The sequence below is a fragment of the Helicoverpa zea genome, chromosome 8 (genome assembly GCF_022581195.2).
Source record: "Helicoverpa zea isolate HzStark_Cry1AcR chromosome 8, ilHelZeax1.1, whole genome shotgun sequence".
Classification (NCBI taxonomy): domain Eukaryota; kingdom Metazoa; phylum Arthropoda; class Insecta; order Lepidoptera; family Noctuidae; genus Helicoverpa; species Helicoverpa zea.
Genome location: NC_061459.1, coordinates 3587475 through 3658494, shown reverse-complemented (window position 1 = coordinate 3658494; position 71020 = coordinate 3587475). Strand labels below are relative to the sequence as shown.

Below are 71020 nucleotides of genomic sequence, written 5' to 3'. Positions count from 1 at the left end.
TTGATATACCTAATTTAATCAATGAATTTCTTTACTGTGATACAGTTCGCTATTCAACCGTAACGTAACGTATTACATTTCTGAATATAATTATGATGTCAATAGGGAAAATATTCATTAAAATAAAGTTGTATTGTGCCTTTTTTACGCAGTTGTGGTTTTAAAAATCTTTATTAGGAATATATTTTAGGCATCGTCCTACAAAAAAAAGGGTATAATTTAGGCGATCACCAAAAATATTTTTAAGACTCTAAGCTGAGGCACCAAATAAAATAAACAACTCCAAAAAAAATAAATTGACTTTATTAAAAGGGCACTAAAGTATATAATATTATGATCCAAAAAAAATAAAATAACATCAGAAAAATCGCAAATCTCGCACAAATATTATTTTCATCCCACCATCTCGGAAAGAGTAGTTTTACCCTTTGATATCTGAGCGCAAAAGTCGTTTTTATCCTCTAGAGCGGCAAAGTGATTTGAATTTAGAACATCGTGTGCAATACTCCATTTGTGACAATCTTGATAAGACTTTTCAAACAAATACATATTAAATAAATAAAATACTGCTTAAAATAATTATTCAATTAATTAAGTATTTTTTATTATTGTTTTTACACATATTTTTAACGTCGTTTCATTTTTAAAGTGAGTTTTCAAATATGTTAACTTTAATAGGTACATCTTTTTAATTTGATACTCGTATATGATATCATCAAAATATGCAGGGCTTGTCTGGCAAAGAATTAGAATTAAGTTTATTTTTGGAGAACCATAATGTTCATGTTCTATGTTTAACTGAACATTGGTTAAAAGAACATCAAGTTTCATTTATTAATAATAGTAATTTCACTGTGCAAAGTGCGTTTGTAAGAAAGAATGCTATACGAGGCGGATCTTTGGTTTTGGTTTCAAATATGTTAAAATGTAAACAACGCCCTGATTTAGATAGTCTTTCTATCGAGCGCACCATTGAGCTGTCTTGCGTGGAACTTGAGCGTTATATTATTGTTTGCGTTTACCGGCCCCCCTTAGGTGACTTTAACAATTTCGAATCAATCATTGAAGATTTACTTAATAAATTAAAATCAAGCACCAAAGGTAAAATTATATGTGGAGATTTTAATGTTAACATTTTGGAGGATTCTCCTTTAACTATAAGACTATTAAACTTATTTAAGTCTTTTAACTTACTAAATATATTCTTTGAACCAACCAGAATTACGGCCACTACTTCTACCTGTCTGGATAACATATTTAGTGACACTGAGGCCTCCAACAACTTAGTCATCAACCATCTTACGTCTGACCACTGTGGACAAAAAGTTAGTTTTCCTATGTTAGTTCACACTGAGCCACTTAAAATAGAATGCAGACCCTATTCAGTTAGTCGTTGTGTTAGATTTAAAAGTAATGTTACAAAAAATCTTGAACCTTCTATTCTTGCTAATGAGGATCCTAACACCATTTATACATCTCTCTTTGGTGTCATACAGAATGAGTTCAATTCTTCATTTAAGACCAAAACCTTAAATATTAAAGGTACCTCGGCCAAATTCAACAAATGGGCCACTCCAGGTATTTATATAAGTAGAGCGAGACTATATGAGTTATACGGTATGAAAACTTGTCAATTTGACGATAACTTTGTAAACTATGTTAGACAATATTCCAAAATATTTAAAAAGGTCTGCAATTTTGCAAAATCAAAATTTTTAAGTGATTCTATTAAAAACTCCTCAAATAAAATTAAAACAACCTGGAGAATTATAAATAATGAAACTGGCAAGTCAGTGAACCAGAACAACAAGTTAGAGATTAAACTGGACGACAAACTTGTTAGTAATGCGGCTGATGTAGCCAAAGCTTTTAATGAGTTCTTTGCGGATATACCTGTAACCACGACTCGCTCCTTAAATTCATCTTCAACTGACGCTGAACAGCTTATGCGTGCTAGTGTGCCTCAGTGTAATTCTTTGTTTAGTTTTGAGCACGTTACTCCAATGGATGTAATTAATGTTTTTAAAACTCTTAAATTAAAAAATACGGGTGATTTTTGGGACATTTCCATCAAACTATTAGGTAATATAATTGACGTCATTGCTCCTTACCTTGCTATCATATTCAACAAGTGCATTGACACTGGTGTTTTTCCTGACCTCATGAAACACAGTAAAGTCATACCTCTATTTAAATCAGGCAATAAGTCGGACATTAGTAATTTTAGACCTATTTCTATCCTGCCTGCCTTTAGTAAAATTTTTGAAAAGTTAATACTCAAGCAGTTACTACGATATTTCAATTTAAATAGCCTCCTTCATACAGAACAATATGGCTTTACCAAAGGTCGTTCTACCACAGATGCTGGTGTTGCACTTTTAAAACATATTTATAACGCATGGGAAAATTCTCAAAATGCTATTGGAGTCTTTTGCGACCTTTCCAAAGCTTTTGATTGCGTCCATCATGATACACTTTTACGTAAATTACGGTTTTACGGAGTCCAAAACGGAGCTCTCGGCATAATAGAATCGTATTTACAACATAGATTGCAATGTGTAGATGTAAATGGTTCTAAATCATCAGGCCTTCCAGTTCAGCTAGGCGTGCCACAAGGCTCTATATTAGGTCCATTCTTATTCTTAGTATACATCAATGATCTGCCTTACCACCTCAATAATATCTGCGACGTTGTATTATTTGCTGATGATACGTCTCTCATTTTCAAAGTTGACAGAAATAGAGAGCAATTTGAAGAGGTAAACAGTGCACTCTCATTAGTTACGCACTGGTTTACCACAAACAATTTAGTACTTAATGCTAAAAAAACAAAATGCATTAAGTTCACTATGCCTAATGTAAAAAACCTAGGTCCTAATGTTATCCTAAACAACGAGGTTCTTCAAACCGTTGCATCTACTGTGTTTCTGGGTATAACAGTAGATACAAAACTTCAATGGGGTTCACATATTTCTAGCCTCGCGGGAAGGCTTAGTTCTGCCGCCTACGCCGTCAGGAAAGTCAGACAGTTCACAGACGTCGACACAGCTCGATTGGTGTATTTCAGTAATTTTCACAGCGTTATGTCCTACGGTATCCTGTTGTGGGGCAAAGCCGCTGATATAGAGAATATATTTATTCTACAAAAACGTGCTATACGTGCGATATACCAATTAGGTACCAGAACTTCCCTCAGAGAGCTGTTTAAAGAAATTGGTATTCTTACTGTGGCATCACAATTCATCTTTGCCAATATACTGTATATTAGACAGAACTTACATTTATATACCAAAAAAAGTGAAGTCCATAGCATTAATACAAGAAATAAGCATAAACTGTGTGTACCCTTTCAACGGCTTCATAAAGTGCATGGTTCATTTCTGGGTCTAGGTATTCGTTTCTATAATAAACTTCCTCTGTCTTTATTAGAACAGCCGTTTAATAAATTCAAAGAACAAATTAAGGCTATTCTTATTCAAAAGGCATATTATACAATTAACGATTATTTGAATGATAAAAATAGTTGGTCGCCATGTTGAACGCAAGACAGCTATACAAGCTGTTGATTTGCATCCGTGCCATATTCAAGGACGTAATTATGCTAATGATTCTCGACCCAAATCAATAAAAAAATTGGTACGTAATTTTTTTTCTTTAATTTTTTTTCGGAATTCCGTAAATGTCATCTAGCCTTATTTTAACTTGTCGCGTATGTTACTGGCGTTAAAACCGTGCTGCACCCTCACACAAACGCAAACACAAAGCATACGCAACGATCACTCTTAAATTTCATTCATAAAATTGGATTACTTCGAAAATACCACGACATTACAATGACAAAAAAAGCAGTGCATATTAGTTATTTCCCATCTACTGTAATTCCAATCGAGTATTTACGTATTGTATGTCCTCCTCCTGAACTATGGCACAAATGCAAATCAACACCTTGTATTATAATTGTCCTTTTTTTTTGTGAATGACATCTTAATTTTACAATCAATTATTATTATTCATTTTTTTTTTTTTTACAATTTTATATTTTTATTATTGACCTTACTTGGTTTTACATTATTGACAGGATACATTTACTGTATTTATTATGTTTTATTTAAATCATCTATTTATATTTATTTTTTTTTCCTTTGGATTACAGTAAATAAGGACCACTACTTAGCGATAATTGATCCTGATATTGAGTTGTGTAGCGGTGAGTACGTCATGCTCCCTTAGACGGCACTGCTTGCGGTAGCGTCGGCGGTCGGGTTGCTTCCCTCCCTCAAAGATGTGCGAGGGGGGCGATGGCTGATCCTCGCGTTATGCTCGTGAACGGGTGCTGCTTGTGGTGCCAGGTCGTCTTACTGACTATACTATAAGTAGTATTATATAATTTTGTAGACTCTTTTCTTATACTTCTTTTTTTTTTACTGGCTGAGCGGTCCAATTTACTAGATTCATTACTTACCCATGTTGTACATTACACAAGGTTGCAATAGAATATCACATGAAGGTGGGCACTCCCTCATAAACTATTATAAATATTGGAGGCTATACATTTTTTTCACATCATATTTATTCAATGCTTGAGTTAGACAAGTCACGTAGGGTGAGTGCTAGCTAGCATGTGGTGGATTTTATAAATCATTTTTAAATGTAATTTTATTTTATGACAATATTGCGTATTGCATACTGCAATACTCACTGTACTTTGTTGAAAGGTTCTTTTAACCTACAGACAGACATGTGTTGCTGGGGAGTTTGTTGCGCCACTTCTTCTTCCCAGCAAAAACACATAGGAAGTGGTGAAGGGTGGGCGTTTTTGGGGGCTGTCTTATGTAATTTTTTTTTCTGACGTTCGAAAAGTGCTGTTTTGCAGCCAAGTTTGAATAAATGAGTTTTGATTTTGATTTTGATTTTGATTTTGTATGTGCGCGCCATTTTGTTTTTTTGCATTTAGTAATTTCCTCGATGAGGTGGGATGAAAAGTTACGTGTTGCACTCGAGTGCAAAGATTTTTCACCTTGTGCTCTTTTGATTCCCTCGCTATCGCTCAGGATTCTAATTATTGAAACACTCGCTACGCTCGTGTTTCAATTTTAGAATCCTTCGCTTGCTCGGTCATCAAAATTGAGCCCGCGGTTAAAAAGCAACTTTGCACTCTTGTACAACAAATAACTATTTTGGTTCCCAAAATGGATTAATGGTCACCAAATTCTATCCAACTAAAAGATTAATATTACTACCAAAATCAAAGTTAGTGATGAAAACGAATCGCTGCAAAACCGACTCCACGTAGTCTTGTCTGCCCTACCCCTAGAGTGCAATTCAAAACCGCGTAGGCGCAGAGGGGCGAGGCGGCCTGCGATCTGAGGCGCAGGTAGTTTTTAAGGCTCGCCGCCGCGGCTGAGGCTGGCCGGCAAGCCGAAGCTGCGGTGGTGAGCGTGAAAACCATCTGCGACGATAAGCTCGCATGGGACCGCCGGAGCCCCGCAGTGCCGGAGCCGTGACAGAAGCCATGCTTGCTGCATGTTGCGTGCTTACATTTTACTACTGAGTTACACACAAATTCATATAACAATAAATAAGCGACGTACGTTTGGGAACCCCAGTATATTAATTGGTATTTGGGAAATATTCTAGCGATCGTTAGCTTTTTTAGTCTAACAAAAATGACCAAATTAGGAGTCATGGTATTACATAATTGGTAACATCTAAGTAGTGACAATATATAATATTTGGTCTAAAGTGTATTTTAAAGGCGTCCATATATTTTTTTAGTAGTCAATAATACGAAAAAATGGTTTTACCTAATAATATTTTTGGAAACGTTATTTGGTGACCATTTATCCATTTTGGTAACCGTTTAGAATTTTTTTGGTAGTAAAATAGGTACTTTTTTGGGTGGTGTTTAAACACAAGCCCAAAAAAAATATACAACATGATGAACTGAACACCTCCTCCTTTCTTGGGAAGTTGGTTGAAAACGTTTCGTTTCATTACAAGTTTTCTTTTGTTTCAGAAATAGCCAATGCTATGTTTGATTCCATAATAATTTCTACAGGATACACAGAATAACTCGAAAAAAACGTTCATGTTCTATGGGCCAAGATAAACATAAAGCCCTTTTTATTTAAATAGGCTTCTCAAGGGAAGTCGTTAGATGCAGTGGTGACTTGGTGTTTACGACATGTCCGGAACAACAGCTGAAATTATTTAGAAGGTATTTTTTTCGGACGATTCTAAACACCTCGGCTCTAGTAGTTTTTTTTTCAATAAGTATTACTTACGTGTCTTGTCAAAAGGAACTAACATACATGTTTGTTGAAAAACAATCAAAACAAAAGAAAAAAGAAGTCGGTTCAAAATAAAACATTTGTTTTCATTATGGCTTTTGTAATTCGATGTTTAATAACTGCCAACACACTTAACAAAGAACTAAACAAGCCAGCTTTGTGGTCATGATAAGTGGCTCAATTTCCTCGAAAAACCGAACATTGTATAGCACCGCAATTGTATAGGTATTAAAAATAAACATTTGAAACTGTACTTCTAATACGATACAGTGAGCTATTGATTCATAATTATTTGTAGAACAATAACATCGAACTACATTTTCGTAAACAAAGACATTGTAAGTGAAATAAAACCTTATACGTTAGCTATAGAGCTGAAATTCTCTTGTGCCAACTATGATGCATCATGCACCATCTACTTGAAATCACAAGAGTTCGTAATCTAAAGTGGTATGGCCACCACTATCATTGTTCATAAACTGCGATTGCCAACTTGGAGTATAAATAGGTCCATCCAGAGTTATAACTCCACCCATCATCATTGTCACCACATTTTGCAAACAGTAACTGTGAAAGAAAGTCTTGTTCAAAGATGAAATTCCTGAGTGTTTTCGTACTTGCCTTAGTGCTGATGGCACAGGGTAAGGTCGTTCCTGATGATGGGGAAAGAGTGAACGTGGTGGACGTACAGCCTGAGGTAGATGCTGAAGTAGATGCAGCTGTCCCAGAGGTCGTTGACCTTGTACCTCAAGTTCTCGAAGTAAGCGGTGATCCGGCTGTCCGAGTATTTCGAGGAGACCTCCCACAAGAAATGCGTGCATTCGGTAAGTAAATATTTTAGTTTCTTTATGACTAATGGTAAAAGTACGCAGCTTATCCCGTGTGTGTTTTTATTTAAACATTGTCGTGTATACTTGACACACTGTAAGTGGACGACAGTAATAATAAATTATTGATTTTTATTACTGTAGGTACTGATTTATTTGGAATCAAAACAATTTTTGCATTTACCAATCGGTAATTTGACAAATCATAGGCTTCACCATCAACATGCCTCTTCTCATACGATTTTATTTTTAAAATCACCTGAAACCTGCAGAATCAGGTCATATTCGAAATTGTATGTTCATTGATTACACGTATTTTTTCAACCAATCAAATAGAATTCACCGTTCATTCCAATTTAATAACGGTAATTTTAAAATCCGTTTTTTTTTCAGAATTACCTAAAATGCCTGAAACGCTGTACTTGCCGATTTTATCGAAAGCCTGCACCAACTCTGCTTGCGTCTACATTTGCAACCTCCTAGGATTCCAGAAAGGAGTTTGTATTTCAACCAGTACTTGTCAGTGCACCAACTAATTTCTTTCATCTTTTGACAGATAATTCGAATTGGTTCTAAATTGATTCATGTTTGAAATGGCTTCTATTTTTAAACTTTTGACACTTTTTTACTTCTAAATAAACTTTTTGGATTAGAACTTGTTTGTTTTATTGAAGCACAACATGGAATGTTGCCTCGCATGGAAGAAAATTGACTCTGGTATCATAGCAATATTTTCCAGTATTATTTGAGTGAAAAAGTCGCACAAAAACACGGTGACGTCATAAGGGCCGACCTTGCCGCAACAGATTAATGATCTCGTCTCTCCCGGCCAGGTATCTCATCTCAGAAAGTAAGAATGATTACAACACTTTTTCTACCTCTATCTTAGTACGCTGGTTACTTATAGCTGTATTTAGAACAAGCTTCCATGAAGCGACTAAAAATATGAAACTTATTTCTGACAAAGGAATAGTGAAAAAAGCTAGATTAACTCTGTTTCTTAATTTAGTTTTGGATATTAAAAAAACCTTCTAAGAATTAACAAGTCGTGTTCGAAATTATTTCTCAGAACAGTCATATTGTGTGTATTGTATGTATGATTCATAATACGTCAATAAGAGTTTGCCTCATAAGTAATTATCCCGTCTGGACTGCACATAGGTACCTATTACGTGCAGATAGATAGATATAGTACAATGACCCTCGATCGGGTACTCCCCTCAATACAGCTGGCTGAAATGACTCACATGACAACCAACATATATTTATTTTGAATATTTTTGCATAAAAAATGAAATAACAATAAAATAGACCTGACTAGAATATAAAATACGAAACAGAATTAATGCACATACCAACCTATAAAAAATAAACTCACAATTCGTTCGAAATTGAACGTTCCATTTTTAAACAAATTCAAACAGATTTTCCATTTGACTTTATTCAAACCATGAAAACGGGGATAAAGTGGGTGAACATCTGTGGCAGATTAACTAACCAACAGATTGTTCGTAATAGCTAATAATTTCTTTTAACGTCGGTTTCTAATCTTATCGTAATGGTAACTGTTATCGGAGATAGGCGCCTTTAATATTGTCTAGATTTTGTTGGAAAGTTTTCAAGGTGGCTCTTTGGGAATCTTATGAAAGGGTTAGGTAGAAAATTGGAATATTTTTCGTAAATGAGCAGCACCTATCTTCAATTGTTTTATTGAATATATCTGGTACTGTCGACATGTATTGCCGAGCCGATAGTTTCACAGTGCACAATATTTTTTAATTTATTCATACGATTAAGGTACGTTTAAAACTAGTCTAGATATGTCACAGGTACTCCGGTATAATCTAAGTCTAGCCAGGTCGGAACTCATTTCACGGCGTCGCGCCAGCAAATTAATTATTTGCCAGCGTTAATTGCGAAAAGCGGGACCAAATCTATAGAAATTAACGTGGCTCTCGCCACTAGAAGTTTATGAAATATAGATCAAGCTGGATCAAAGTTGAAATTTATGTTTATGTTTATAGCTCCTAACTCTAAAAAAGGACTGTTATAAATTTGACCGATACTTGAATGTTTTTTGGAAGCGGTTCGAAAGAAACAGTCACATCTATTTTTTTAAATACAGGTTCTACATAGTGCTACCCTCATCTGAATCTAGACACACGGCAGTGCGTCCGCCAAGTTCGAGCAAAAAAAGCGACACACCGGCCGTGGGTTATATTACACGAACCATTTCGGGCCAAATTCGACCCCCCTGTAACTCAAAATCTATTTTATTTACGCATATCAAATTTCTAGTATCTATTGAGACCCCCTCACTTTTCTAAAATACAAAATTTCATTAATATACCTATTGTAGGTCTTGAGATATTGACGTCAGAAAATCGCTATTTTTACTATACACTCACTGACTGACTGATTCACTGACTCACTCATCAAAAACCTAGACCACTTCCAATGGTCGTATTGACTTGAAATTTGGCATGGAGGTAGGTCTTTATGTCAAGGTAAAGGGAAAAATCTGAAAATGGCCAAGTGTGAGTCGGTTTCAAAATAATGAAGGTGTTTTATACCCGGTGTAAATTTATACCCTTAAGGAACTAAAACGAACTAAATTTATCTATATTTATATAATATATCTTCGAATGGTTTGTATTTAGTTTAGTTAGAAGTAAAATAGTGTAGTTAGAAGTAAAATAAAAATCTGAAAACGGCCAAGTGTGAATCACTTTCGAAAATAACGAATGTGTAACTTTGATCCACGAACATAATATACAGGGTGTGTCGTTCACAATCACATTAAATCGAATCACATATACTTTATGATATTCTATGGCGAATTGTAAAAAAAATAAGCTAATCCATTCAGTGGTTTAGCCACAGGAGTCATTTTTCGTTTTTCTAATTTACAACATCATGTGTAAAGCAGAGATAAAGTTAGGAGTATCGAATGTTTTGATCAGTTGACAACTGTCAGTTTTCAAGGGAGTGTTTCAATTGTTTGTAATGACTGACTTTTATATGGTGTTCTGATTTTCGCACATTTTTATTCTATTTAATTTGTTTGAAAAATGCATTTTTTTATTTTTACGTATTTTTCTTTTTCCTTTGCTCTAATCGACATATAATAACCAGTATATTAACGCATTTCATTTAATGTGATTATGAACGACACACCCGATATGATAACATGTCATGTCAGTCAGTTGGTAAATCTAGTCCATTTAGTTAATCTAGTTCATTTCTTTGTAAGAAACATAGTGCATATTAAAAAATCTAAAAGATAGTATAAATGAGACATTCCTTTAACTAACTTCATCATAAGAAAAAAATAAAATAAACAACCTTACAAAAATAAATGAAATCCCACCCAAAACAAAAATGTGAAAGACTGCCAAGTTCGATAATATGGGAATGCTTCACCTATAAAAGAAGTGAGATCTGAATAAGTACCAAGTTCCATACACATACCTCAGTTAAAAATAGTTACTTTTTAATGATGTTACTTGGCAAGTTTTAATAGAAAATTAAATACTTGATTCATTGCGTTTAGTAGGTTTATAACAAGGTGTATGAAAACTTTCCAAGTAACATCATTAAAAAGTAACTATTTTTAACTGAGGTATGTGTATGGAACTTGGTACTTATTCAGATCTCACTTCTTTTATAGGCGAAGCATTCCCATATTAACGAACTTGGCAGTCTTTCACATTTTTGTTTTGGGTGGGATCTCATATATCGGGATTAATTACTTACAGAGACATGGATGGTTTTGAAAAACATCTACTGGGCTAACTCCATATTTTTTCAGAGTAGTCTGGTAATCGAAGCACCGTGCTTACAAAGCTCTCGATAACGACAAAACAAAATAACCTCATGGAACATGAAACTTGGTTCAAAATAACTTTATGCTATTTCCATCAATTTGTACCGGTCCGTTTTTGATGTTACAAAAATACAGAGCAAAAACAAAAACTGAATGTTTGTTTCGAATTACAGCTTCACCCATTTTGTTTTGGACTGACAAACTCGATTAAATGAACCGTTCATAAAATTTACCTATAGTGGAATTTGTTAGGCAAATTGTTCGCGGTATTTGGACGAGTGATGTATTTTGACGGGCAACTTTGTTCAATAATGATGATAGGTTGATAAAAATATAAACATATGTGTACATCGAAATGTAGTGGCGTTTCCTAGGCAAGTGTCTGCCTACCACCAGAATATTGAAACTTGATCTTATAGTACTTGAGAATAATAGATAGGTATTATCTTCTGGTATAAGTTGCACGAAAGATGACCCCACTATCATGTGGAATACACAGCATGAAACGGAGAGACAAATGTACCTACTATACTTAGTAATTGTTGTCGTTTTACTACATTGTATTACACACATACCAAATAACACAAACGACATAATACAACAATTGTGTAATAACTTGATCAATTAACATGCCGAAATGAAGTTCTCGCATCAACGTATGAATTATAGAAACCGAGACAATTTAGCTGGTAAGACGATATGCATCAATATTGGATGATGTGACAGATGTCATTTGTGTCTGCTAAGTAGAACGGGATCTCTATATTGTGGCGTAGGTGTGTGTACACCTACATACTACATTATTAATGTAATATGTAGTGTAGGGGGTATGTATTGTTTAGTAGATATTTTGTGGGAATAGTGAAAATGGTATGTATAAATTCACATTGCAGTTATCATATATATATATAATAATTTCCGCCATCATAATTGCATAACAAAATATCTCTCGTGCAATTGGCCGGTTAACCTAGATCTTTGACATTTCTGACATTTTACTTGCCGCGCTGTCTATGGTCTGAGCCGCTCACTATCTAATATTCACAAGTTTTTGTCTATGTCTTTTCTTGATATTCTCGTATTGTGTTTTGTTTTGTATATGGTTTGTTTTGTATTCATTGTTACTATTAACTTTTACTACTTTTCTGTTATTTTACTAATTATATATATATATATATATATATTTATTAATTTACTGGATTCGTGCCGAAACGGCGTCTTGATTGTATAGTCCCGAGGCAAGTCATGTGGTGGGTCAGCGCTGAAAACCAGCGCTGTTGTCTCGTGCCTGCGTGTGCGAGACACAGCATTATGCTGAGCGTTGCCCCTTTTCACGCATAAGTGACGCAGCTGCAGCGTTTTTCTTTTTTGTTTCACTGTTTGTTTTGTCCATTGTTATATTTGTTTGTATTTGTGTGTGTTTGTTTTCTGCGTCATTTGTGTGTTAAATAAAATGGTTTTTCTTTTCTTTCTTTCTTTATATGTTATTGTTAGGTATATGACGTATTTAAAGGTGCGTTTTAAGATGTTTGCACTTTATCTATATTCTTAAGCGATTCAAGTGGCAATATTTTAGGTTTTAATTAAGTAATGGCGCGAGTGCGACGTAACGTGGTGACTTGTAAAGATAAACAGTTGATAGGGTTATAAAAAACATTTCAATATTTTAAAGTGGTTTTTTTAATATTAAAACAAAGCCTACTTACTTTATTTCAAGAATTTTATTTTCTCGGATGACTTTTAATAAAACTTCTTACTTAAAGTCTAACACTTACTAAATTAGTTATTAAATCGTTCGATCATTATGAATTTCGATGGAACATGTGTCAAACTGTCCAAGTCCCGTGAGAAAGAGTTTGTAAATTACTGTACGAATTAATTAAAATCAACTCATGGATCCTCTGTTGGCCCATGTGGCTGTTTAAACAGAATTCATTTCTAAATTAATTTGTTGTAAAAACTTCTCTAACTGAAATATGTGGATGGAAACTGGTATTTTCTAAGAGGTATTAATAAGTAAGTGGTTTTTAGGTCGTGAATGTGGATGGATTTGTTAAAGAGAGAGTTATATAGCTCCTAGATAAAGGTTTCACTTTTTTACATTACCGAAGAGGGAACCGACCATAGACATGAAGGATGAATCGTGTGAAAGATGTAATGGAATCATACTTTCCCTAGTATTATTTTACTCTTTGAATCGTATAATCAATTTATATACTTGTAGGACACGTCGTGCATGATGATGATTTCAGCTTGGTCTTGTAGTAAGGTTATAAATGGACAAGATTTTATTGTAAGAGCACGTACTTATAGTAAAATCACACATACTTGAAGGAGACGTCGTTCGTGATAATGATTTCAGCTTGGTCCTGTAGTAGGATCATAATTGGACCAGATTTCATTGTAAGGGCACGTATAGGAAAAGGTTCTATTTTTAGGACGTTGAACTAGTGCTTGATAAATAAGTATGTGGTCACTACTGTAGATGTATGCCTATATTTATCCTAAATACTAATAAAATTACCAGGAAGCAGGATGATACGGTTAGATATTGTGATACAATAATAGAACATCAGTTTACCTCAAAGGATTAGACAGAGGTGTACCTTTATTCGGATACCCGGCCGGGTATTAAGGGGCGATCCCATCAACCAGCTACAATACCAGAATAAGCTGCTTCTGAGAATCCCATCTTAAATCTCGTAGATACGGCATGAAAGCCAATAAACATTAAAAAGTTAAATGTAGGTACGTTCCAAATTCGTTTTTTAAAACTTACAGGCGTTAATTGCTGCAACAAACAACTTACTGTTTTTATTAAAAGTATGATTAATTGAGTGACTGCGCCAAGGCAAAAGTTGTACAATGACAGTTGTTAATGAGCCAATTATAAACGTTCGTTATAAAGTTGTAGAAAACAGTTTGATAACATTTTTGTGTACTCCTTTGTATCAAAGACTTAGTTCTTGAAATAAGAGATAAGAACGACAAGAACTTTATATTATTTGGTTCATTTAGATATTACTCTAATATTGCAAGAGTGTTAATGCACTGAATTGACCTTTAACAAAAAATGACAAAGTCGAACAGTACTCATCTTCATACAATGTTGCGTTTTAAATACATTGTCATTGCTTCAGTTTTTCATACAATTTTCCCCCTATATATTTGGTAAAAACGTACCGGCACGTTGCATGCTTAAATGCAAATGTAGTGTTTACCTGTGTTTACCTAAATCTAAAACACCCGATGAAAAAAATTCATACAAACATTCGACGTGACAACTTCGTCCTTTTTGGGAAGTCAGTTAAAAATTTATACTTAAAATTGAAATAAAAGCAAATAACATAAATCCACTATTACAGAAAATGGGAAACATAAAACGATAATGTTAGTTCAATATGTAGATAAAGCGACAAAGAAAGGAAATAACCTCTGCGCTATCGGTGGGTGATCGAACGAATTGAAATATTTGCGCTCAGATTGCTATTTGCCTTTGAGGATAGCTCCCGAGCACATCTAAGACTTTGTACCAAATGACCCCTCCCGCTGTGGGTTAGCAGCGGTGAGGGAGTGTCAGACTCTTACTGACTAAAATCGTCGTGTTCCGTCATAGGCCTTTTATGTACCAGGGCCGCGGTATCTCTTTCGAACAACCCGCAGCCCCGGCAGGCCTTGGCCCTGCTGGGCCCCGCTGGGGTTGCTGACATCTCTTTGAGGAGCGCGTGGAACAACGCGCGCCGTCGACACGGGTCTGTCGTCTAGAAAGACAGAGGGACGATGAGATGAGCCACCCGAACTCACCGCCCACAGACCCACGCTTACGGTGGCTGGGAGTCATCTCGCGACACCCGGCGCCCATGGTGTCTACCTGGTCCAGCGCGGCGGCCGGGATGAGAGGTGCGAACTCTCTGGCGTTCCGCCTCCTCCTTCTCGAGCATGACCGCTTCGCAGAAGGAGGCGACGGCATCCCATTCCCTCTCGCCCCGGACCATGGCCTGAACCAGGGCCGGACGCGAGAGGTCGCCGCCGCCCAAAGCCTCGACGAGGACCCGGCGGTGCCCCTCCCATGCGGGGCACACCTGGACTGTGTGGTCCACCGTGTCCTCGGGGCTGTCCGCACAATGGTGACACCCGGGCGCCTCCTCACGACCGATGCGGTGCAGGTACCTCCCGAAACAACCGTGTCCGGTGAGGACCTGCGTCATGCGGTACGTGAGGGCGCCGTGACTCCTCCCGAGCCACTCCTCAAAGAGGGGACTTACCGCCACGATGGTGGCGTGCCCTGCACTGGGTTGCGACAGTCGCTCCCTCCAGGCCACCATGAGATCGCGCCGGAGCTCCGCCCGCTGCGCGACAACTTGCCGCGGCAACGGGGTTTCTCCCCGGCGCTGAGCCTCCTCGCGCCAGTCGTACAGGCGCAAGAAGACCCTCGCCTCCAGATCCCACGGTGGCAGTCCAGCAAGTAGGCCAGCTGCTTCGCGGGAAATCGTGCGGTACCCCCGGATTAGCCTAATGGCTATCACCCTTTGGGGCACGTTCAGGTAGTGTACAGCCCGCGGCCGTACCGAACGTGCCCATACCGGGGCCCCGTAAAGGGCCATGGACCGCATGACCCCCGCGTAGAGTCTGCGGCAGGGGGCGTTTGGGCCGCCCAGATTGGGCAGGAGCCGCTTGAATGCAGCACCTGCCTTCTCCAGTTTGGGGCCCAAACGTCGGAAATGCTCGACGAAGTTCCACCGGCCGTCGAGGACGAGTCCCAGGTATTTCATCGCCCTCTCAACGCCGATGGTAACCCCCCCCACCGTGACCTGGGAGCCTGAAGGTGGCGCGTTCCGAAGCCCATGAAAGCACATGGCCTCGGATTTGTGCAAGGCCACCTCCAGGCCCAGCAGCTGGATCCTCTCGATGACTGTCGCAACCCCGCGCGTCATTATGTCGGCCGCCTCCTGGTGCGACCTCCCTTGTGCCAGAACCAGCGTGTCGTCAGCGTAGCAGACCACGCTGACGCCGCTAGGGAGGTCGGCGCGCAGCACCCAGTCGTAGCCGATGTTCCACAAGAGCGGCCCCAGTACCGACCCCTGCGGAACACCGCACGACATCTCTCGCCGGAAGACTTTGTACCTTGACTGGTACTGAGATTTGTTAGAATTAAAACAGAAAATATGATATACATAGGTAGTTATATCTCGATCATTGCAAGGTATAGGTATTATGAGCCCTGTGGGACAAGTATGATCGTACCATTTGTAAAATCAGTTCACTGGTAGATTATGTAAGTAATTTTCGATACTAATTGATATAAAATGCAAGTATATAACTTGCATTTTTATGCTCAAACCGTTTAGTAAGATTACATTAGAGGATTTTGTAGTAGAGCTCTTGGAGGTAGAAGAAACGACGTAACATTTTCGTAAGAAGTAATGCAGCAGAGGTTTACAGAACCAGAATAAAACAACTTACACAAAAGCTTTTATAAAACAACAGCTACAATGCAATTCCATCTAAAAATGCTATTCTCAGTATAAAGCAGAATTCTCAAGCAAAAACTCAAAGGGGATCTACACAAAAGGATCGCGACGTAAGTTTACGGAGCCATATCATATGTTCGCGAGTTCGGCCGGACTCAAACAGAGGTTACCTCCTCCTACTTCCGAAACCGACTGAATGGAACCTGCGGATAGTTCACTTTGCACAAATATGTGTCCGTGAATTATTCAGCTAGTTCCAGACATGTCCTGTGCGAGGTGTGTGCAACTTTGTACACCCTGTTTGTGCTATCAAATTCACAAGTTTGCGAGAGTTCCGTTCAATTTGCGCATGTGGAATGTTGGTATACTGCATTTCTGTTACTTCTTTGTGTTTGGTCTTATTTGTTAGTGTGTTTTGATGTTCTCGGTATACTGTAATATTGGCTGGCACGTATTCGTAGAAATGTGGTCGTTCAGAGGTCGTGTTTAGTACCTACTAAGAGTGGTAGCTGATTCTACGCCGCTAATACAATTCTGTAGCTTAAACTTGGCACTCTGTTAAATACGTAAAACCCACATCAGCGAAAAGCGTGTTCCACATGTATTTTTAGTCAATAAACGTTTCAAAAAGTACAAAACTTTTCCATTAGAATTCTAAAATCGACTATGTAGGTACTTGAAAATGGCCACACAGTAAAATCGTCCACTTATTGTTTCCCTAACAGAATTTATCCGGAGCTGGATCGAATTTTTTGCGGCAGTGAATTAAGAATGCGCCTCGCGTTGCGACGACATTAACAAATGAACGCTGCGGTGTGCACGCCGCCTATAATTAAATTTACTGAGGTAAAATATTCATAGGTATTATAGTTGTGTAATATTGTGGTTTAGTGATAAAATGTACGCTAGTTCAGTGTAAAGCTCTTTCTCGGAAATATTAGGTGCACTATTATTGTTGGTTTTGTGGTTTAGTTTTGAAAAGCTTCATCAAAATTACACATAGGAAGCGAGGTTACAAAATTTTAGAATGCGAAGTTGTTTATTTTCAGTTGTAATTTATAATCTTGCCGTCTGATGTTTGGCACATCATGAGGACCATTCATTAATTAATTAATTTTGAAACCTAGTGGTATTTAGATAAGAATTTAACTAAACATACAAGGTACACCGACAAGTCATCGATTGTAATTCCTTCTGTATTCGAGAACTCGACTTGTTATGCGTTGTTTCAGAATTGTGGCACTTACGAAGGGTCCAGGTACAAGGGTGGGGATTGTGGGGAAATCGATTACATTTGCCAAGCCCAAATCGAGTCAAACAATCGAGCCGTGTGAACTACTTGTAAACATCGCATACTCGTGTATTGTCCGACTTAGATTTCATAGAGTTATATGGAGAGGTAGGTTTGTATTGCAGGCGGTATACATAGGCAAAGAGGACATTAAGAGTGCCACACACTACGAACTGCGAACTTTTAGTTCACAAATCAGTATGAAACCGAATGGTAGATAAGGTCATGTAAGATCAGGTACATATTTAGCCGATATCAGACCGACTGAAAACTTTGATTGGAATCAAGATTTTCTTTACAAAAACCTGTCGGCCAACTGTTGACAAGCATTAGCACACAGAACAATTTGATTAATATCCATCCTTTCTCATTTTCGTTCATCTATTCTGACACCTCTATCCTAATGTAATAAATAATAAATTTTGACTGTCCCGACATAATAGCATAAATATTAAATTCTGACATACGTATCCTGTATTATAATTATTTCGAATCTGATCACCTTATATTTTGACACTTCTGTATGTATATTAGATAACTATCGTCATTGACATGCCATCATTTTCTGTTCTTTTTCTCCTTCAAAAATAATGTTTGTACGCCGGAAACGGTAGAATATGATGTACCAATTTCAATAATACGTAACACCATTGTAACAATATTCTGACAAATAAATGATTTATTATTATTCTAAAAAAAAACTCTGTCAGAATATCCATGAAAATTAATACTGCCTGTTTTAAAATTCTACTGTTCCCAAACACTTGATAAATAGTTGCGGTGAGTTACCACAATTTTTGCTATCGAGTGTTTTGCAAAATATTTTAAGTAGGTACCACCGAAATGAATTGAAAATATTTTTGCGAAACCAACTTTTTCATCATAATTATAAACCCACTGTCAACAAAATTCACAATTTCAAAGGTTTATTTATTTAATTATATAAACACTTTTGCATACATATAAAGTTGATATACAAAGGCGATTTTTACCGCTATTTATTTATTTTATTTTTTTAACTTTATGCAAAGGCGGACTTAATGCCATAGGCATTCTCACCTTAGTCAACCTTAGGGTGATGCAGAAATAACATGGTAGGTGCATTCATTGCTATTCCTTTGGATAATAGAAATAGAGATATTTAAAATCGAAGAAAATCAAAATAGTGCAAAAGATATTACGATACTATGCGGGAGTCATTGGTCTTAAGTTTAATAAACCTCTTTGAGAAATAACTAAACGCAACATAGCAGAATGGGACTGTATTACATGCATACTCAGGGGATGTGGAATCTAAACGCAGAGGACTTAGCTAAGTAGACTGAGGTAAAGGTTCTATTCAAACCATGAACGTATATATATAACTATAGTATAAACACTTAAACATTGGGTGTACAATTATTCGGTTTCAGGTGAAAATTGAATGACGGTTTACCTGTTTGGATAACTATAATATTGATGGGTGTACTTATTCAGGGATAAGTATTGTTGTCTCAGGCGAATAGTAGAACATGTAGGAATTTGTTAGAGAGTAAAAAAACTTCTTATACATAAACGATATTTTACTATCAATTTTTAAGCGACAAACTCAGGTTCCAAGGAATTGATTACAATTCAAAAACAATTGGTGATTACTTTTATCATGCTTCCAGATTTCCCTTAGTAGCGTTCCGTTTGTTACTGCTATATGATACATAATTGTATTACCACAATGCATCTCCACTTTAAGCTAATTGGTAATTGACTTCGAATCCACGTACGAGAATATTTCGTAAGTCTTTTCCTAGACGATTAGAACGTTACAGCGTCTAGTGAACCTTTCTAAATGTCACTTGAGAATTAAGTCCTCTGCATAATCCTGTTTCTCGTATTAGTATTTCACAGAAAAGCGGACAAATACCATACAAGTTGCACTAGTCATGCACAAACCCTTCCCTACAAAGTGCCTAAGGGAATTGTCACAACCATTCTAGCTAGACCACACTGCATTTGCAGCTGCATCAATGTTTAACATAACAATAGTATCTTTTGCACTCTTTATCGGTATTTCTAGGTAGACACTGGAGCTTTCAACGGAAAGTAGGTTTTTACTGTGCATCAATATTCATGAGCGAAACCCCGCGACATTTCTATTTCGAGAGAAGGCCGACTACTCCGTGCTTCACATTTTTCCAAAGGTTCCTTTATGTTTTATCTTCAGCTATGTTCTAAGGAGTCTTTAATTATTTAAGGGAAGAGTATAATGGAGATATTAAGAATTTATGTAGTTGACTTGGCTGCTGTTTTTTTTAATGACATTGCAGCGATTTATTGGTCGTTCCAAATTGTTTTCCATAAATACACCTTTAAAGTGCTATTTCTTTCTATCCTTACTTCTACCACTTCTACTTTCCAAATCTCTTAAGAAGTGTATTCAAGATGCAATCACTGACAAAAGATAGTTTATTCATAATAACCCTCATTGTCACACAGACTTCAAATAACAAGGATTTTAAACAACCCCAAAACAACCACACGTGACGCATATTAATTTAAGTTTTAATGAGACAGCCTAAATTCTGAAGACATTGCAACTGACTTAATTAAGTTTGTTCAGAAGAACTTGTTCTGTACACACAATGTGAGAATGATAGACGAATTATGAACACTGAATGTTAATGAGAATTGCAGTAAGTTGCCGACTTTGTGAACATGTAAGTAAGTACGTCTAATAAATGGTGGTTGATATATTTTGACACTTATGAACTACGTTCGCGCGTGTATAAAAGACTAACGAGGCAGTAAGTCGGGTGTTTTGTAGGTAATGCTTCAGTCTATTTATTTCATGCTATAATATCTACCAGAACAAGTAAATTAAAGAACCAGTTTATATATGCGCAACTAAATACATGATTAGCACTTAAAGAAACATTTCTATAAGCAATTGACAGAGCTACTAATCAAACGACATTGAAAAACATACTAAACCATTCATAACCAACATTTCAGGACCATCAACGCGTAGAATTGGTATAACAAATCATGTTTTATTTACTCAAACAGCAAAATAAGACACGGGGGACAAGCGGACAAGACAGCGCTTTTCCAATAACAAGTGCCTTGAAAATGAAAGCTTTTATAGGCCGTAAATGGAAAATTATGACCGAGTGACCGAGCTAATATCGAGGTGTCAGTGTGATGGGCTACTTACGTAAGAAGGGTGCTAATTGTATGACGTTCCGTTAATCAGATTATTTTCGAAGTAATGATGTAAGATATGTTTTTGGTTTTATGAAGGTTGTGGTGGAAGAATTCGTAGTTAGTAGAAGTTTTAAAAATATATCATTATGTAGCTGCTGTCGCGGTGGCCTAGTGGGTAAAGAACCAACCTATCGAGTATGAGGGTGTTGGTTCGATTCTAGGTCAGGCAAGTACCAATGCAACTTTTCTAAGTTTGTATGTACTTTCTAAGTATATCTTGGACACCAATGGCTGATAAAAGGTGAAGAAAAACATCTTGAGGAAACCTGGACTATTAAGTCTGAAATCACCAACCCGCATTGAGCAAGCGTGGTGATTAATGCTCAATCCTTCTCCGTGTGAGAGGAGGCCTGTGCCCAGCAGTGGGACGATAAAAAAAGGCTTTAACAGTAACAGCAAGAACTTTAAAAAAAGCACTGGAGCCTTTTTTGAATTGATAGTCTTTAACTTACTACTACTAATACCTCGATCGGTTTCAGTTGAAAAAAAATTGTTTGCTAATTTGCTTAACATAAGTAGTCGCTGCTAAAAGAGTAATTTTACACGTAAGACTCGGCTGAAACAAAGGCTCGTTTCGGGAACTCGCAGCAGACATATTTGTTATTTAATCTTTGATCAGGGCCACTTCTCCGAGTTCACAGATAACAATCGACAAACTCTGGAGACGTTGTCCTTCAAGTTAATTGTAAGAACTTGTACAAAGGGCCGGCTCTCTCTCAGAAGGTAAGGTACTCAACGCCTGCCTATCGTTCGTTTTATTCTTTGACGTCCTCAAGACGAATTTTTTTTCATTCGTACGTCCAACTTTTATTTTGATTGTTAAGTTTAAGTTGGCGGAAAGTTTCCTACAAAAAGTGCGGCTTTCCGTTTAGCTTGCGATCAAACGAAATGAAAAATTCGCAATTCATTTAGGAAAACCTTTTTTTGTTTGTTTTGAAATTTCATCAGGAGTTCGATAAAGTTGAAAATCAACAGTCTTTCAGTTTCAATAGTTTGTTATTGTTGACTGTGGATTAAATTTCATTTGAAGTTAGCTCTGAAGGCTCAAAAAATATAAAGCTTTTGGTGATGAAGTCAGATATATTTATTCAAACTATATTTTACAAAAAAAGGTATGCTGAACAAAATTAAAAAATTGTAACAATATCCTTTAACATAACTTTGTTCTGGCAAAGGTAAGTTTCATGCGATTTAAAACTTTTAAGTACTTAATGTATGACGACATGAAAAAAAGGTTTTAACGAAATAATAAGTAACAATGTTTCTGAATACTAAAAGTGACACAATACTAATGTCTTATTTATCAAAAGAGAAATAAAAGAACCTTGTATTTTTTAATTTTAAAAGCATGCACATATAGTATTGCTAAGACATCTACCACCGAGGTTACCGAGGCGACGGCAGTGTTCATTGCAAACCCAGAATAAGCAAGTTCTTGCCGAGGACACCATCAGATCTGCGAAAGTAAATACAGGATTGTTAATACTACATCATTTGTTTAGCTTTTCCCAACTATATAGGCGGCTTCTAGTCTCACCGGATGCAACTTAGTAATAGTTTTTTTGTCCAAAATTGCCTATCTGACCTCCTCAACCAGGTTGGTTGGGCAGGTTGCCCGAACAACCTGGTATCCTTTGCTAAAACTGTTTATCAGATTATCAGATTACATATCTAGCTTGTTGTATTACCCGTAACGACTGTCCGTGAGCCGATCGGGCTAAGTGTTGTTCGTCCTTATCATCGATATAACCACGCGGTTGTTACTTACTACTAACATCGTAGTGTAAATGCTACTGACAATATAAACGTTTTATAAAAGAAATGATAATGAAAAAATGTGATCACAATGAAACTATCATACACATGTTTACAATGCATAAAAGGATAACACAGAGAACGAAAGAGGAAACGACGTAGAGAAAAGAAAGCTAGATAGTGGAGTGAAATACGCAGATATAGTCGGTTGCGTGGCGGAAGGGTTGTTAGAAAGAGTTACGCGGCCCTGGTACATAAAGGTCTTAAGAAGGAACATGATGGGTTTTTGTCAGTAAGAGTCTGATATTCCTCACGATGCCAACCCACAGCGGGTGGAGACTTTTGATGATTTCCCATAAAAAAGGTATAGTCGGTTTTCTCGATAGATGGTTGGTTCCTAGATGTATGTCACAAGTTAAAAATGTATACAGTACCTTCATTTGTTCTTAAGATTCCTTGTTCATCCCATGCATCGGCGGAGAAGGAAGGCTCTGAAGTTAAATATATAGTTATTAATATATCAGCAGAAAAATTATGTGTAAAAGGTTTATTTGCTAGTCATTTTGATTTCATATAGTAAACAATCTGGCAAATATGCAGAACTTTGAACTGTCGACTTTGTCTTGTCCAAATTATAGCATAGCTGTGAGATACTTATTTAAAATAATTTTGTTTTCAATGAAGTTAAAGAAATTAAAATAATGAATTAAGAGAAAATAAAAAACAATGTAAATAGAAATACCTTCAGCATTAAGGGAGTTGTCGTTGTAGTCACTCTTTTCAGACAACAATACGGCTTCAGGATCACCTAAGTATTACAAAAAAACATTAAGTTAGAAACATACATTTTTGAAGCTATTGACAACAAAAAGACTCGACCACAATAACAGTGGCCGGTGAAAAAAAAACAAAAGAAATTACCTTTTCGCTCATTGACAAGCACAGCTGCATTGATGACGCATACTGCGGCGAGGACAAAGATTATTTTAGACAACATGGCTCCTACACTCAAGACGTCTGCTATTGACACCGATATACTTCAAGAGTCCTCCTTTTGCTGGTTTTTAAAGGAACCTTTGCGTCACTTCACCGGCGGGGACTTCACCTGAATAATCTTTTCACTAACGCAATCTTACCTACTGATAAGCCCCAGTAATTAATTTTGACTACTGAAATATGATAAGGATAAAGAGATTAAGATATTTGTTTAAACTTTGATGGTGCCTTTTCCTTGTTTTTTCTGTTTTGTTGTATCTGTTAACAGTTACCAGACATTTCGATAAACTTCGATCAATGATCCATCAATTGGTCTGACAAAACTCTAAGTAAACTGTTGAGATTGTACCAATCGTAATTTTAAGTTAAGTAAGAAAGTGCTAGAAGATAGGGCTTAAGATAAGAAGTATTTCTAAATGAAAACTCATAAATTCATTGGGTAGTTGTTTTTGTAGAATTGTATTAGGAATTAGGAGTAATAATAGTTTAAAATCTTCACAAATTGAGATTTCATAAGGTTACAGGTTTTATCAACAACAACAAAACTACACATAGGTGAGGTACGTAGGTATACGTACATATTTTATATTAGTTATTATTTATATTGATTTTCAACACTGTAAGAAAACAATAATGCTTAATTTAATTTAATAAAGCAAAGATATAAATTGCAATAATGAACGGTTGAAGACTTCGTCAGATATGTAAGAAGGAACAGTATTTTAATTTATGATATAGTTGAAAGAATGTGATTCCACCAAAACGATGGGAGATTAAGTATCAGCAGGTTAGTTGTGGAATATATAATACCGAGGATTATTAGAGTACATTTCTGCATAAGCTTGTCATGGTATTGAAAATTTACATAAATATATATAGCATTTCTTATTCTTGGCTGTAGATCGTGCTTTAGATTCTTATAAGGTACGAAAAACTAAAAGAGTTTCGTTATCAAATAAAGAATGTTTATTCACACTAGAGACTATATTATGACAATGTGAACATTATAGTAATATGACATATTTACTTACTAACAAAATGCAAAGGTACTTTGGAATTACTTATATTTCTATGACAAATTGAGGTTTCATAAGTTTACAAGTAACATACTATGTATACACTTCAAATGAGATACTCTCTAATAAACCAGGTAAAAATTGTAAAACAAACTCGACCTTCACATGACCTTGCATTTGCAAATTCCTTTCTTACAGGTGCCATCTGCCAATCCAATTTTGGTGCAATGCTTGTAGCATACGTCCGAGTTACAGCGAAGTTTGTCAAAAATGCCCGGGATCCTCGGTTCAGGTAGTGACGGCTCTTGAACTGAAAAATTCAATTAAAATAAAAATAAAATTTCGGAGTACCATACTGTATCAACTAAAAAACGAAGAAGAAGTCGTCGTTGAAGTCGTGGTGGCCTAGTGGGTAAAGAACCAACCTCTCGAGTATGTCGGTGTAGGTTCGATTCCAGGTCAGGCAAGTACCAATGCAACTTTTCTAAGTTTGTATGTACTTTCTAAGTATATCTTGGAACCCAATGGCTGATAAAAAGGTGAAGGAAAACATCTTGAGGAAACCTGGACTATATAGTCTGAAATCACCAACCCTTCTCAATCCTTCTCCGTGTGAGAGGAGGCCTGTGCCCAGCGGTTGGACGATAAAAAAGGCTGTAACAGTAACATTCTGTATACTGGAAACTTTTGGTCAGCCGATAGTTTATTTAGGCTCATAAATCAGCATGAAGATGAATAGTGGTACGCACATGAGAAAGATCATATATATACATAGCTGGTATCAGACCGACTGAAAACTTAAATCTCAATTTTTAAAAATATTTACCAACCATCGTGTCAACTGTCGGCCGACTGTTTAGTGAGCAGTCTGCTATATACTCTTATAAAGAAAATGTAAAATTAAAGAGAAAAATAAACAATCATGGCATCAGACAGAAGTACCTTCTGCGTCACGGTGGTAATAGTCACATACACAACGACCATTCACACAAACGCCAATGGTGGCCAAGTTTGCGATACTGTTGGTAGCACTCTAAAGGACCGCAGTCACTACTCTTGCTTGAACCATCAGCTTCGTAATAATTTGTTACAAATACAATACAAAATGTTTTATTTCTGTACCAAAGTATTTTAACATTTAATTTGTGATTGGAGCCTCCTTTTAAGCAAGTAATGCCTGTGTTAGGAGACTCCGCTCTTCTGTTATGTATTGAACATTGAAATAATATATCAAAATACATGTTTTTAGTTAGTCGGTCCAATGTTTATTATAAAAATGATACCTTGCATGTCACGTAAGATGTCGCACTTGCAGCGACCATTGACGCATGCACCACCTGGAAAGCCGATATTGCGACACCGTTGGTCGCACCCTATGGGACTGCAGTCGTTATACTCGGTTGCGGAATCAAGCTCGTATTCATCTGCCAAAATAAAATTATTAAAAATTTACTTTACACTTTTAAATAAAAAATGTACTACGTTGAAAATTAAAATAATACCTTGTGTGTCACGTAAGATGTCGCACTTGCAGCGACCATTAACGCAGACGCCACCATGAAAGCCGATTCTGCGACACTGCTGGTCGCACCCTATAGGGCTGCAGTCGTCGTACTTGGTTGCAGGGTCAAGCTCGTATTCATCTGTCAAAATAATATTATTAAAATATTACTTTACACTTTTAAATAAAAAATTTACTTCGTTGAACATTAAATTAATACCTTGTATGTCACGTAAGATGTCGCATTTGCAGCGACCATTGACGCAAGCACCACCTGGAAAGCCGATATTGCGACACCGTTGGTCGCACCCTATAGGACTGCAGTCGCTATACTTGGGTGAAGCATCGAGCTCGAAATCATCTGTTAAAATATACATATTTGTTAATATTTAGTTTTCCTTTTTTACTTGGAACTATTTCGAATACGAAAATACCTTCTGCATTACGGAAATTGTCGCACTTGCAGCGACCATTGACGCAGGCGCCACCGGGGAACTTGAGTCTGCGACAACGTTGGTCGCACTCTGCAGGGTTGCAGCTACTCTTCTTGTTAGCCAATTCAGATTCGAACTCATCTGTTATTTTAGAATAATTGTTATTTTAGAATAATGAATAGATAATTATTTTATTTAAAACCAATAAAAGCTTGTTACGTACCTTGCAACGGAACGAAATCTACTACAGTCGGTATGGAATTATCGGTAATTTGATCTGAAAACAAAGAAGGATTTTATAAGTATTTCACTAAACAATTTTGTGATAATAATTACCCTAAAATATGCCTTCAAAAAGTTTTATAATAGACATCCATATTACATGAAATTCATAGCTTAGGAACTTCTCTGAAATTGGGCAAAATTACAGACGTGTTTGAAAAACGACGTACCTCTATATTTAATTAGTTTAGTATTAGATTAGCATCCAGTACAAAAGGTTTGTGTGAATTTCCGTACAGGATAAATTAAAAATGTATACAAACCTTCAGCATTTCGGAAATTGTCGCACTTGCAGCGACCATTGACGCAGGCGCCACCGGGGAACTTGAGTCTGCGACAACGTTGGTCGCACTCTGTAGGGTTGCAGCTACTCTTCTTGTTAGCAAAGTCAGACTCGAAGTCATCTGGTACAATAATTATTATTTTAGAATAATTTATCATTCATTCTTTGGCTTAAAACCAATAAAAACGTGTTACATACCTTGCAACGGAACGAAATCTACTACAGTTGGTATGGAATTATCGGTGATTTGTTCTGAAAACAAAGAAGGATTTTATCTGCATTTCATTGAACAATTTTGTGATAATAGTTACCCTAAAGATGGCTTTTAAAAGTTTAATACTAAATATCCATGTTACATGATAATCTTAATTCAGAAACTCAAATGAAAAAGAGCAAACATATTTAATTAGTTAAGTATCAGTTTCACAGGTAGTATAGAAAGTTCCTTTTTAGTTTTTGTGTAGGACAAAATTTCATACAAACCTGCATTACGGAAATTGTCGCACTTGCAGCGACCATTGACGCAGGCGCCACCGGGGAACTTGAGTCTGCGACAACGTTGGTCGCACTCTGTAGGGTTGCAGTTACTCTTCTTGTTAGCCAATTCAGATTCGAACTCATCTGTTATTTTAGAATAATTGACATTTTAGAATAATGAATAGTTAATTATTTTATTTAAAACCAATAAAAGCTTGTTACATACCTTGCAACGGAACGAAATCTACTGCAGTTGGTATGGAATTATCGGTAATTAGATCTGAAAACAAAGAAGGATTTTATAAGTATTTCACTAAACAATTTTGTGATAATAGTTACCCTAAAATATGCCTTCAAAAAGTTTTATAATAGACATCCATATTACATGAAATTCATAGCTTAGGAACTTCTCTGAAATTGGGCAAAATTACAGACGTGTTTGAAAAACGACGTACCTCTATATTTAATTAGTTTAGTATTAGATTAGCATCCAGTACAAAAGGTTTGTGTGAATTTCCGTACAGGATAAATTAAAAATGTATACAAACCTTCAGCATTTCGGAAATTGTCGCACTTGCAGCGACCATTGACGCAGGCGCCACCGGGGAACTTGAGTCTGCGACAACGTTGGTCGCACTCTGTAGGGTTGCAGCTACTCTTCTTGTTAGCAAAGTCAGACTCGAAGTCATCTGGTACAATAATTATTATTTTAGAATAATTTATCATTCATTCTTTGGCTTAAAACCAATAAAAACGTGTTACATACCTTGCAACGGAACGAAATCTACTACAGTTGGTATGGAATGATCGGTAATTTGATCTGAAAACAAAGAAGGATTTCATTAGTATTTCACTCAACAATTTTGTGTTAATAGTTACCCTAAAATATGTCTCCAAAAAGTTTAATAATGAACATCCAATTTATATGATAGTCATTATTCAGGAACTCAAATGAAAAAGAGCAAACATATTTAATTAGTTAAGTATCAGTTTCACAGGTAGTATAGAAAGTTCCTTTTTAGTTTTTGTGTAGGACAAAATTTCATACAAACCTGCATTACGGAAATTGTCGCACTTGCAGCGACCATTGACGCAGGCGCCACCGGGGAACTTGAGTCTGCGACAACGTTGGTCGCACTCTGCAGGGTTGCAGCTACTCTTCTTGTTTACAAGCTCAGGCTCGAGATCTGAAGATAAAAATAACAAATCATTAATTTAAGAATTATTTTTTTTAAGGAATTAATTAAGAATGCCACTACAATACCTTGTGCAATAGTACTGTTGTTGCATTTGCATCGACCATTGACGCAGGCGCCACCGGTGAATTTGAGTATGCGACAGAATTTATCACACCTTGTAGAATTACATTCCCACTTCTTTTTATCCAGCTCAGAATCAACCTCATCTGTTCGAAAAGTATGTTGATTAATTACGAAGAATTGTATGATAATAGTGTGTGGGTGATAACAAATTATTCGTACCTATTTGTGGCGTGTTGTCTTGTTCGGCGTTGTTATTTTCAGGAATTCCTAGTAAATAGATAAACATTTGATACTTAGTTTTAATATTTCCCTATCATAAGATCATTTGTAAAACGATCAATAGTTCAATCTTTAGAAATAAACTATTTCAGATTGATAAACATTTTGATATTTATAAAGACAAGAAATTTTATGAATAATAAAGCTTCACAACTGCTGGTGGAAAGATCAATTATTATTATGATTATGAAACTATAAATCTATATTAAAGCTAATAAATAATAATAGCTTCCGATTGATAAGAATCTTTAACCTGTCATTCTTTGTAAGTAAAAACACTGGCATTCTCCTTTTACGCAGAGACCAGCCGGATATTTGTGTAAAGAACATGCCACGATGCAAGGCCAGTTAAAACAAGGCATTTTACGCTGTAAGCGGGAATTTTCAGACACCTCAACTAGAAAAGGGAAGAGAAATCAGAGTTGTACAAAGATGAATAAATACATCTTTTAAATAAAATATGCAAAAGAATAAAGTTAGATGAAACTAATATGGAGCAACGAATATCTAATAAAAAAAAAATACGAAAATAATACCTTCTGCATTACGGAAATTGTCGCACTTGCAGCGACCATTGACGCAGGCGCCACCGGGGAACTTGAGTCTGCGACAACGTTGGTCGCACTCTGTAGGGTTGCAGTCACTCTTCGCTGACAATAATCCAATGTCAGGATCATCTATAACGATAAAATAACAAAATAAATAACCATATACTTTTATAGCTATAAACAATTTATTAAAATACTAGATCACAATTTCAAATTGCTCTGTGAATCATTTAGATTTTTTAATGTAATTTAATTTAGTCGCTATAGTTACCATCATAAACATTGACGATCACAGTCGCATTGATAACGCTAACTGTTGCAAGAACAAAAACTAATATTTTAGGTAACATATCTTCAGCTTAGACTACTTCGTTTGTAACTGATACCGATGCAAATACTTCAAGTGTCTTCCTGTTAGCTTTTATATAGGAACCGTTGCTTAATCGGGACTTCACCTATGTAAAAAGTCCTTTTATGAGTCAGGCTACATCCCGTCCTGTAGATATTGAACTACAGATAAGTGTCGGTAATTATTATTAGATTGAGAAATATTTGCAGTAATCATTGGGTGTGTCGAAACTATGGGCAGGAATTCTTGGTATCGGACAGTATGCAGTTGTAAGTTTAAAAAATTATCACCTGTGTTGATAGTGAGTTAGTCAGCCAAGCCTTTCTATACTCTTCCAGGTGTTATCAAATGTTTTTATTTAATTAGTGTTTGAGCTTTGAAGAATTAGGTATTATTAGCACGATATGGCTGGTGTTCCAGAAAAAAAAAAAAACAGTTTTCGGGGATTTAACTTTAGCAGACCTTGAAAGCGGGGCATTACCTTTCAGCAACGTTTGTTTAGGTGGTCATGTTATTCATCGGTTTTAGTCACTTTAATTACTTACCGCGAAAAAATGGTTTATATTTTGTAAACTATATTTTTGGGCAAAAATAAATTTAATTGAGTCACAGTCATTAACTTTATGTAACTTTACAAATTTTAGGGAAATCCCTTGGGACTATGACTCAATGTAGAGACATATTACACGATTTTTGGAGACATCAAAAGAAACGCTAGATTGATTGAGTAAGAGACGATATAATTAGAAATGAAATTTTGAGATGTTGTGTAATAGGAAAGTAGGAAAGATCATAACATGCTGCGCGCCGCGTCCCGAAAATATTACTATTTTCTTTCTCCTTAGAGTAATATTTTCCACAATGACCGAGTCAAATATTTGGGAAAAAGTTAACTAGGTATGTAAAATACTTATCTGCAAAACTAGATCAGTACGTGCCAATTTATCAATTACCTAAAATCAATAATAGTATTGATTACTAATGTATAAAATCAATAATAGTACTGATAGTATTAATTTTTAAAATAAATCATACCTACTATGGAACCACTAAAAGCAAGTAACTCCTTTTACAAAAACGTGATGTCACATAATTGTTATTCTCAAAACGGGTTTTTCCTTAGCGATTTTTATTTTTTAGTATCCACATTGGCCGGAAGACCGCGCTATTTAGCGCACTGAAGTTCGTAACACACGGCAGAATGATCGTCTCATTAGTTCACTGATGCTGTACTCTCAGTATTAATAAAAACTACGTAATTATGTGCAATAAATATACAGTGGTTAATTGTTTTGGTTAAATAACAATTATTATTAATATAAAAATGAAAGTGAATTTGTTTAGTTTGTTTCTCATATTTGTGATATTAGCTTTAAGTTTACAAGGTTAGTATTAAACACGTTTATTTTTATGGATTTTTGTTGTGTTGTTGATATTTTATTTGGTTCATCGTTCATATTGTGCTGCAAATTATTTTCCTTTTCATTGACTCATCATATTTATTCATTACGTTTGGTTTTACCGAATTATATAGGTAGGTAATTAAAAATATATATATTTACAAAAATAAGATATCAATTTGAAAGTATCGGTCACAATTTTATATTATACTGGTACACCTATAACATTTTATATGTTGCCGGTAATGTTACATTATGTTAATAATAAAACATAACTTGTGTGTCTTTGAGGAAAATCATAAGAACTTCTTTGTCTCTGTATATATGGAACCGGTACTTAATACAATACAGGTATCGAGAAACCTTTTTGTACGCATTCTATTTGGTCCTTCTCAGTTGGTTCTTATTCATAATACATAATTTGAATGTATCAAGAGAAGAATACGCACGCATAATATACCATTATTCAAATGATATGATGACATGACAGTATTACTAATAATATGCTTTAAATAATGTGCAACCAAAATGTCAAAGGTCATTTTTATCAGTGAAAACTGTGTGACCAGTATTCTACTAAGATAATACATTATTTTTGTTGCTATTTGCAATATACAATGACTCATAGTATTCCATTTTGATAAGATAGTTAAGAAATGTTTTCGACTGTTGACATTTTTGTATAAGTAGATATGTTTGACATTTGAAGACGAAAAGCTAATTAAGTCGATATCGGGTCAATCAAAAGTGAATTAATTAAATTCGACCACAGTGTATATAAAATAAGTACTTCATTGTAATAACTAGAAATGTTGTTAACGCTAATAATTTAGACATTTTAGATATTTCTGTAAGTTTGGGGTATTGAAATTTAAAATTTAAATATATCGTTTGTTCATAAATAACCTTGAAATAAAAATCTCACTACCATTAATCACCTTATCGCCCAATAGGTTGATTAGAGATTTTACGAGCATTCTACATTTGATTGTTCCGAGGAATCGTGTGTTTATCAGTGAAAAATAAACCTTCTGCATGGTGCACATGCATTTAACAATAGTCGCAAATGTACCAGCAGGTGAGGTCTAACGTCATAACATTTTATTGGCTGTACTGGCATAAGCAAGTTCTCCCTTATATAATAAGAAATAGGGTTTGTATATTCAGTCCTTAAAAGTAGTATTTCTTACACACCTATCGTGGCTCTACAGCAAAAAACAAGTAATTTCGACTGCACAGGACTCAAGGCACGGTGTACCTGGTGCATGGTTCTCATGGGTTAAGAAGTCTTCGTTTTGTTCTTATACAATATAGAGCTATATGGTAGGCTTCTAATAATTTCAGTCTCTATCTGCCTAATTAGACCATTCCCCACAGAGCTCACGACAACAGTTTTAAAACTATTTGCCGCCACAGTAGTACTGCAAAAAACGACGGTATAATTAAACGCAACGTTTTAGCGTCTCCAAATATTCGTGGCCATTTAACTTTTACGACTAACTACGAAGTTTAACTGAGAAAATTAAAAGAAATTACCACTGCAGCTAACGTTATCGGTGTACTCACAAGCTGGGCCAAGACTACTCTTTCTCGAGAGATAACAATGAAATGGTCCTTGTTTCAAGATTTATGTTTCGTATTTACGGCAACTAAAGTATCTTAAACACTTTACTACTATGTAATAATTGTTATATCAGTTTTAGTCTGCATTCTTAGATAGCGCGCAGGTATGCAATTGGGCCACTAAGTTTCATGCTTCCATCGCAATATTTTCATGAGGTTGATGTAAATATGAAAGGAAGTTTATTCGTTACGATTTTATACTAAAATTGCAGACAGAGATAGGCTACTTTTTAGTGCCTTTGAGATACAAACAAACTCGAGGGTGCAATCTAGTATTTTTACGCAATTTATTATAATAATGCCTAAGTATTGCCTAACTAAGAATAAAGTACCTTGAGATACATTAGTCAACGGTTATCAATGATATCAAACACCAGTAAGTAGTTAGACCGGTTCCACAGGTAACACAAACTCGTTGATTTGCTATGTTATTGTTTTTTTATCAACCGAGGACGCGATAAAGCCGTACCACTTGTATGCGCACGCGCAGATATTAGGTTATCAACCTTTTGTATGTCATTGCAACAATGTGAGTGGCCCTTAGGTACGGGGATTCCAGTTATTAACATATTATGTGAGAAGAATACTTGAAGGTATACCGTCTTACCACAAAAACTTTTAAACGTCAGTTTATGCCTTGTCTAAAAAAATGACAAATTATGACGTTGACATACGGTTCATTTTGCAGCCAAAATTTTATTAGACAAGTGTAAAACAGGGGTTAAAGTTTTTGTAGTAAGGCCAATAGTGTTTAACTTAAATTCATCTTTACCTAGGTATATTTGAGATATTTTTAGTTATCGTATAAAGTAGGTCAATGACTTTATGTCAATGCGGTTTAGAAGATGGTTACAGTTGTTGTGCTTCGCGGTTTCGGCTGCGTCATATACTGACTTACGTTAATCTATATGGCTGGAAATTGGTGTAGAGGTAGCTTAGAATAAGGAGTCGGACATAGGATACCATTTATTCCTATCCAGATGCGGGTAATAGTCAAAATAGTCAATAGAAATGTAGGGGAAATAGTAGGGAGAAAATTAGTATCTATGTCTATACTAATATTATAAAGAGGAAAACTTTGTTTGTTTGTTTGGATGTAATGAATAGGCCCAAAAACTACTGGACCGTTTTTAAAAATCCTTTCACCATTCGAAAGCTACATTATCCACGAGTAACATAGGCTATATTTTATCCCGGTACGGGCAGTAGTTACCATGGGACGCGGGTAAAACCGCGGGAAAACGGCTAGTATATTATAAAGAAAGAGAAAGAAGAGTTTGTTTATTAAATACGCTAATCTCATGACGTTAGTAGCTCATTTGAAGAAAGATAAATATAACTTTTATCCGGGTGTGCTTATTTGTGTACATGGAATAGTTTATGTTTGCAAATGATTTTACATTCATAACACGATATAGAAAAAAAAACACTGTGTATTTTATAATGACGCATAGTTGGTGATTAATCTGACTGACTTCCCTTGCTAATTGGTATGATTAACTATGGCAAATATTATTATGTCCCTGCCTACATACGTCTTTGCCTTATTCAAATAAAGACACTATGGAATACCGGGTTTCTTGAGTAAGTCGGATGAAGAGGTGATGTAGGCAATCGCTCTATGTAAAACACAGGTGCTTAGTTAGACTAGATAGAAACTCCAACATAGTTGAGAAATGGCTTGACTCATGATGATAGTATGTCCTATTGATTTATCGGTACATAACCAGGTACAGTTTACTGTCTTCAGAATAAGATAAAAAAAAAAAACATACAGGTACGAAATCCTGTTATAGGCATACCATTGAGGCATATTGAGGTATACAATATTATATGAATCATACTGCCAGATCAATGATTTTGTTTGTTTGGACGTTTATGCCATAATATAGGATTCATGACCAACACGTCGGTCATATTATAGCCTTTGTTTATTACCCATAGAAGTGCTGAAGTTATCAAAACAAACGATTTCCCGTTTTGTTTTGAAGATTTTATTTTTATTTATGGTCTAATAATTGTTTATTGAAAAGGTTTGTTGTCAATGGTTCTTCTAACTAAATAATACGTGTGTATTATCACGGAACCGTGAACTCACCATGAACTAATATTTTTAATAACAAATGTCTTCATATTTGATTGCACTATTCTGAGATAAGATGTGCATATAAACAAAATAAATAATTAATAGCTATGTGAGTTATGACGGTTCAATAGCTGACACGTGTTGAATATAAAATCTATAGTACTAAACAGTATTTATGAAAGGCCGCAAGTAAACGTAGTTCTCTACCTCTCTCAAAATAATTTTGGAATAAAAAGACAACCGACTATTTAGTTCTAAAGCCGTTGGGCCCCAGTTAATTAGAATACCAAACTTTTTACTTTTAATTTAAAACTAGTGTTAAATTGACTTGACTTTAAGCCAATTGGTATCTACTTGAAAGCCACCTACATACATTCTCTACACCTCGGGATAAACACGAAAGATTTCACGATACATTTAACGGTTTTCCTTTGTTCTTAGCAGCAAACTAATGTTAATAAATCGCGTTGATTATATCTGGACAAGTATTTATGTTTATTGCATCCTTAATTATACGCTTGTTAAGTTTAAACTTTAATGTACTTGCATTGTAATCATCTGGAAGGCTGGGCTTAAAAATAATTTTGATGTCATTTATCATTCGGCCATGGTTCATAGAATACAAGAAAACTTCTTAGGTCCCTACGCATTTAAATTTAATAATGTCTATATAATATCCTGGGGCATCCTTAGGGATCTAGCCTTATTATTTATAAATAGGTACTATCTTTGTCATTGAATATAAATGAGACGACAAGGCCTATTATGAATTGTAATATTTCTCGGAATAAACCTGAAAATTCACTGAGTTATTAGTGTTTTATGTTTAGCTTACAGAAAATGATAGGAATATTTTATTGGATCAATTTATACTGGTAACAAAATATAGACTCGTTTCTTATCATCATATGGCAATCCAATTCAATCCATTATTTTATCACTCTCCAACCGTTACGAGAATAAATATCTCTCTATAATCTCCATAAAGAACCTGATCAGCTTTCAACTACATAGATGTTATGATAATGTTATTTTGGCGTTCTTAGAACTTATTGTAACTATTTCTCACTCAGACTATTTTTCTATATTTCTATTTTTTCTTTGTGTTTATCATATAACCATCACACAAGGATCATACACAAAACAAGACTGTGCTCCAAGAATCGTGGCAAATGAAATCTCAAATCTAAGAAAAATCACAAAAAATATTTCTCTACTTTTTAACCATACTTTACTTAAGCAGAGAATCAACCATATATTAATACCTACTTTTCTTTTCCCAGAATCTCTGGCTGCCATCAAACCGAGGCGATCGTGCAAGTACGATTGTGATGAGTACTGCCAAACCAAGGGTTCCAGCTCTGGTGTATGTCTACGGTCTATATGCAAGTGTTCTTCGCTCAATACAATATTTGATTAAGCCATCGAGAAAGTACGAGAATGTTCCATGAATTTAGAAGAATAAATTATTAGGTAGTATATTGTTGTTTTATTTTATGAGGTAAATCTTAGGGTAGGTGTTTCATTTATGCAACAAGCTGAGAAGTAAAAAGATCTAAAGTAGGAAAGATTATACCTACTATGTGGACATCTACTGCAGATTGAATCAGAAGGTCGTTATTGTCATGGCGAAAGATGATTTAGTTGAGATTACATTACTATAGATATTAACAATCAACATGCTTAATGAGGCTGCAAGCCAAATTCACTCGAATATCCCATTCTATAATGCTCTAGAGGAATTAAGCAAGACGATGAATTTCGATTCCACTACCAATCGTGCATACAGCACAAACACATTATAATCTGTTGGTTACACTATCCGTATTAAATCGGGAACATCCATCTTGTACGTGATTGGCTGGTCGATGGTGGCGCGCATTCTGATTGGCTGGCAGTCGCAGCATGTTACTAATACCCTCCATTACCCTCCATTTAGTTTCTGTGAATAATTAGCATACGACAACGTAACTGCTTCAGTAGTGTACATACGCTGTTTGATGTGCTTGCTTGCACCTGTACCCAGTTTATGTGCTGTTGTTATTGCTATTATATTAATGGGTGCTGTAGTCTCGAGGGACTTTATTCAAGATGATGGTAAAGACAAGATGCTGTTTCATGTGAACGTTAAGATTTATTCATAAATCTTAATAAAAGTAGGATGCATCGTTGGCACCGTTTCCTGTAGGAATTATAAAGTATTTTAGCCCATTGACTCTAAATGTTATGAAGATCAATTTTCTGCCTCCTCTTTCACAATAGTTACGACTGAATTCACCTCATTTGTAAGCAGTAATCGATGGACATAATCAAGTGCTAACCATGAACAATTGTCGAGGATCTCTCAAGGAATACTAAAGATCTTATCTGAATGCCTAACTAGGTAAGTATCTAATTTGAGGGCGATCCGCCTAGGGCGGGAACTTGGCAGTTACCAAGTATTTCCTACATTTACGTAGATAAACTTTTGGGCTGGTCGTCGTTGAGAATATTTATATATCTTGAGGGACAGCAGACGAGCGATTTTTTCAGAGTATACTGTTTCAGCAAATACTTGAAATAACGTAGATGAATGATGCATCAATAAAAAAAAAATTAAGATGACGTTAGATAGAGCAGTACGGAAGAAAGAAATATCCTGCGCCAACCCCAAATAAACTCGGGATGACGATGATTATTATAAGTATGAAGGTGACGGATCATGACGATAATCTTTATAATTATATATTTAACAGCTGATGATTATTTGCGACACAGCTACATATGAAGGTTTTTTCACAGTTTCAGTTTAAAACTTGTTGTTTTTGTCAACTTTTTTGAGGGCCTAGTTACCCTTCTCAACTCGCTGGTCTGTAGAGTCGTTTGTGTTAATTTATCTACTCCCCACGTAAGGAGTTACTAAGGATAAAATACTCGTATCTGCTACATGAGGCTTAATTGTTTCAAGGTATCGTAGCGATTTACTTCTGTTGGGTAACTTTTCTGTTTTAGGTAAAATAATGATAGGATATACTTACGAATGCTGTTCTTTGTAAATTATGTTAAATATGGTTACTCGGTACTTTTTAAATATGTGATGTCGAATACTTTTGCATTAGGATTTTAGCATATATTTTGTGGGCATTTTCCTCAATGTCCTGTTGATTTCTATATGAGTAGATGTTATCATAGATAGTTAAATGATAATCATGTTTCAAGCGCTTGTTTAAGAGATTTCTTGAGAATAATTGAAATGTTATCGGGAAGAACATGTTGTTTGTATGCTAGGTAGTAAATATTATGCAAATAATAGTTCAATTTTTCAATCTTATGCATAAAAAAGGTTAAAATAGATAAACTTGCGCACGCTGTTGAGTTGTCAATCGAAAGTCACGGCCAATAAAAGTTTGTTACGCAATTAGTCTGCAACAGAAATAAATTGAACAATCACGATGAAATGGTTTCCACAAACAAACACAACTGTCATTGCACTTGATGTAGAACTGTAACGAGATAACTAATATGTACAGTAGACTGCACATCAGTGGTAACTGTCATGCACCTTAACTCAATAGTAATAAGTACGATTTTCCTATGAAACTGTTACCACTGACCTGAAGATGACTGTACCTACTTGCAGGACATCCCCTAATCTAAGTACTTTACAATATGTACATTACGAAGAATTGTGTTTGCTCATTAGTATGTCTTGCTTAATTTTAACATATATAAAGAGTGATAACTGAGTAATTAATCACATTTCTGAAGCGATCATGGAGCTTGGACATTTGTTTCTTTTAGTGGTCTTGTTGGTGGTGGGGTCACATGGCTTCGAGGAAGATCTTGGTGAGTTACTTTATTATTTTTTATACCTCTTGTGATTGACAATATCATAAGAACATGATAGGATCTCTAATATTTCATGTCATGTCCAGACACATCTGCATACTTTTCAAACCAAGTGATATATTGCAACGATACGCTTTATACGTCACTTTTTGTTTCAAAAATGGAACTGAATGAACAATAAAACAACGGTACGCAATTTATTGTTTTCAGAAGCGAATGACGCGGTATCGAACCAGACGGCGACCGCCTACAGCGCTGGGGTCCGCATGGGAATAATCAATCCCGAAAAATACTCGCTTCGAACGTTTGAACAACATGAAAGAGACATCTTCAAAGATACGTACAGAGAATACCTTTCACTCAATGGCAATCAAACGATTAGTTACCAAGATTGGCTCTTAATGAACAACTACGGGATACTGTTCGATACTCAGGAGTCTATGTTTCAAAGAAAAATAAGTAAGCGGTCCACAGCGGATAACAAAAGACGTTTTGTGAATACTGTGAGGAAAGGAGATATTTTGATCACGGGCAGAGGTAGTGGGGGTTTGCTTGGCCACGCTGCAATAATGACAACCGATACCTGGGTGTTGGAGATGCCTGGAGGCAAGGGCTGGCAGAACGGGATTCCGGACAACAACAGACAAATAACTAAGCACAAGTGGTTTGATATTCACGCTTCTGATTGGACAACAGTGTACCGGTGTCCTGATGCTGGAATAGCTTCACAAGCTGCGCGCTGGGCTGACCGCAAGTACTACAACCCAAATGAGGGGTCCACGAAGACCATACACATAACATACGCATTGACTACGAACTTCCAGACGACGAATCCAAGCTACTGCTCTAAATTGGTGCTGCAGGCGTATTACTACGGCACTGGTAGCAACAAAGTTATAAGAAATCCTGGGAATGCGATAATCGTTCCTACTTCAATACCAACGTATTTCTTGCGTCCCTATTGGTTGGCGAACAAAGGGAAGTTTTAACTTTTTTATTGTATTAGACATTGAAGTGTTGCATTTATTATTTATATTTAAGCTATGTGATATATTAAAGAAAATTGTTACTTGTATTAGCTTATGATATTGTATATTATGTTTTTTTCTTTTTAAATAAATAATATCTACTTAAACATAGCCTTAATAATGATATATTTTATTCTTAAAAGTATCTTGGCCTACTGATTATGTTTGATATTTTATTGCAAAAACCTATGTCTATTGAAGAAATTGGAGTGTTAGGAAAATACCTGAGACAACTGGATATCCTTTAGGTTATTTGGGGTCCATAAAGAATACCTACATAGAAAGTAGGCGGACTGGAAAATTGATACCATTTACGAATAAAAATGGAGTGCTCAAAGTATTGAAGCCTCGAGAAGTTTGATCGTTATACTTTCACGCTGAAACTACAAAACCGATTGGGATGAATGTATGAAAGACATGGCAGACTACGGTAGCTTCGAGAGGGACACATAATTTGAGATGCAGAAAAAAAAATACCTGTCCTACCACTATCTGGGTGGGTGACAGTTCCTACTGAATGCAGACAAAGTCACAAACGAAACGTAGTCCTACATTAGTCAGTGTTTATTTAAACAATAAGCGTAGAGTTAAACAAATTAAACTGATAGACTGCGCGGTTATTCGCGAAATGCAAATACGAATCTCCCACAATCCCAACTACTTGGTGATGGAGAGTCCTGAGATTTCAATTAATTTGTTTAAACAATTAACTAAAGTTATTTTGGTTTCAAAGGATCTAAGCAATCGAGCGGTTCTCTCTGGATTTGCATTTTTAAATTTATTTATGGCGGGTACCTACTGCTTTACCGTAAGTAAACAAAATTAACACACAATAAATATCTGTGGTCTTGTTGTTCATGATTAAGACTTGTTTTAATTTTAATATTTAAAAAACAACAGTTTAAGCCTTCTATCATCCTCATGGTGTCTTAAAATACATTGATAACTAGCTTCCGAAGTAGTAGTAAGTAGGATATAGACGGCATTTTAAATCGTAGCATAATTTTTGATAACATTTTACAATTCAGGATTTTTCGACTAAGAAAAATAGTTTATCAACATGACGGATGCAGAATAATTAAAAACATTATAATTCAATAAAAACGTCATCCATATTGAGGCACGGTCGGCTGAATTAAGTTTAAATTATTATTTCAGTTTATAAAAACATGTCTATAATAATTGAAATACAAAGGATAATTATAATCTTTAGATGCAATCGTGTACAGTTATCGTTTTATTTTCAGTTTCATAGTTATCCGACTTTTACTCCTAAGGGTTTTGGAAACCATGGAAAATAATTTTATAAACTCTTAAGGAGGAATTTCTCGTTGATCAACGGGGGACACGACAACTGCAATATAGTGGGTAAACATTTTATAGCAATAAAATGTATGCTATTTTGTTATGCTTTCAGCTTTAGATATAAATTGCCAGTAGGTATATATCATGAAGAACAAAATCTCTAGCGGAGGTGCCATAACGGAAAATCGCCTAAGGGACATGGCACATTATAGCAGCACCGCAACAGCACGGCTGCAACACGGCGTCGCCTCGAATTTAGACTACGGCTAACTGCCAGCGCGCTAACTACGCGTTGTCCGCAAGGTGCAAGCTCGCCGTCCGCGCGCCAGCCGCGCGCCAGCCGCGAGGTGTAAGCTTGCTGTCACCGCAAACTCAATATTATTTTAAGACAGTTATGATTGAACACGACGTAATGACGTTGTTTTGCTGCCGACTCGGAGTCGGCGCGAAATGAGCATGCCGTCGGCGCACTGTACGCATGAAGTCCGCTCGCTTGCAGCACGCGGGCGGCGAGTCGAGTTGTGTGGAAGCGGCAAGCGCGCTGACTGCTCGCCGTTGGCTTTTTCATATTGACATTACGAAATATACTATAATATACACGTTTTAATGCTCTAAATTGAATGACAACTTAAATGCTGGTGTTGAGCCGTGCTGTTGCGGTGCCGCTATAATGTGCCATGTCCCTAAGAAAGTAACGTGCTAAAAAGCGGGTGAGCGGGTACCGAGGAATGTTACTGTCTCTGCCCTTATACGCTTTCTTTACAGCCGAACATTTTTTTTAATACCAAAAATCGTTGACAGATGTTTCAAATAACCCGAACGCCTCGTTAGTTCGCTCGTAACTGATCGTTTTGGTTTTGCCCACCGTACGAATTTGACCTACAAGAAAACGCCTGACCTACCTGCGTTATAACATCAACAACGCTCATTTTTTGCTTACTCCGTGGTATTTATAACAGAGGAACAGAGCTTTGTATCAAGAAGATCGGACAGGCAATAGCTCCAAAAGAAAAGTAGTCATAAACACAATTTGATAAGACGACACCAACATAGATTGGGAAATGACTATTTATACGATGATTGTGTCAATTATTTACTATTGTAGTTTATTCCTGATCAAATTTTTAATAAAGTGACTTCATATCGGTTTCATTTTCAGTCAGAGTTGCCGGAATAATATCGTTCCTGTAAAGATGCGAATATATGATGTACTTAATGCTGAAATCAAGTTTATAATGATAGCAACATTAAGATTACAACTTTATGTGGTTGGATTTATTCAAATCGTTATGGTTACATCGTTGGTCCCAGGATGTGAAGAAGATTCAGTTGAACCGTTAGATCTAAGTAAGATATTTTAGTAGTTTACCTAAATTATCGCAACGAACTTCAAGCGTAAAACAATAGACCATCTATAATGGAAATTATTTTAAGCAACGAAACCACATTAGTGGTATTTTATTACTAATATTATAAAGAGGAAAACATTGTTCGTTTGTTTGTAATGGATAAACTCAAAATCTACAAGACTGATTTTAAAAATTCTTGCACCATTAGAAATACATATTATCTGATATTATAGTTCGGCCATTCAGAGAATGCGTTCCTGACACGTCGCGATTGAACTGACGACGTAATAACATTCATTGATTATTGATATAATAATGTTGTTTTAATGCTCCTCAATTGTTAAAACGGTAAACAACCAGCAAAAATATTTTTATCGTAACTGCAACGCCATTGCAAAGTTACGTCGTCAGTTCAATCGCGACGTGTCAGGAACGCATTCTCTGAATGGCCGAACTATAATATAGGCTATATTGTATTCAGGTTTTGTGTAGTTTACATTACTTATTGTATAATGTTATATTTCTACGTCACCTTATTGTTTGATGGAATTTAATGATAAAATGTTAATCTGCTTTTAGGGGAGAAAAGTAGATATTCGAACAAGAGTAATAATTATTTCAACATTGCGGTCCATTTGGGAATAATCGATCCCAGCAAACATTGCACAAAGTTATTCTTAAGACAAGAGAATCTCTTCAAAACTACCCTCAGACTATACAATAAATTAAACGGGATTAGGCCTGTTAATTACGCGGAGTGGCTCTTATTAAATAACTACGGAGTATTGCACGATAATCAGATGTCGGTCCTTCTACCCAAAACGCACAGATTGTCATCAGAATCATCAAAGAAAAAATTTGTGGAAAGTGTCAGGAAAGGAGATATTTTGATCACAGGAGATGACACTGGCAGTCCTTGGATTGGGCACTCAGCACTGATGGCAACTAATAAGTATGTCATAGATATGCCCGGTGGCCCTGGGGCTTCCGACGGCATAGAGGACAATAATAGGCGCCTAACTGCGGCCGCTTGGTATGACAAATTCAGTTCTAGTGACATGACGGTGTATAGATGTTTTAACAAGACAGTTGTCAAAAATGCAGCGGACTGGGCTTACCGTAACTACTATAACCCAAAAGGCGGTGACAAGAAGACTATACATACAAAATACCTCGCTACGCCATCTTTCCGTTCATTGAACCCTAGCTATAGTTCTAAGTTGGTGATTCAGGCTTTTTACTTCACTAACAAGAATGTATTATATCCTTTTTCTGACGAGAGCATAATTTTTCCAATTAATATTCCAGTTTATTTCAATTACGCTTGTCCAATGCTAATTGTGGGGACTTTTTGAATACCGAACGTACGTTACAGTGGGTAGGTTGTATGATAATTAATGATGAATAAAAATAATCTGATTTCATGGGGTTGTGTTTCTATAAACGTACGTGTATGCAAAAACTACCTTCCCAAAGTTATCTTACCCACGTTCCTTGGGAACCAGTCCTCTTCATCATCATCAGCCTATCGCAGTCCACTGCTGGACATAGGCCTCTCCTCTTACTCGGATAAGACTATGGCTCTCCACGATAAATGCGATATATCTGACTCTGAAAGATTTTTCTAATCAGACCATATAATGAGATAAGTTTCTTTAAGCAAGTAAACGGAATACTAAAGCTTTTATAATTTGGCACATGCCTCCTCTCGCAAAGACAAGGTTGGTTATTTCCTTACGGTATAGCAGCACGAATTTTATAATGGAGCTGCGGGGAACAGCTAGTTTCGATATCAATTTTTTTATAATAAGGTAAGCACTTTCTGACTACGAAATTGGTTTCTAATCACGACGAATGCAGAGTAGGCTGTGTCCTCAGTATGCATACCGTTAGCAGACGACTGAATGCTCAACTAATTTGTGGGCTACAGCTTTAATTAAGGTAACATTATAAAGCAATTAAAATAACCTTATTGAAGCACGGTTGGATTAATGATGTTCAAATATTTTTTTTGTTTATTAAAACATGTTTAAATTAATTGAAATCCTATGGATAATTATACTTATTAGATGCGGTTGTGGCGTCACTACAGATAATTCTATATACTCGCCGATTATTTCAGTCCTGCCTAAGTAAGGCTTTTGGGAACCATGGCAAAATAATAATCTTAATAGAATAGAATAGAATAGAATAGAATATTTTTATTTTGCAATAACTATCGAGGAGACGTTCCTCGTTAACCAACGAAGGAAATCAACAAATGTGAGAGTATTTTTTTATTTGTTATTGAAATTTAGACATGAATTACCAGTAGGTCTGTGGTTGTACTAAGGGGCCCCATGGGAAAAGATTTGGTATGATGTCCTCCTAGCCGATTATCGGCTACGGCGACTGTTCTCATGTAAGGAGATTAGCCAACTGCGCAGGACATATTATAGTGCTCGAGCATTTGCGCAGACACGGTGCACTCACTATTCCTTAACTCTCATAGCCCGATGGGACGGTAATCCGACACGACCGGAGATTTGATATAATTAGTATGACGACAGGATAAAAAACTTGCTAATGTGCTTTCGTTCAAAACTCAAAATAAAATACTATATACAAAATATATATAAACATAAAACATAATAAAAGGGCATCGATCAGGCGTCAAAGTATTCCTCCGCATCACTGTCCTCCTTATTCATTAAAATACTATTTTAAATATGTTTTTAATATTTACTTTTAGTCAACGACAGTGAGTTAATTGGAGTTTCTTTTTCAGTCAGAGATACAGGAGTGATATCATTTCTATAAGAAAACGAATTCAATATTACCAATGATTTGAAAAGATTTTCAAAAGTTGCAACAATTACGAAGTTCGTTGCTCAAGGTGCAATTACCACATAGTGCATACTTGAAAGGAATAAAAGCGAATATATATATAATGAAGTTGATAATAATGGCAACATTAACATCACATAATTACATGGTTGGACTTTTTATTTTTATGGTTATATCGTTAGGCTCAGGATATGAGTATTTTTCAATGGAATGGTTAGATAACGGTAAGATTTGTTTTAGTTTCTGTAGTTCGGCTTCCACAATAGCAAGGAAACTTTTGTATTGTGAACATATGTACTTAATCTGATCTTTTCATGTCGTCACATCGTTATTCGACATAATGTAATGACGGAAAGTGTGTCTGTTGTTTTTAGGGGAGAAAGGGGAAAAATCGAACGACACTTTCAAATATTACAACACCGGAGTCCGCGTGGGAATTATTGATCCCGAAAAATACTCCCTGAAATCATTCAAACGACATGAGAAATACTTCAGAAATACGCTCAAAACTTACAACAAATTGAAAGGCGATGATCCTCTTACTTACGGAGAGTGGCTCTTATTAAATAACTACGGAATATTGCGCGACACTCAGATGTCGATACTTGAAAATAAAAAAAAAGCTTTGAGCAAAAGAAACAATAAAAAAAATTTTGTTAAAACGGTCAGGAAAGGGGATATTTTGCTGACAAATAAAAAAGGTACAGGTTTGGTTGGGCATGTAGGAATGATGGCTACAAATAAGTGTGCCATAGAGATGCCTGGTGGCAAAGGGTGGGCTTCAGGTATAAAGGACAATAACAGGCGCCTAAGTGCAGGCGCTTGGTTTGACGAATACAGTTCTGCTTACACAATGGTGTACAGGTGTCTTGGAAAGGGTGTAGCCAATAAAGCAGGCGACTGGGCTTACCATAACTACTACAACCCGAAAGGGGGTCGCAAGAAGACTATACATACAACTTACCGGATAACGCCAGATTTCAGTAAGAAGAATCCTAGCTATTGCTCCAAGCTAGTGCTTCAGGCTTTTTACTTCACTGAGAGGCGTGTGGTAATAGATCATGTAATACGATATGGCCCATTTATAATTCCAGCTAAAATTACGAGTTATTTCACTCCCCATTGTGAGATGTCATATGTGGGGAGATTCTAGGTGCTGAATATTTTTGCAGACTATAATATAAGAGGCAAGTTTTGGATCTAAAAATATGTTAGTCATTAAGGTATATATGCATAGGTTAATTGAGCCTGAAAATAAATAAAGGTATTTTAACATAATAGTGGGCTACCTTTACCAAACCTTTTTCAAGCATGGAAATGTTGTCGTAGTAAAAAAAGAACCGTGTAATAACTAATTTACGGGCAATGATGATAAAATTAATTACATGCTTCAATAAATATAGTCATTAAAAGAGAAAAGCACCACCAGATTGCCAGTGCTATTTGACTTTTTAACGAAGAGAAAACTTAGAAACTGAGGAAGTCGTACTAGAAAAGTTCGTGAAAATAACAGAAGCAAAATATCCATACATAAAGAAAACGTGAAACTTATGTACCTTTAAGTAAGTAAGTGAAGCTTACCATAAAATAAATAAATAATGTCGGGACATCTTTTCACACACGGCCGGTTAGCCCCATACTAAGTTATTAATTAACTTGTGTTATGGGTGCTAACACAACTGATAAACTACATATATACATATTTATTGTAACACCCAGACCACGGCCAACAACCATGTTCAACACACAAATGTCGACCGAACCGGGAATCGAATCCGGGACCTCAGGAAAATATACCTGCATTGATGAAAGCGGTTAAGAATCACATCTTCGAGTAACCTTATTAGCTTTAAACGGTTCTCCAATTGCATGAGCATTGAATGTAAATAAAAGTATAACTTTACAGATGATTTGTTTCATTAGGTACATTATTCACTAATCCCAGACCCATTTTTCCAAATGTTAAATGTAGGAAAAAATGTTGCTGTTGAAATCAAAATATTCATGACGATCTAAGTAGTTAATATACAACGGGATTATGTTTTTGACTTGGCAAATTCAGTATATCCATACGCAACAGGAGAATATTTTCATAATTTTTTACACGTATATTTGTTCAAGAACAATTTTCGCGCGTTTTGGTGGAATCCCAACACATGACATGCTTTTTTGACGTTTGACAGACTCTTGTGATGATTACTGCTGTAGTAAACACGTTTAAATACTATTGTGGGCGAGTCGAGACTAGGGATAAGTTGAAACAAAGTCTGTAATGTGTATTATTTGAAACTTTTGCAATTCAATTTAAAATATTTAACATGCAATATACATAATATATACAGTATTACGTTTTGACGTTGAATTTTATTTATTTATTTGGATTTCCAACAAGAAATACACATTACAGACAAGTTTTAGGAACAAATAATAACTTTTCTTATGTTTCCTTAATTATAGGAAATCCCAGCATGCGTTAAATTATAATAATACAAAAAACAATATGAAATTATTTAAAAACTTTGCAAAAATCAATTAAAATTGGCATTATTGTAACAAACCAATTAAAATAAATTATGTTCCTAAATATAACATCTATTGTTTACTTATCGCATTAAATTCAGTAAGTCATTTCCATGTTTTATTTTATTCGTGTTGCTTTGCGTTTACCCTTGCCAGAATGCCATTGTTTTGGCAATGCACATTAAATTGCCATATAATGCCGTAAAGTGGTTCTTATTAAAGATTTTTTCAATACGAAGTTAGATGTGTAGTCAAATGGAATTCGTAAGATATCGCATACATACTTGAAGAAGATAAAAACGGTAATCAATGATAAATTAATACTGAAAGGATCATAATGTGCATATTGTCACATCACCACGTGATAGGATATGTCCACGTTTTAATGGTTATATTATTGGTTTCGAGATCACATGCTGCAGCTAAACTCTGGAATGGTAAGCTAATTTTATCTCCGTAAAAATTGTTTATTATTTCTTAAGGATTACTGGCACACGTTATCTACAATATTAAAATAGTGTTTGCTGGAGTCACGATAGCGTGTTAACATTTGTCAAGCCAAATATACTTTTCATACTTCTAATTTTTGTTTCAATTATTTATCTGATAAACAAGTGAGTGGTATTTTAATTTATCGTTTCCAGAGCAGAATAACATGATTTCCAACGAGACGGCGATTTATTACAGTGAAGGGGTCCGTATGGGAATAATCAATCCAGAAAAATACTCCCTTCAATCGTTCGAACAACATGAGAGGGAGATGTTCAAAGATACGTACAGAGACTTTATATCACTGAATGGCACTCAAGCGATCAGTTACCAGGAATGGCTCATATTGAACAACTACGGAATACTGTACGATACTCAGGAGTCTGTGTTAGAGAAGAAAACTAGTACACGAAGTACGGTTAATAAAGATTTATTTGTCAAAAATATCCAGAAGGGGGATATATTAATCACAACAAAATTTAATAACGGTTTCATTGGCCATGTAGCAATAATGGCAACTGATGACCACGCGATAGAGTTGCCTGGTGGCTTGACTTGGATGTTAGGCATAGCGGATAATAACAGAGTTATTTCTAAAGACGCTTGGTTTAACGATTATGGCTCCGGTTGGACGACTGTGTACCGGTGTCCTGACAAGGCAGTAGCTGATAGTGCCGCGGAGTGGGCTTACCTTCACTACTACAACCCACTTGGACTTGCCGAGAAGACCATCCATACACTGTACAGATTAAACTTTGATTTCGAATCTACGAACCCTAGCTACTGTTCTAAGCTAGTACTTCAAGCTTTCGTCTTCAGTAACCGACCAATTATACATAAGCTCCATAGGTACGGGTTTGTGATACCTCCAATTCAAGTCCCGGGGTACTTCGAGCCTCCATATAAATTGAAAATTGTCGGAAAATTTTGATAAAAAATTAAGGTTTGATAAATATTAATGGCAAGTAGGTAGGACTTCTATGTGCTCGTCAAGAAATAAGAAGCCACAAGTCATTTGAAAATAAACCGTTACAATTTTTATGTATATAGGATTGGTAATTACCCTACGACTTTTTCAACGGTGTTGTTGTTCGTCTCTGTCAAAGGTTAGATAAGTAAGTGAATAAGGGCTTCCCTTAATCTCTCTTAGAAGTAAATAAACAAGGATTTTATTTATTTCGGTTACAATACAATCGATTACAGTTTATTTCTGAATTTACTGCAGTTGAACACTGGTGATTTGATACCATTAACTGTTACAAGTATTTAGTACTATGTGTCATAAACTAATAGGAGTACCTTCATATAGTCTAAGTCTTAGATTATACATGCTGTATAATAATTGTAAAATTTTAATACTGTAGTATTGTATAAAATTAATAAAAGACTGAATTGGCAGCCTTCTCAGAATAGTACTTGATATTATCGAAGACATTGGCATCCATTCAAAGTGCAGTATCCGCCAGACTTGTATCCTCTTTGTCTGCAACTTGCAATGCACTCGTAAAACACACAGCGCCCTGGAAGAGGTGGCCCTTGTATCGTTTCTCTTTTAACCATCGTGTGAGGCGCATCTGGAAAGAAACGACTAGTTAATATAGGGGTACAGAATGTTTTGTGTAGTTGACAGATGTCAGTTATCACGGGAAAATACCGTCTTTTGTATTTAATGACAGCAACTGTCAACTACACCAAAAAACGGTCGGGCCAATATTACCATTTAATTTTAGAACCTTCACATTTTAAATATGGAATTTAGGGAATGTGGACAGTGCAAAAATTTAAGACTTTTTTTAAATAAAATAAACGAACCAGCGTCGCCAATTTCAGCAGCCGAAGTTACAACTGTGTAACCCACAACGAGGAATATAGCAACAATTAGACAAGCCTTCATGATTGAAACCTCCCAGTGAATATACTGTACAAAACTTTCCAAGCTCATCTTATTTATACTAACTTCAACCCGTATAAGTTTCGCCGAAACTATACCACAAAATCAATACAAAATACGACCGAATCGAAATACATTTCACTAGCACATACATTGACGCGAAACCATTCCCGCAACGTATTTGCAGTCGTGTTCAGTCGGAAATGGATACCGCAGAAACAGTCTCGTGCAATCAGTCACTTCGCACTATGTGCTAGCACATTAATATTGGATGTGGAGGGAATACCCTGAGTCAATTGCTCCGGCATAGAATTGCAAGTGATACATTCCGTATTCGTCATTCAATTTGCCACTATATTCGAAGGAGATTAAGTTGATTATCCTTTGTCGGGATGAATCTTTAAACAGGGCCATGTTTATTTGATATTGCGAGTCGGTTATCATTGTATGTGTTCTTGTTATCTAGTGTTATAGGTAAATATGATGGTGGCATTGTTTCGGAATTTGTTTTCCTGTTTAATTTAGTTTTATAACATTGTTTTCAGTGAGGAAAGAGATTTCTGGGAATGGGGTCTTTGTTTGCCTGTAATCTAGACACACGGCAGTGTGTCCGCCAAGTTCGAGCAAAAAAGGCGACACACCGGCCGTGGGTTATATTACACGAACCATTTCGGGCCAAATTCGACCCCCCTGTAACTCAAAATCTATTTTATTTACGCATATCAAATTTCTAGTATCTGTTGAGACCCCCTCACTTATCTAAAATACAAAATTTCATTAATATACCTATTGTAGGTCTTGAGATATTGACGTCAGAAAATCGCTATTTTTACTATACACTGATTCACTTATTCACTGACTCACTCATCAAAAACCTAGACCACTTCCAATGGTCGTATTGACTTGAAATTTGGCATGGAGGTAGGTCTTTATGTCAAGGTAAAGGGAAAAATCTGAAAATGGCCAAGTGTGAGTCGGTTTCAAAATAATGAAGGTGTTTTATACCCGGTGTAAATTTATACCCCTAAGGAACTAAAACGAACTAAATTTATCTATATTTATATAATATATCTTCGAATGGTACAAAGGTTTGTATTTAGTCAAAGTAAAGTAAAAATCTGAAAACGGCCAAGTGTGAATCACTTTCGAAAATAACGAATGTGTAACTTTGATCCACGAACATAATATATGATAACATGTCTTGTCAGTCAGTTGGTAAATCTAGACATAGTTAATCTAGTTCATTTCTTTGTAAGAAACATAGTGCATATTAAAAAATCTAAAAGATAGTATAAATGAGACATTTCTTTAACTAACTTCATCATAAGAAAAAAATAAAATAAACAACCTTACAAAAATAAATGAAATCCCACCCAAAACAAAAATGTGAAAGACTGCCAAGTTCGATAATATGGGAATGCTTCGCCTATAAAAGAAGTGAGATCTGAATAAGTACCAAGTTCCATACACATACCTCAGTTAAAAATAGTTACTTTTTAATGATGATTACTTGGCAAGTTTTAATAGAAAATTAAATACTTGATTCATTGCGTTTAGTAGGTTTATAACAAGGTGTATGAAAACTTGCCAAGTAACATCATTAAAAAGTAACTATTTTTAACTGAGGTATGTGTATGGAACTTGGTACTTATTCAGATCTCACTTCTTTTATAGGCGAAGCATTCCCATATTATCGAACTTGGCAGTCTTTCACATTTTTGTTTTGGGTGGGTCTAGTCTTTAAGATGAAATACGTTGGTTTGTTTTAAGTTTTCACTAAATGTATTAATTTTTAAGGGTTTATCTTATATGTTTTATGTTCTGGTTGTTTACAAGTATATATTTTTTTATTTTGATGTGATCCCGTATTGCACTTGTTATATTAAATCAAAGAAGATACTCATATTAAAAGACATATAATTAAAGGATCCTTACCTTATTTTTGGTATAACAAACGTCCGTATTTTCGGAATGACAAAAAGCAACAACAAAAATTCTCTTTGATGTAACTGAACATGGGCCCGTCATAAAGCACCTAAACATTTTTATCATTATCTTGTGCTATCATTATTCAGTTCTTTGTTTTTACATTGAGTATCTGCATCAGACAGTACGAAAGGAAACACGGCAAAACGCCCCGAGCTCAGAATAAACTCCACCGTACTTAATTATAAAATATGCCATTCTACAAAGCTAGATTAATCTGTAACTTTCTGTTTGTATAAAAATACATTTTTATTTGCCTTTAGTAAAATTATGATGAAGTTCATCATGGAGTTTTTATCAAAAGAGTCAGGTACAGCTTTGTAGGTTACGTAAATAATATCTAGGGTGAACACACATTGTATACTCAGTGTGTTTTTGCATATAAAAGAGTACAGATATCAGTGAATATCGACTGGGTTATTGCTACTAAATAGCAACTCTAAATTCACAAAATAAAATGCCAATTTCATATCGAATGCATGGCGCTGCTGTTTTGTTTTCAGATTTTTTTGTGGTTATTTCAGTAGATTTTATGCATTCAGTTTTTTTGTAATTAAAACTAAATCGGATATGTTTGAAATAATTTATTTACAATTTAGTCATGTCATGTACTGTATAGAAACAGTTTTTTTCACAAAGCTAGAGTTCTAGAGTTCGTTTTATCTTAATCTCTAGTTATGGCAGTTGGTAATACAAGACTTATTTTTAGTTTTATATAATAGCTTTTAATAACACATACCTCATAAAAACTAACAGCACATGATCAAATATCGCTACTATGATATTTTCATATCACATTCTATTTCATTCACTATTTTCGTACAAGTACAGTCGGCAACAAAATACAATATCATTTATGAAAGGATCAAGGGTAAATAACAATAAAGGCTGAGGCAATATCAAATCTTCATTTCATTGGAGTAATTGTAATTTTTCTAAGTGCTTGCCAGTGGAGAAACAATATCCGCGTCGCGGATAACTGGGGACATGGAATACAGGACCGGAGTTTGTGAAATTGAGTGTTAGATAACAATGCTTTACAATGGTTGACATGAGATGTAATTTTTTATACTGTATGCTGATCATTCTCACCGAAAAGATGACAACCAACAAAAAGTCTGACGTTCATGTTGTTTATGGAAGACAGCCATTTTTGAAAGTCGCTACCTGTACAAAAGCGCGAAAGTTTGACAAACTGCCACGCGAATGTTTGATAAAAGTTCTCGTGGGCACTAACTTTGGCTCTAAGAAACATTCTCTGTAACTATTTTATTACAAGCATACTATTCAAACCCCAAATTAACAAGAAATACGACAGAGCGGCATAAAGTAAGCCGTAAAAAGCGCAGTCTTAAGGACTCTTGGAGCAATTTCGAGTCCGTCCCTGTTGTCGAGTCGACAACTTAATTTATCAACAGCTTGTTACTGCCTTACTGGTGGGCACTGAGCAATAGTTTAGTGGCGAAATGTCGCCTTATATTGCTCTGGTTACTGCGTATAGCGAAATTGTATGCACGTGCCTCTGTATTAAATCTTTTTGCCTCACTTCCGTTTGATGATTGTGGTTTTGTAGGAAAGAAATGGAATTAAATGTAGAAGGCCTTTCCAAAATATTGGTTGAAATAAAGTGAAAAGTTTTTTGGAATAATGTTCGCAAAAATGTTAAGTAAGGTAGTCGACCGAAAATACCGTCCGGATTTATTGCGTTCACCAAGTTAATTTACAAAACACAGAATGGGTAAACCCCCAAACAAAAACCCTCAGATAATTTCTAAAGAATCCGAATGTGAGGTGTGGAAGTATCCAAATAATTTCATTTTACGTTTCACCTAACATATTTAAGAGACCCGGGTCGAAGCGTTGACATTCTTTATTTTTGGAGCACTCGCCTAAAGGTTATAACGGGTAACTTTCTGATGTTTAATGTGGCGTAGCCCGCCTAAATAATAACAACGTGTAACACGGTCAGCTCCGAAACAATGGCTGGACGCTTTTCAGTTTTTACGTCCTTCATTTCACATCACGTTATTCCACTTTCCTCGTGTTTATTTCGAGCGTAATCCTGACGTACATGTAGTAAAACAGTTCAGTTCACCGACAGATTTTATAAGGTCATTTGCTGGCTCATTTTTAGGGTCCAGATTAGAAAAAAGACTCTTTTTTGTACAGACCGAAAGATTCACGCGAGGGACAAACTGTTGGAAAATAAAGGCCCAAAACAGTCCCTCCGGAAATTGTACGTATATTTCAACATGAACTGGTTCCCAAACAACACATTTTCAAAGAAACCAATTAAAAACGTTTCCTGGACAAACGTGAATAATTCTCCGCAAACAAAATTTATTTTAACAAATATTTTTGGAAATATCTTTTCTATTTCGGGTCTCATCTCGAAAGCAAACACCCAGTCGGTTCGGAAACACAATTTAAGTTCGTCAACAGCCGGTTTCAGTGGCAGTGCTCCGAGGCACAACTTATTTATATAGGAGAGTACAGTTTGGTTCGATAGCAGAGAGTCCAAGTTAGTTGAGTCAGGCGTTAGGTGGTTTGCGAAAACCCATTAAAATTAACTAAGAACTTAGACCTCTTAAACATTTAACAGAAATTGTTTTTAATTGATGTTATTGTTTCAAAGTTTGACTGGGAAGGTACTTTTTCTTTGGCAGTAAATAACAATTAGTGTCGCTGTTAAAAATAGGGAAGCTACTTTTTAGAAGTTGTGATCCCAAACTTTTTGGACGGGCACACTTAACAGGTTGAACGTCAAAAATACGAGCGAAGTTTAAAAGAAAGATTGGAATGCGTAATTAAAGGGAACACCAGTGATTTACTAAATGATGTCCATTAAAGTTGGGGCTTAGGAAACGGCCACGCTTCTTGTGAAGACAGGGGAGAGGGGGGAGTTGTGAACCAGTTCTGACGACCTCATCACAGTTTCCTTCCTACAAATGAGTAAAGCGGTCTGTGCGTAATGTGTTCAGCTTTCAGGGTATCCTCGCACCGCTAATTCGGTGGATTGGCGTAAACGTTATTCTTTTACCCATCAAGGAGGGTGGAAAGTGTGCTATGGTGAAAGCGGTGTTTCATTTAGTGGAGGCCGTTGTCTTTTATGTCTTTTACAAAACAGTTCTGTAAGCGATATTCGATTTCTGTACAAAAAGGCACATTTGTTTTAACTCAAAATAGTTGGGTATTTGGGTATTTGGATATTTGGGTATTTGAGATGTCTGTTGGTAGACGCAGCTATATTCAAAAGGGGCATTTAGTAAACAGGGCAGAATAGTGGAAAAAAATGGTGCATGTTTTCTTGTAATAGTGAACTATTACGATTATCATCAGAAAGTATATAATGGCTATTGTTAATGTGATCCCAATTTCAGTACGAAACAGAGATCAACCAATACAGAGAAAATATGTTTGACCTTTTTTCAGATTGAATGGCTATTTACCCTTGTTTGTTTAACGAATTAACTGCAATATAATGAGGTATACCATTCAGTTGACTGAGCTCGTTCAATATGTGACGAATGCAGAGTATTGAAATGTTATGCACATTACTGCCAGGTCACTGGGCATGTAAGTAAAATGACGATAAAACTGATTCGATATACTTAATATTCGAACATGATAATCGAAACGAGTCGGTTATCGATACCTGAGTGGTTTGGTGGTATTTCAGTTCGCATTTGTCACAGTAGGCGGATAAGTGTTTAGAAATAGAGGGCCTTACTACAAAAACTTTAAACCCTGTTTTACACTTGTCTAATAAAATTTTGGCTGCAAAATGAACCATATGTCAACGTCAGAATTTGTCATTTTTTTAGACAAGGCATAAACTGACGTTTAAAAGTTTTTGTGGTAAGACGGAGTATGTTTGAAGTAGTTCGTTATGTATTCAATTGGATGTATGATTTTCTAGCATGAGTGGAGGACAGTTTGCAGTTATTTCGGAAAAGTAATTGTGATCATTAATTAACCTTTTTTGAAAACATACTGCCATGAATTCGTAAGTGATATCTTTGTACCAAATGCCACTTTATAGAACCATCCTCACGATTAGTTTGCTTTCAGAGTACGACAGAAACAGTAAAAATAGGCGTCCGTATTCCGTACTTAGCTGCAATTCATCAATAGCAAAGGAAAGGCAAAGGGCGATGACAACAGAAGAAATGTTTCCCGTAATATCGGCCTTAGACGACAAAGAGGCAATCGATCACGCCGCTTCCACCTGGCCAAAGGCGGCAATCCGAATGCGTGATACGCGTTAACTACCATCGAATCACCACATCTAGCAATGCACTTTCAACTTTATCACTTTCGATACTAGGTCTATTTTATGTTGTAGGATAAATCGAGGCAACATTTCACACGATTCGTTTTGTCTGCTCTCCTGCTTCCCGGCTCGGGTAATGGTTCCTGTAATATTGGCGTAATATTTCTCGACGATAGCATTTGTTATCAACGCTGTTTTTATCCGAACACTCTTTCTGCATATTATGGGGGTTCGGTGTACACGGCGTTATCCGTGTTAACTGATTACGAACAAGGAAATCGGGGTAATTATTTGTGTGCATAAGACGGAAACTGTGTTTGTGTGCCAGCGCACTGTTTTCTTAAAGATTTACACAGGGGTTGATATCATTTGGTCGGATTATGTGAGATAGTATTTTTGTGTCAGGTTGATAGAACGCTCCTATCTCAGGAGCTACTGAGCCGATTTAAAAACTTCTTTAAGATCTAGATAGCCCATAGGACGAGTGAAACCGTTGATGGAAGCTAGTTTTTAATATAACTAAAACGCTTCACAGTATCCACCAGAAAACTTAAATTTTTATTAACATTTTTGCGTAGACGGTTCTATAGTCACGTTGCCGTTGAAACGCCACATCAATTTTTAATACGGGCTTAGCCTAATGTTTTATTAAAGTGTTAGTAGAAATTGTATGAACACAATGACTACGGCTGAAGTGAAGTAGATCGTAAAGCTTAATGTGGTTAAAAAGCTATTACTACATAGTTTATAGTTAAGTTTTATGGATTTCACTTAAATGTTAAAAGCTACGGGTATTTAGGTATTTATTTTATGGGTTACAGGCGCCATGGTGTCAACTGTTGTCTAAAATGATCGAAGGTTTAGAGATTTTCAGTCGAGTAAAACTTAAAAAAAAACCGAGTCCATCAAATCGGTGGGTAAACGACGGAGAGTGCGCCAACAAACATAAAAAACACAAAAATCTAAATTCAGAACCTCTTTTTTGGAAAGTCGGTTAAAAGCGTGAAGTAGGGGCAACCCTAAGCTGCACACCAATTTAAAACAATTCACCGGCCACACACACAAATAAAATAAATTATTCATAAGCAATTAAAAACAAGACGTTTGGCAAACTTATTCCGATTTCAACAATGTAAAACAACAATTATAATTTAATGGAATCGAGGGAGTTATAAATTGTTGTGAATTGATTTAGGCCGAATTTCCCTTTCGTTCGGTAACATTAATCAAGGCGTTCTATTCACTATTCCGGGAACACCCACGCGACAAATATTCACAATGCTGGGACGAAGATGTCTTTGTATTCATTTTAGATGCTAGAAGTGGTAGGTTATTTTTGGTAGCAGTTTTGGTACTTTATTTATTGAGTTCTTTTATCGTAGGCGATATGACTTACCGTGATAATGTGTTGAAGATTTTATACATCTAGTTTTTTTTAAGTAACAGATAGGTAGGAGTTCGTTAAGTATCAGTTTGGGATATGGATTTTGTATCACTTTATTGCTAATGACCTCCTTCCTTATTTCTAAATAGTGCTCGGAGATGAGCTGTTTTTTTGGTGAAAGATATTGTCTATACATATATTTGAACTAATATCATCCGCTGTTAGAGAAAAATTTTGATAAAAACTTGAGAAAAGAAAACGGAATGGCTACTGTGAAGAACTAAGGAAAATGAGAAACCAATCTTCAGCATTTACATCGCTGTTTTATAGCCAAGGAGTTTGAATTAACTTGTACTAAACAAGGGCTGTCAACTGCTCTACGACAAGCATTTAAAGCGAGATTGTCAGATTAGAATTTTAGGACGTAATGTTCTTTTTTCAAAATTGTATACCATGCAGGTTTTATTCGAGTCTTGTATACAGTGCAATGAGGTGATATGATTGCGATTCACAATACTGTCCTTATTTCATGTTCTATTTTTGAATTTTATATCTTCTTAATTGTTCGGTGACAAAAAATACGGCTTGTCATCGTTTAATTCGTTTCATTGGTAAACAATGATTAGCTAAATTAACATTTTATTTTCGAAGATCTTGTGGGCGTCAGCTTTGGAAAAACACCTCTATTTTTTATTAAAAGATCGTTATTTTATAAATATTTCATGTTTAAATAATGAGCTCATGAAAATAGATTAATTGTTATTTGTATTTCCGAAAATAACAGGTTTTGTAATAAAGCAAGATGTTATTTTAAACCTTAGCAGGTACTTAATTACCCTTTCCAATTCAATTTAGCTTAATATGTTTGTAACGAAAACGTAATGAAATGGACATACTCTATTTTCGAATGCCAGTAAAAACATTATTATACCTTAAGTAAAGCCAATTTTGATCCGGTGAAAATAATAGGTACCTACTAGAAAATCAGAAGGATAAAAATAAAGTAATTAGTCCTAGCCTACCTACTCCTATTCAGCAGCTATTTCCACATCCACTAAAAGTAGATTCTCATTTAAAACTCATTCCAGTGGTTTATAAATTATGTATCGGCGAGTAGATTAGACGAGATTCGACGTAGGGGCAAAGCAGTCATTATTGGACTATCAGTAGCGCGTCAATTAGCAGGGATGGGATCAGCCCTTGGCCTGATTAATGAAACGTGGCCCCACTCGAGCCGTATTCACGCGATACGATAGGCCTCACTGTCACATTTGCAGTGTAAATTGTACCTAATGAGAGGCCCCGTTGATGTGTGATAGTGTTGGACTTAAACCTCCTTGTTGTAGAAGGGTCTGTCAAGTGTCAGCTTTATTTAAATTTCGAATGTCTATTCTGCCAGCTATGAAGATTTTTGTAGAGGTTTTTGAATTTGGAACACTGATTGTCTTGATTTTATATTTAGAATTTAGAAGGAACACACACACAGTAGGCACATTATGCAGTGCCTTTACAAAAACCGTAGACCAGTTTGGCGGAGGATATTGACCGTCAGACTATTATTTAGATAGAAACAAACCTGATAAAAAGTCTTTTACAAAAAGTATACATACCTAGACTACAAACACATCCGTCAGCCTCAAAGCAGTACCTACTTATAGCATTGTAGCAAATACAGCACAAAGAATAACAAAACGAATTTATTAACATGAACAGACAATATTATTCAAGTTTCCATTTACATATTTGAATAAGAACATTATTTATTCAACTGAATTTTGTATCAAAAATAATTTAGTTATCTGGAGGCGAAAGACCATATCTTTACAATGTTCGTTCATTCGTAATACTTGAAAGCGGCTTTGAATTGAAATGTTAAATGAAATTAGAGGCCGTTCCTCATTCAACTACCGAATACTAATAAAATCTATTGAAACTGTTACAAAATCAATTATCCAGTGTCTTGGAGGTTCGCTTCGAAAGATCGGGAACATGGAACTGCACTTCATTCTATATAAAGTCGAATATAAAGACTTTTCTACTCGCCCATTAAATGATTCCTAGACATTCGATCCGATTGGATCTGGGTTCGCTTCAGAAGTATTTGCTTCGGTTAATAATGGAAGTTCAAGAAATCTGGTTTGAAAAGTTTATGCTGTAGTGGAAGAATGTGTTATAAGAATTCTTTGCTTAAGACAATTTGCATTCAGGAAAAGGCGATGGGAATATTTGCAATGTTGGTACACAAGTTGGCACTGTTAGGGAGTGTAACTTACCACGCTTATGCTAGAGGTGGTGCCTACTGTTTGGCACCGAACACTGTTTATTAATTTTGGAACGCATGTTTGAGCTTGTGTAATGTTCTGAAGATTCCAAACTCACGCCTTAAAACACGCTTGGGTTGAACAAATGTGATCCTTATGCCTATAATAATAGGGTTACATAATTGCTTTTGCGGGAGCTGCCTCAAACTGTATAGAAAGAAAGCGTTCAACCAAAAAAGTTTATATTCATTCCCTTGGTGCTGCTGTAGATTATGTAGGTAGTACATTTTGATTAGGGAATTTTCAATAACACCAGAAAGCCAAGGCAAAAACTAAAGGCAGAAACACCAAATTAACAATTTTAATAAACCCAAAAACTATCTTAATATTGCAAAAACGGGAATGGAAAAACTGCCATAGTTAGTTAAAGAACAGTCGTTTGAAGTTAGACTGTATAAGAAAGTGTTCCCGTTTATAAGTGAGGAGGTTGTTACGATGTTAATACTCAAATGTTTGCTTTGCCTCGAGGAAATGAAAGTTCGCGTGACGCCGTGTGAACTTGCGGTCGGAAAACATACAATTTCTCGGTTCGTTGCGGCTAAGACCTTCGTTCTTCTAAATCTTGTTAGCTTCTTATATTTGCCTGTATATTTGCATGGATGCATAAGGCTTTAATTTTCAGGGTGTTCTGGTGTTGCTGCGTTCTTGGTTGCTGTTTATAATGATTTTAAAAATTACTGGTTTTTATTTGAAGTATGAAGTAACTTTATAATAACTAGATGATGATGCTTTTGCCGCATTTATCAGAAATGTGCAGAAAGATATGGTCTAATATTTTGACAGTGCTACTAAACGTGACATTTACCCCAAGAAACCTTTCTAAGCCCAAAAGAATGACAGAGCAATCGTATAAATTAAACCTAACACCAACTAAAGCCGTCCACCCTTCTTAGCAAGCAAAAATTCAAGCACATCTTTAATTAAACAGCCAGAGCTTCCATTTAATATCGGTTAGGTTGATCTCAACTGGCTGGGTTTAATATAACGCGGTGGAGCGTTTTTTCTCGGCGTTAATTCAATCCGTATCCGAGCCGTCACAACGACTCCGGATAATTGACGCGCGGTTACGGCCCGGACGAACAGACCGTGTACACTGCTGTAATAAAATGCAGCGTAACGTTACACGTTAGGCCCTTTGTGGACCTTTATTGGGGAAAATCTCTTTGTTATTCTGTTTCTGTGCAGTTTGTGTGATCTTCTTTTGTTTTGAGGGTCGAAGTTTTTAGTGGTTGTAGATTTGTGATAAGCCAAGCTTTACTGTAGGTACTTGACCATAGTGTTTTTATGGGCTCACGAAAATCGTCAAAATTTCCCAATATGAGCTAGAAGTATCATAGGAAAGATATTTTTTTGATAACAAGATTCTTATATAGAACAGTGGACAAAGTAAACTATTAAATAAGATGGTCAAGAGATATTAGCTTAGCACGAACCGCATAAGGCATTCTTACATTAAAGCGACAAGAAAAAATACTTTTGAAAAATCGCAGACTACCCGCAGCAAATGTAAAGGGAACACAAAATTATCGGAACCGACATAGGGATGGGTAGCTACGTGATCAATTGCCACTGACACCACCGCCCTTTTGTCAAGGAAACAATAAGCGCGAATGTCTTCAAATAGATCCGAAGATAGCTCCGTGTGACTTCGTAGTGTGTGAGACTTGTGTGCTGTAGGTAAAACATTGTAAGTTGAGATAGTTAGACTGTTGTGTACTTTTTTTTGAGTGGGTTGTTGGCTAGTGCCTCCTATTGATCGTGATCGTTACAATAGTTGACATTAGGCTAGTTAGGATAGGTATGTTTTGTCTCTAAATTTAGCCATTTGAACCTTGTGTTTTAGCCTTGTGTTCGGGCAGAATTTGTGGAGAAGACTGGCTCCAAATTTTTTACGATAGTAAAAAACAAACAAAACACTGTGCAAGAGCGAATTATCACATTTCAGAGACGCAAAGTTCTGCTTTGTATTTATTGTGTTCGATTGACACGTTTATTTTCTATCAATGCCAACAGGCACTACTTTTATTATAATTATTTTTGACCTTATAGTTTCAGGTTCTTACTCATAAGTCATGAGTTTCTGAGCCGATAATTAAGACAATTTAAATTGATAAAAAACTTTGAAAGTCATTAATAGTTTTGATACTTAATTACTTAAATTGATACCCAATTAACTTTCACTTTTATAGATAAGTCTTCTTTAAGTACATATTTACCAAAACTATTCACAAAAGTTATTTTCATACGACTGAATCATTGGTATACACCGTTAACAAATAGTGTCTGATCAAGTGACTCGGGTAAGGGGGAGTACCGCAAACACAGACAGGCAAACACTGGTCGTAATATATGTATGTATGTATGTGTGGGTGTCATTGACATTATAATGATTTTTTTCCTTATACATGGTACTGTCCGATCAATTACTCATTTTAAACCGACAAAGGAGTTTCTCAGTTTAACGTATAGTCATAGTTTCTGTATGTAAATCTGTATTTTTGTCCGAAATTATCTCATGTTTGGCTGAAACGATTTTGATGCGGTTTTCAGCATAGTATTTGTTAGACTTAATAGAAGGCTTGAGTTTCCTGTGTAGTTATAGGAGCGCTTCTTTAATCATGTAGTCGACGATACAAAACTTAAACGATATTAACTGAATAAAGAACTAAGCATCTACCTACTTATCTAAACTAATTAAAATTGTGTTCACAATATTTTCATCATAATAAGATAAAGTCTCGCTAGCTAGTTACCTAATTAAGAAAAATAAGTTGCTTATTATTTAAATAATAATAAGATAATAACTAAATTATATACTTAAGTTATTATTTTTACATTATAGACGAACATTCGCAATATATTCTCGTATTATTGTTTCTAATAACCAGTATAATTCCAAACAAAAGACCGAAATATGTAATCGGTTGTCAGTCATCGTGATAAATGGTAACTATCATTTGTTACTGCAAGGCGTACCTACGTTGTAATTTGTACTCGAAGATACATAAACCTATTCATATATTAAACCTAAGTAGGTTACCTCCCCACTCAGAGTCATTTAATGGTTACTTAAGCCATTCCTTAGTGAAGGATTTGTATGACATTCCGTCACTAAGGAGTGACTAAGTAATCATTAAATGTCTCTGAGTGGGGAGGTTAGTATATTTTCCTGAGAATTAGTGATGTTGATGACCTGAAGCTAATCTTAAGTAAAAATGGATTTTGAACGAGATATTTATTTATCGAGATATTGTAATAATATTATGCACTATAAATGCCTAAGTAACTATAACAAAGTTTAAGAACATATCTAAGTTAATTTAGATTTATTTTAAATTTTCTCGCATCCACCCAAAAAACGCAGACCAAAGTCAAACGATTTATTACATTTGTAAATTAAACGAAAAAGAAAATATTGTAAGAGAACATTCGGCCCGAATGTAGTCCCTCGCGGGCCAGTTAGGAATAAACCTTTATAATTAGCCAGTCGATCTTTTGGGAAATTAATGACTGCTTGCGGGCACTGAGGAAATATGCCGTCTCGTGGGACAATACGCTTTTAATTTTGTACCTATCAATTTACTGATGCGAGGCTTTTAAAGTACAGGTTTACCATTGAGAATTGCTTAATTGAAAAATGTTATAGGTTTGGCCACATCATAGACAAGGGACCATAAAGTTTAGAGGGCTTGCTCACAACCTTATTTCATTACGCCTAAATACATTCTGACCTCAAAATAATAAACGAATTTAAAATAAATTTAAAAATATGAGAGCCCTATCATTGGTATTTCTGAACGTGCAAAATTTAATTCATGATGAATTTTAAAGAATCGGTATCCCGAGCGTGTTCTAATTGTTCGTCGAAGCACTCTTGACAGAAGGGCAGGGCACGTGATCAATCGCTTTGTCGCGCCGCCTACTCCAAAAGACCTATTCCAGACACTTCATTAATCCAGAAAATATTCTAGACATTGCAAGGGGTTTGAATGACAACGCAATATTCATTAGATGAGTTCACCTGAATATCAATGAATGTTTTTCAGTGGGTACGTACCTAGCTACGAGGTGGCAAGAGCTAAACAGTTGATTTCGTGATCTCGGTTTTTAGGTTCGAGTATCTTATCTGTCCAACAAGATTGACGTTTGAAAGATCGTCAATCTTTTTGAGTTGCTAGTGATTTAGAAGAATTATCTCAGCCTTTATATTTGCAGCCTAATTGCTATTCGATAACGCGATTAGAAGATGTAAAATTGCATTCGCAAATTAGAAATCGTTTTAAAGTCAGAGTAATACATAGCTTAAAAGTATTATCAAAAAGCTTGAAAATTACAATAGAATACACGTATTTCGAATAAAACTGCTTATCTTCAAATAAAAAAGTCTCACCAGAGAAAACGTTAGCATTTATTCACCGAATTACTAATCTCTGAGTTCGATCTAATTCGCAAATGTGAAAGCCAATAAGAATTTCAAATTAGGGGAGGTACTACGTCTGCCAGTTTGTAAGGTGAACTTTTAGAGTACCACACTGCAAACTTTTAGTAGGCCGATAGTTGCTTTGACCTTATAAATCAGTATGAAGTACGCACATTACATATTTGCAATCTTTGTAAATCAGGTATTTAGTCGGTAACAGACCACCTGAAAAGATCAGAGCTAGGATTTTCTCTACAAAACGTTGGCCTACTGTTTGTCTACGGTGTGCGGTTACTCTTAGTTTTGACCAATAATGGATTGAGTTGGAGTTAGTCAAGAGTCATGATGATACTAAAACTAAATGTTACGTTCAGCATAACGATTTATGATGCTTTGACTTTTGGTTGAAAAATGGTCCTTTTTGCGTTAGTGTAAATGAATAATTTTTAAATTGATTGAATTCGGAAATGTGCTTATAGGTCATGATACTGGATTTGGTGTTTATTTGATCATCTACGATTTATTAAGTGGAAAGCTGACACTAGAGTTTACAGTGGTGAATTATTTGTAGTCAAATCGCTAGTCCAACGTCACATAAGCAAGTAGGTAACTATTATAATGATACATTTTTGACAAAATGTTATACGTCACTGTTTCTTTGTCCTTTCATTACAGCCCACACCAAATGAATCAAAAAGCAAAGTAAAAGCCATTAAAATCCAATTATGCAACGTAAACGTGTTTTACCGCGAAACAATCTAGTTTTTCTTCCCTTGCTCACAATATTCTCTTTTATAGTTGCAATAAAACTATTAACTTGTAGCTTGTATTCTTTGAGCATTTTACGATCTGGATACGCCGCCGTTCCTATCACTCTGTCAAAGGTAAGACCCACCCACACACACACCACGTGGTCACAGCCACCTACGAACGTACTCGTATGAAGACACTAGTCACTAGAACTATTGCCCGTATCGGGATAAAATATAGGAAGCCTATGTTGCTCAGGAAGAGTGATCAAGAGTGTAGTTTTCCAACAGTGAAGTCAAATCGATTCAGGAACTGTAGTTTCGGTACAAAAAAAAAAAACAAAAAATGTTTCCTCTTGATTATCTACACTATTTAACATGATCAAAATTGTATAGGGAAGCTATCACCATTTTTTTGCTTTGCCTGGTATTTTCTCCTTTTCCGAATAGTTATACGCTCTAAGCTTGTATCCATAAAACCTATCACATTCAGCGATCTCTCTACTAAACAGGTTCGTGACTTAAGCATAAGAACCTGGTAGGTAAATGCAATGTCTCGGGTTTAGCGTTTTAATGATATTGAGTTTTTTTTGCACTACCACGTTGTTTTTGGTTGCAGTGCATATGTTTGCAGATATTTTAAGGGTTTGCTCAATTTTATGATGTATATGTAACTGTGTGATTTTGTGTTCGTTTTAGAATGCTTCATATCATGTTTTTGTGAGAGTTAATTATAATGTAATGAAACCAATAAATACCAGATTATAAAAAGGTATTTCAAAACTGTTCAAATAAAAGGAAAAAAATAAATATTGACCAACATTCATAGCACCTGTCTATTATTTGCTTACTCTATATAACATTAATCGTATGGAAAATTGATGTAAGGGAAAATTTAATTCGGGCCTACACGAACAAACACGCTTTGAGCTCGCATAAAAATAAACGTTACTGCCAAAAGCTAAATAAAAGTAAAGATAAATGTTTTATTTCTATGTGGAAAATGATTTGTTTTACAAGTGCCCACATTTCCATTTCGATCTAGGAAGGCAGTTCTCATAAAAATATGTCAGCATCGCTTGTTCAGTCTTGTCTCTTGTCGAAGATATAATTTTGTTGAATACATTGGACGATCTTTTCACTTGTAGGTATATTTTTCTTCTGCGTTTTAAAGCAAATTCTTTCAACCTCACTTTTGAAACACTACGACTGAAAATTACCATCCGTAAGCAAAATCAACCGTATTGAAAACGAATTCTCATTGCCAAAAAATGCACCTTGTTTACATAGAAACAACAAACAGTTTTCGCATTAGGTTAACATTTGTCTACTCCCATACTTATCCCATTATCTTTTGGGATGAATTATCCTAATAGGGCAAGAGTACGGTCAGGGACATAAGTTGTTTAGCTCGTTATATTACTTGGCATAAACGCACACGACTTTACCAAGGCCATATTGAAACAATAAATTAATTTTACACTATCTCTTAAGCATCTTTCAGTAAAATTATAAGAATCACTTCAGCACATTTTCAAATGACCTAAATAAGCTAAGGCTAAAAATCAATTTTACGTCTTAACACAATAGCCATAAAGTATAGGTTTCCATTTTCACATCTAATCCTCTATATATAGAGTCAGAAATAGTCGGTCGATGGAGTCAAGCAACATCACGGAGAAGAAAATGACTAGCAGACATGTCGTAATAAAAAATAAAAGACCACGCTAAAATGCGGGTGATTGGGAGACGAGAAACGTTACTAGCTCCGTCTTAAGGCTGCCTGTCCACCGGAGCGGAGCTAGGCTGCGGAGTGGAGAAACTGAGAAATATTAACCAATAGGATTGCACAAAATCTCCGCTCCTCAATCCTATTGGTTAATATTTCTCAGTTTCTCCACTCCGCAGCCTAGCTCCGCTCCGGTGGACAGGCAGCCTTACACGCTTTCTATGAAACCCGCCAATTATTTTCAAAATATAATCACTAATGAATCAAGACCTTTGTTTGAGAGATTTATGTGATAAGAAACCCGAACGCGTTGTTAGTTCTAATAACTGATTACGCCTACCATACGTTGCTTGACCTACATGACTTGACATACTTGACCTTATAGCATCTCTGCTCATTTTTCTTTCTTTCGTGGGTAGCATAGATCAGTCAGATCACGTGCGCCACCACTTATCTCAAGTTGCTCTCGTAAAATAAAATAAATTGGCAACAAGGACTTGCCCAAACCTAGCCGATACTCCCTAATACAAGGACGTGAGGCTCCAAGGCTTTTAGTTCCGTTTTTAGGGTTCTGTACACAAAGGGACAAGCGAGATCATATTAGGCAGTTGATGAAAATGTTTCGTGTCAACACTCAAAAAATACTAAAAATTTGGATTAAATAAATGTGATGAGCCTTCCGTACAACGAACATCATTATTTTTCCGTTGTATTTATAAATGATACGGAACTTTTCGTGTACAAGTCTCGACTCTAAAGTCAGTTTTTTTATTCAGATCAACACACTATAGTAATGTTTTGATAGTAAAGTAAATCAGTACGAAGCACTGTTGTTTTATTATAGCTCTACAATGTCTGTTAGTGTTACAACAAAGAAAGCGATCGATCGGGGGAATTACCTACTCTATTGATAGATTGTGTGGCTATCTAATTTGAAAGATCAATTATGAGTAAGAGGCATCATGAATCATCTACGTTGACTGTGGTACGTACAGATGACTAGGATTAGTCATGGTAAGTCCCTAGACTATATTAGTAAACTAGCTATTCTGTGGGGTATCACCCGTGTCCAAAGGCTTGTCTAAATCTGACCAGCTATTTCAAGGATACAATCGATAATTGAACAGACAGACAGATAAAAATGGAAGAATATAGATGTACCCATAGCAGTTACTTAGTAATATTCTCCAATGTTTTTATTTGCTTAGATTAAAATACAAAAATCAGGTTTCAAATAAATTGTCCAATAGTCCGACAGAAGAACTTGTGAACACTCAGTGTCTGAATACACTGTCCATGAACATGTCTACCTGAAAGAATTACGTCAGGGTGACACCGAACTCCTCAGATTAATAAAACGAGTCCCGCCGACATTCCCGTAACATTGGACCCAAAAAATAAAGCCTTACTGAGACAAGTTCACCAGTGTGATTATTCCTAAATCCCTATGTTTTGTCCCCCTGACAATAAACTTGACCATTTGAAGACTAACGATCCTAATCCAAACCGCTTGTCCTCATAAATATTTTCACACGATGTTCTTTCTTTTTTTTGGAAATTTATCTTCTTTGCAAAAAAGGTACAACACTTTTGTGTACCGAACATATTACTGGTAATAGTCGTTATATAATACAAATATTTGAGTTTTTGGATTTATTAGAGTGTTAGGTGTTTATGCAAACTATAGTTTGTTTGTATTATAAAATCTCATTTTCTTGCAAAAGTTTGTGGACTCTCGTTGATTTATGCAGAACGCTGTCAAAAGCATCGATTTAGATGCACATCGCTATTTCAAGGGGAAAGTCAAAATATTTTTGCATAATTTTATTAAGGCGGCCATATGATATTCAACTTAAAGTTAAATAAGTATATTGAACTTATTCTTGATTACCTTTACCTTTAGATGTATTCTGCAAACCTATTGATTCCTTAACATTTTAGTTTAGTAAAATACATCCGTAAGATAGAAATATCCTAGATATACATCTCTCTTTAAAAACAGTCTCATCTTATTCCTAACTTCTAAACTTAACGACTACACATCTTGAACAAACATGTTCTCGTACAAGAACATTAAAATGTCACGTTCATTTATATTAAAGTCCCCTCCATTTAATTAAGCAACGATACTATGTTTGCTTTTCATGTTAACATTTCCTTAAGTCAACACAGAGCAGGTTTTCCTAGAAGAATCAGGAGTAATATGTCACAGTGTTCCGACACAGAAAGTTCCGTGTATAATTTGGGGGCACCAAGGTCGGTGACATTGTCCTGGAATCGCCCACGGGACGCTTTGAGATAAGCAATGGCTTTCCTATCGCGTTTTATGGCACATTCGATATTACGAGAAATAGTTTTTGTTCCCCCGGCGAGGACATGTCGCTGGTAATACGCAGGGTCGGACTTTTTGACGTAAGGGTGCCAAGCGATGTGGAAATATGAAGTCACGCCGAGTTAGTTGGGTGGGACAAATCGATTAGCCTGCGGATTGGTGAAGTTGTAAACACTAAAATATATTTTTTTTTCATAATCATATTAACTAAAGTAACCAACTGATAAAATAAAGGGATAATTAGGAACCGCACATAGATGAAGTCTCATGTGCATTTCCGTAATTACATAAAAGGACTTTGCAGCGCAAATGTTTCTTTCACATCTACAATCTATCTTTTGCTATCCACAAAAGCGGGCCCCTCAGAAATTGCGCCCTACCTGTCCACTAGTCCGGCCCTGTTAACTATTGAATTCCTACGGGTATATTTGAGGTGTAGGTACACTGATGTCTGCCATTAGGGGAAATGGAAAAAGTTGTACCACTATGAGTAATGGTTTATTTTTTCATAGCGTGAATGTTAGGTTAACCCATTTACATACGAGCTGCATCAACACATAAATATGTAAATTAAAATATGCGAAACGTCAACTTTGAAATGCCTTCATTACGTAGGTTGCCTACATTTTCTTTTTTTAACTTCATTGTTTTGCTTAATAGAATTCTTTTTTATGTCACTATATAATTCTTGCTTCTTATTTGCAGAATTAGAAGCCTTCGTCGCCCATTACCCGCTAAACATGGGAGTGTCACTAAAGAATTTGCCAAACTATTGTAGTTACAAACTTTTCTGACAACATAAAAACTGTACCTCTTCATGATATTACTGTAGAAGTGGTATGTAAATGTAATTAATTTAAATTATCAAGTATTGTAGTAGCTAAAGCACTTGATAGTAACAACATATAAAGACGAATATTATTTGATTAATAAACAACAAAAATGTTTAACGTTCTCGTTAAACAGCATTAGACGTGTTCTAAATATCATCGTTAAGCCTATCCGCATACTGAAGACTAAACAGTCGGCCGACAATTGAGCCCATGGTTGGAAAAATATATTTTTTAAGAATTATTTGATGCTTTATAGTATTAGGTTTTTTTAATGGAATAGTTTTTTAATAAAATGTATATTGAGTATAAAAGGAAAAGGAAATCGTGGTTTCAATCAAAGTTTTAAGATCTGATACCTGTCAAATACCTGATCGTTGTTATGTGCGCACTTCCATACATCTCCGCACTTTTCAAGCGCTCGAAAAAACCGTCGGCAGACAAAAAGTCTTCAGTGTGCGGATACTCTAACACGACATAATCTATGGAAAATTAATCATAATGTGAATGATGCCAGTCATGTT

General features: G+C 35.8%; 8 protein-coding genes and 1 long non-coding RNA gene across 10 annotated transcripts; 6 read left to right on the top strand and 3 right to left on the bottom strand.

The window, feature by feature from the left end:
* Window positions 1-6805: 6805 nt before the first annotated feature.
* Window positions 6806-7772, top strand: LOC124632432. The gene is made up of 2 exons (XM_047167274.1): window positions 6806-7114; window positions 7511-7772. Exons 1-2 carry the CDS (start codon window positions 6883-6885, stop codon window positions 7651-7653), a joined length of 375 nt encoding a protein of 124 aa, XP_047023230.1. The 5' UTR covers window positions 6806-6882; the 3' UTR covers window positions 7654-7772.
* Window positions 7773-22273: 14501 nt separating this feature from the next.
* Window positions 22274-23794, bottom strand: LOC124632498. Its single transcript, XM_047167357.1, has 4 exons — window positions 23622-23794; window positions 23443-23508; window positions 23135-23191; window positions 22274-22401 (listed from the first exon to the last, which is right to left on the bottom strand). Exons 1-4 carry the CDS (start codon window positions 23695-23697, stop codon window positions 22286-22288), a joined length of 315 nt encoding a protein of 104 aa, XP_047023313.1. The 5' UTR covers window positions 23698-23794; the 3' UTR covers window positions 22274-22285.
* Window positions 23795-24644: 850 nt separating this feature from the next.
* LOC124632497 (tenascin-like) lies at window positions 24645-30168 on the bottom strand. 2 transcript variants are annotated; one of them, XM_047167354.1, is made up of 18 exons: window positions 30050-30168; window positions 29767-29907; window positions 29484-29627; window positions 29171-29218; window positions 28954-29094; window positions 28742-28876; window positions 28456-28509; window positions 28238-28378; window positions 27916-27969; window positions 27696-27833; window positions 27411-27464; window positions 27193-27333; window positions 26871-26924; window positions 26648-26788; window positions 26434-26574; window positions 26215-26355; window positions 25996-26136; window positions 24645-25022 (listed from the first exon to the last, which is right to left on the bottom strand). In XM_047167354.1, exons 1-18 carry the CDS (start codon window positions 30126-30128, stop codon window positions 24874-24876), a joined length of 2037 nt encoding a protein of 678 aa, XP_047023310.1. In that variant the 5' UTR covers window positions 30129-30168; the 3' UTR covers window positions 24645-24873. The 2 variants fall into 2 exon arrangements, with proteins under 2 accessions (XP_047023310.1, XP_047023311.1); XM_047167355.1 differs by lacking the exons at window positions 26648-26788; window positions 26871-26924.
* Window positions 30169-31174: 1006 nt separating this feature from the next.
* LOC124632821 lies at window positions 31175-36715 on the top strand. Its single transcript, XR_006984677.1, has 2 exons — window positions 31175-31512; window positions 36520-36715. It is a non-coding gene; the product is annotated as an uncharacterized LOC124632821 (long non-coding RNA).
* A 2205-nt stretch (window positions 36716-38920) lies between these two features.
* LOC124632449 (uncharacterized 30.3 kDa protein-like) lies at window positions 38921-40213 on the top strand. Its single transcript, XM_047167297.1, has 2 exons — window positions 38921-39061; window positions 39275-40213. The coding sequence occupies exons 1-2, from the start codon at window positions 38989-38991 to the stop codon at window positions 40051-40053; spliced, it is 852 nt and encodes a 283-aa protein (XP_047023253.1). The 5' UTR covers window positions 38921-38988; the 3' UTR covers window positions 40054-40213.
* A 2349-nt stretch (window positions 40214-42562) lies between these two features.
* LOC124632635 (uncharacterized 30.3 kDa protein-like) lies at window positions 42563-44115 on the top strand. Its single transcript, XM_047167533.1, has 2 exons — window positions 42563-42744; window positions 43326-44115. The coding sequence occupies exons 1-2, from the start codon at window positions 42591-42593 to the stop codon at window positions 44099-44101; spliced, it is 930 nt and encodes a 309-aa protein (XP_047023489.1). The 5' UTR covers window positions 42563-42590; the 3' UTR covers window positions 44102-44115.
* Window positions 44116-45682: 1567 nt separating this feature from the next.
* LOC124632711 (uncharacterized 30.3 kDa protein-like) lies at window positions 45683-46725 on the top strand. The gene is made up of 2 exons (XM_047167658.1): window positions 45683-45796; window positions 45947-46725. Exons 1-2 carry the CDS (start codon window positions 45691-45693, stop codon window positions 46723-46725), a joined length of 885 nt encoding a protein of 294 aa, XP_047023614.1. The 5' UTR covers window positions 45683-45690.
* A 1704-nt stretch (window positions 46726-48429) lies between these two features.
* LOC124632602 (uncharacterized 30.3 kDa protein-like) lies at window positions 48430-49578 on the top strand. The gene is made up of 2 exons (XM_047167496.1): window positions 48430-48529; window positions 48737-49578. Exons 1-2 carry the CDS (start codon window positions 48430-48432, stop codon window positions 49510-49512), a joined length of 876 nt encoding a protein of 291 aa, XP_047023452.1. The 3' UTR covers window positions 49513-49578.
* Window positions 49579-49727: 149 nt separating this feature from the next.
* On the bottom strand, window positions 49728-50523 carry LOC124632790 (defense protein 6-like). The gene is made up of 2 exons (XM_047167754.1): window positions 50394-50523; window positions 49728-50155 (listed from the first exon to the last, which is right to left on the bottom strand). The coding sequence occupies exons 1-2, from the start codon at window positions 50521-50523 to the stop codon at window positions 50004-50006; spliced, it is 282 nt and encodes a 93-aa protein (XP_047023710.1). The 3' UTR covers window positions 49728-50003.
* Window positions 50524-71020: the final 20497 nt, after the last annotated feature.

What these genes read in the sequence shown, in the direction of transcription:
- LOC124632449 (XM_047167297.1), top strand. Translation starts at nt 38,989, where the DNA reads ATGGAGCTTGGACATTTGTTTCTTTTAGTGGTCTTGTTGGTGGTGGGG. An exon ending in TGGCTTCGAGGAAGATCTTG is followed by an intron (nt 39,062 to 39,274) that starts GTGAGTTACTTT and finishes TATTGTTTTCAG; the next exon opens with AAGCGAATGACGCGGTATCG.
- LOC124632711 (XM_047167658.1), top strand. Translation starts at nt 45,691, where the DNA reads ATGGCAACATTAACATCACATAATTACATGGTTGGACTTTTTATTTTT. An exon ending in AATGGAATGGTTAGATAACG is followed by an intron (nt 45,797 to 45,946) that starts GTAAGATTTGTT and finishes TGTTGTTTTTAG; the next exon opens with GGGAGAAAGGGGAAAAATCG.
- LOC124632498 (XM_047167357.1), bottom strand. Translation starts at nt 23,697, where the DNA reads ATGTTGTCTAAAATAATCTTTGTCCTCGCCGCAGTATGCGTCATCAAT. An exon ending in GCTTGTCAATGAGCGAAAAG is followed by an intron (nt 23,509 to 23,621) that starts GTAATTTCTTTT and finishes TGTAATACTTAG; the next exon opens with GTGATCCTGAAGCCGTATTG. An exon ending in CAACTCCCTTAATGCTGAAG is followed by an intron (nt 23,192 to 23,442) that starts GTATTTCTATTT and finishes ATTTAACTTCAG; the next exon opens with AGCCTTCCTTCTCCGCCGAT.
- LOC124632602 (XM_047167496.1), top strand. Translation starts at nt 48,430, where the DNA reads ATGTGCATATTGTCACATCACCACGTGATAGGATATGTCCACGTTTTA. An exon ending in TGCAGCTAAACTCTGGAATG is followed by an intron (nt 48,530 to 48,736) that starts GTAAGCTAATTT and finishes TATCGTTTCCAG; the next exon opens with AGCAGAATAACATGATTTCC.
- LOC124632635 (XM_047167533.1), top strand. Translation starts at nt 42,591, where the DNA reads ATGCGAATATATGATGTACTTAATGCTGAAATCAAGTTTATAATGATA. An exon ending in AGTTGAACCGTTAGATCTAA is followed by an intron (nt 42,745 to 43,325) that starts GTAAGATATTTT and finishes ATCTGCTTTTAG; the next exon opens with GGGAGAAAAGTAGATATTCG.
- LOC124632497 (XM_047167354.1), bottom strand. Translation starts at nt 30,128, where the DNA reads ATGTTACCTAAAATATTAGTTTTTGTTCTTGCAACAGTTAGCGTTATC. An exon ending in CAACAGTACTATTGCACAAG is followed by an intron (nt 28,877 to 28,953) that starts GTATTGTAGTGG and finishes TTTTATCTTCAG; the next exon opens with ATCTCGAGCCTGAGCTTGTA. An exon ending in CAATTTCCGAAATGCTGAAG is followed by an intron (nt 26,925 to 27,192) that starts GTTTGTATACAT and finishes CTTTGTTTTCAG; the next exon opens with ATCAAATTACCGATAATTCC.
- LOC124632790 (XM_047167754.1), bottom strand. Translation starts at nt 50,523, where the DNA reads ATGAGCTTGGAAAGTTTTGTACAGTATATTCACTGGGAGGTTTCAATC. An exon ending in TGCTGAAATTGGCGACGCTG is followed by an intron (nt 50,156 to 50,393) that starts GTTCGTTTATTT and finishes GTTTCTTTCCAG; the next exon opens with ATGCGCCTCACACGATGGTT.
- LOC124632432 (XM_047167274.1), top strand. Translation starts at nt 6,883, where the DNA reads ATGAAATTCCTGAGTGTTTTCGTACTTGCCTTAGTGCTGATGGCACAG. An exon ending in ACAAGAAATGCGTGCATTCG is followed by an intron (nt 7,115 to 7,510) that starts GTAAGTAAATAT and finishes TTTTTTTTTCAG; the next exon opens with AATTACCTAAAATGCCTGAA.